Source organism: Eleutherodactylus coqui, chromosome 1 (genome assembly GCF_035609145.1).
Source record: "Eleutherodactylus coqui strain aEleCoq1 chromosome 1, aEleCoq1.hap1, whole genome shotgun sequence".
Lineage (NCBI taxonomy): Eukaryota > Metazoa > Chordata > Amphibia > Anura > Eleutherodactylidae > Eleutherodactylus > Eleutherodactylus coqui.
The window spans coordinates 448,857,816-448,923,106 of NC_089837.1; the positions used below are offsets into that span (position 1 = coordinate 448,857,816).

Below are 65,291 nucleotides of genomic sequence, written 5' to 3' on the forward strand. Positions count from 1 at the left end.
TTTTCCTCTTTATGACATAATCAATGCTCGTGCCAAATTTCACGTTTCTATGACACCGGAAAGTGAGAAAAATACATTCCGTAATAAAATTTGGATGCTAATTCTTTTGCGCAAAGAATGGAATAATCTAGTTGGGACCCATTAGCTTTTCCTATTTATGACATAATCAATGCTCGTGCCAAATTTCACGTTTCTATGACACCGGAAAGTGAGAAAATTACATTCTGCACGTAAAATTTGGACGCTAATTCTTTTGCACATAGAATTCAATAATGGAGTTGGGACCCATTAGCTCTTCCCATTTATGACATAATCAATGCTCGTGCCAAATTTCCTGTTTCTATGACACCGGAAAGTGAAGAAATTATATTCCGCACGTAAAATTTGGACGCTAATTCTTTTGTGCATAGAATTGAATAATCGAGTTCGGACCCATTAGCTTTTCCTATTTATGACATAATCAATGCTCCTGCCAAATTTCATGTTTCTATGCCACCGGAAAGTGAGAAAATTACATTCCGCACGTAAAATTTGGATGCTAATTCTCTTGCGCATAGAATTGAATAATGGAGTTGGAACCCATTAGCTTTTCCTATTTATGACATAATCAATGCTCGTGCCAAATTTCCCATTTCTATGACACCGGAAAGTGAGAAACTTACATTCCGCACGTAAAATTTGGACGCTAATTCTTTTGCGCATAGAATTGAATAATCGAGTTGGGACCCATTAACTTTTCCTATTTATGACATAATCAATGCTCGTGCCAAATATCACGTTTCTATGACACCGGAAAGTGAGAAAAATACATTCCGTACGTAAAATTTGGACGCTAATTCTTTTGCGCATAGAATTGAATAATCAAGTTGGGACCCATTAACTTTTCCTATATATGACATATTCAATGCGCGTGCCAAATTTTAAGTTTCTATGACATTGGGAAGTGAGAGATTTAGATTATGTATGTTAAATTTGGACGCCAATTCTTTTGCGCTAGATTTGAATAATCGAGTTTGGACCCAATTACTTTTCCTATTTTGGAGATAATCTATGCTTGCGCCAAAATTCATGTTTCCACGACATCGTGAAGTTGGAGAACTTTTGGCGAGTCAGTGAGGGCTTTCGTCTTTATATATATAGATGGTAGCCAGGGTGATAGATAGCAAAACTGCAATTCAATTAAATGAAACTCATATTTTCTGCTTGAAAAATCACTACAAGCATTGGCCACTAGGGGTCTCTTACTACTAACTTTCAGCTACAGGAAGAGGGGGGCAGGCTTAGTTAGCATAAAGGAGCACAGTGTAATACATACAGCTCAGTCAGCTGCTACACTTTATGGTTCAAATAGATTTTATTAATAATATTATTATAATTTTACATACAGATTCAAAAACAAATGTGAAAAAAAGAAAGAAAAAAGGAAGTTGGATGCAAACACCACTAGAATAAAGTAAGACTTCATTGACTATACGTATGAGTAGCCTTGCATGAGGCATTAAGCATTGTCTACTGACAAGTCAGAAAACAGATTATATGACTGGTGAAGACATTTACAATGTATTTGCTTGATTCAGCTGATGCACTTAGCCTTGCTCAGATGATGTGAGGGAGGGGCCTGTCACCCCCGTAAACCGTGGGGCCCTCTTTTCTTTAATCCTTCTGCGAAGGCCATTAACTTTATATTGAGTCTCCGCTTTCAACTGGACTTTAAAATGCAAGTTCCCGAGGGGGGTGTGGCTAGCCAGCGGCGGGAGCGGGCGCCATTTCCAGAGCTCCAGGCTGGGAGTTACTTCCGGCGGCTCTTGCACCTTACCGGTGGCACTCTCGGGGAAGAATCCTGCATCACTGACACCACCGGACCCAGAGATCCAATTAGAGACCCCCGGCGAGTCCCTAGTCGATTCCGCGGTATCAGGGCCTACTCGGCCGGCGCATCCCCGGACTAAAGTTGAGAACGCAGCCGACCGGAAGTGAGGCCTGGCCGCGAACAACAGCAGCGGACACCTCCAAAGAGACGGCGGAAGAGGGGGCACAGCAGCCGGTGGGATAGGCCCACCGGATGGGCTCCAGAAGCCAGAAGGTGAGGGGGACAGCAAGCCCTAAAGTGGGGGACACCCGGAGCAAGACCCTCAGGCACCTGCACTGAATAGCTGAGGTGGTGTGCAGGTGAGCAGCAGTCCCTGACACCTAACAGGCCCAGGGAGACCCCCAATAACGGTCACCAGAGACCCCCCTCACCCCTTCCCTGAGAAGTGGCGCTGCCTGATGGCAACTGCGATCACCGTAATATTAGTCACACTCCAAGCAAGCCCCCAGCGGATCCCCTGAACATTGCCCAGACACGGAGTGAAACCCTGTTAAACACCCATCAAGAACCCGCATCCTATTTACATACCACCTTAAAGCAAAGCTCGCAATTTGCGGGAGACACAGTTTTAATACGCAAGATAGCCACCTCTACAAACTTTCCGTAGTCCCAGAAGTGCGCGGTGGATTCACCACACCATCTGAATCCCTTATCTATTGCTATTAACCCCATAAAAGCCAAAGATAACAAGGGCTAGTTAAAGACACCTACCGAATAATACACTCTAAACGCTATTGATACGCCTTTGTTCATAAAATATATAAAAAAATACCAACACACTGCTCGGGGGCATCCGAATACCTGACAATCAGCAAAGACTTTCTATATACCACCATCCGCAAAGACAACCTAAATTCGGTCCTATACTTAAAGGGGTTGTCTCGCGAAATCAAGTGGGGTTATACACTTCTGTATGGCCATATTAATGCACTTTGTAATATACATCGTGCATTAAATATGAGCCATACAGAAGTTATTCACTTACCTGCTCCGTTGCTAGCGTCCTCGTCGCCATGGTTCCGTCTAATTTCGGGGTCTTCTTGCTTTTTTAGACGTGCTTGCGCTGTGCGGTCTTCTTCCTTCGGCTCTGCTCGGCAGCATCGGTGTTTTGGCTCCGCCCCATTGTACGCATCATAGCGTAGCTCCGCCCCGTCACGTGCCGATTCCAGCCAATCAGGAGGCTGGAACCGGCACACGTCATGGGGCGGAGCTACGGGATGACGCGTACAAGGGGGCGGAGCCAAAACGCCGATGCTGCCGAGCAGAGCCGAAGGGAGAAAACCCATCTGCGCAAGCGCGTCTAAAAAAGCAAGAAGACCCCGAAATTAAACGGAACCATGGCGACGAGGACGCTAGCAACGGAGCAGGTAAGTGAATAACTTCTGTATGGCTCATATTTAATGCACGATGTATATTACAAAGTGCATTAATATGGCCATACAGAAGTGTATAACCCCACTTGATTTCGCAAGACAACCCCTTTAAGCTTGCACCTAAGAATATAAGCAGTGCCACGTCAAGATACCTACTACTGGTCGCCCCCCCTCGCATAGGATAAGGCTCATACGCAGTTAGTGGAATGACTACGGTCTACCCATGAGCTGCGCTCTGACCTCGTCCCAATCACCAGAACAGAAACATCGCTTAGCACCAAACTAGATGACTGTGTGTTATTGAATATCTAATATGTCCTGGAGGATCAGCAGACAGAACAAGGGACAAGAAGCGGCATCCCAGTGTACACTACCAGAACTGTTCTCAAGCAACCAATTTTCCCCACTAGCCCAAATGGAACAGCCACCCCACAACTCTGACACTGGGGACAACCCCAGTACTAGCCAAAACACCGACTCTTCCGCTGCGCCTCAAATCTCTGACCTCTCTACATCAGACTCTACGCTTTTCACTCACATCAAGAAATTGTTCCGAGAAGAACTCCAGGCTGCAGTACACGACATCTCCAAGCAGATCAACGATTTAGGTCAACGTACTAATGATCTTGAACACAAGACTGACGACATTATTGACGCGCTAGACCATGAGAGAGCAAGATGGGATGACTACGCCGAAAGAGTAGAAGCACTTGAATTAAAATGCAAAGATCTAGAAAACCGGAGCAGGAGAGCAAATATACGCATTCGCGGTCTCCCTAAGTCTATCACCAACCTAAAGGAGGCTACCACGAATCTGTTCTCCGCTCTCCTTCCACAAGTGGCACATGAATCTTTCCGCATGAACAGAATACACCGTGCCCTCTCAAGACTGACTAACACCGATCTCCCAAGAGATACAGTCTTAAAGCTACATTACTCCGAGATGCGAGACCAACTTTTAATGGCGGCCCGTAACCTGGGCTCGCGCCCAGGGTGTGAGGGATTATAAGAACCAAAGTACCTCCATCTTGTCTTTTCATATACACAGTTAATGCCAATACTAACATGATTTTAACTAACACTTACATGATGATTCAGCATAAAAGCTAAAAATATTAATTCTGTGATTATGAGCAATGTACATCTGGTATCTTGTGCTGGACACTGGTTTCTGTAAAACTAAAGTCCAGACAGTTTCACTTCAGTTATTGTAAAATCTAAAAATATATGGGAAATATATGGGAAATTCAAGATGGTCAAGAACGCACGTACACTGTTTTGCATAAAACGCCTTCATTTCTTTGAAATGGTATATAAGACTGAAGGTTCTGCAATAAATCAGAAATTTCTAGCATACAGCCTGTTGCTGTGTCGCATTGATTTTTCTCCAAGCCGGCTTGATACTCTAATTTGGCAATCGGTAACATATTGGAAGAAAACCCTTAGCTTTTCGCCGACACAGGGGTTCCCCCCTCTGTCCAAATATTTGCCGATATAGCTCCATCCACCCTGGCTAAGCGGCGAACTCTGAGACCAATTACTTTGGCCCTGCAACAAGCGAACATCAGATATCGTTGGGATTTCCCATTTGCCCTGCTGGTTCGCATCAACCAAAGATCGTTCTCTATCAGAACTCTGGAGGAAGGAAAAAGAATGTTAGAAGAGGAATGCATCCCCTTCGTGAATGAATCAAACAGATCCCCCAGGCCCTCATGACCGACGCATTCCTGGACAACAGTGGGGAACTCTTGTCGTGGAGCGAACGCAGATGAAAACCGAGCCCCGATTGCATGAGACAGATATGTATCACTTAAGTTACATTATTTAACAGTTATGTTAGGCCCAGGGTCTCCCAGGCCTCCCCTTAGGGGGCCGGGGACAGTTCATGGCCTTCTCGCCTATTCTTCGTGTATTACTGGACATTGACTACTGTATGACGAACTTTCCTGAGACCTATTTGGACAGCCTTTCGCTGAATTGCTTAATATTACTATACGAAGACAATATATCTGTAGCGAAATGTTGCGTGAGGACTCACGCTCACAGATGTGTTGCCCGCGTGGGGCCCTGCGGCACATAGTTCATACAATGTTGATCTCCACCGTGACGGATGGGGACACATAGATATAATACCATCACAAGTGCTGCGTGGGTTCCACGCGGAGGAATACTGACTTAATTAGACAGAAATCCATCCGGAACTTTAGAGTTTATACAATCTAGTTAAATATAATGACACGTTCAACTGTTTCTGTTACTAATTCGCAAGATTCCTGCATTGGGACGAGGCGGAGAAACTTGACGTTCACTCCTCACCAGACTTCGAGTGTCCCCTTACTACAAGCCCAGGGGGACACTCAGTTTGGGATATCTTGGGTTTCAGAACCCAATACTGTTTGATATTTGCTCCAATTTTTTGGTTTTTCTCTACAATGTTACATTATATATTGGAACCTAGTTCCACACATTGCCTGCCTAATGCTCAGTACCACGTTACTCTACAAATGCTTCAACTAAACTCTAGAATTGCTCAGCCTGCTCTCTCCTCTCCACTATGGCCACCATAATTTCACATAATGTCAAAGGATTCAACTCCCCACTTAAAAGAAAGCGTTTACACAATACCTTAAAATTAAGCCAGACATATGTCTCCAAGAAACCCACTTTTCTTCCTCCTCTGCCCCTAGATATTTGCACCCTCAATACACTCGGGCATACTCATCGGTTGCAGACAAAAAACATCAAGGTGTCACGATTCTCATACACAATTCTCTCCCCCTTGTGATAGACAAAGTTGAAACAGATCCTTCGGGTAAATTCATCATCCTACAAGGCTCGCTACGAGAACATAAAATAGTCCTAGTAAATTATTATGCCCCAGTTAACAACCCTTGCAAGCTATTCACCCAAATTTCCAGAAAGCTAAAAGAGTTACCAAAAGCTTCCATCTACTGGATGGGGGACTTCAACATGGTTCTCTCTCCGGCCATGAACCGCTCCTCGCAAAGACCAGACAAGATTAGCCCATCCCAAAGGACCTCGGTATCCTCAACACTGAAGGACTTAGCTCTAGCAGATAGTTGGAGGGAGGTCCATGGTTCAAGTAGGTGCTATACTTTTTTTCTCAGCTTCGCATAAATCTTATTCACGTATTGACTGGGATCTGGTCTCAACCCATCTACTCCCCACACTCGCTCAGGCAAGACACATACCATGTGCATGGTCAGATCATGATATTGTCTTCACCCAGTTTACAAGCTCTTTCTCGCAACCTTTGTCTGGGAGATGGAGACTAAACAAATCCATACTGAAGGACCCCATAACTTTTGCACAAATATCAGAAAAACTGGCTGAATATATGGCAACAAACGATACTGATTCCACACAGCCGGTATGGATCTGGCTAGCACATAAAGCCTTTATGAGAGGCCAAATTTCTAGAATTGCTTCCATCAAAAAGAGGGAAAAAACACAAGCTCTAGAAAGGCGCCTTGCCTTGCTGTAATTAGCTAATCAGCAACGCCCCAGTATAGCCCTGACTAAAAATATAAGGGATATCGAAAAGGCCTTCGATAGCCTATCATGGGACTACCTATTCGCAGTCCTAAGGAAAGCAGGCTTTCAAGGGAACTTCATTACCGCGCTACATGCCCTCTACTCAACTCCCTCAGCAGAATTAAAACTTCCCACTTCCATAGTAAACAAAATATCGGTGCAGAGAGGGACAAGACAGGGTTGCCCCTTATCGTCAGCCCTCTTTGCTCTAGCGATGGAGCCCCTCACCCAGAAAATCAGAAGGAACCCAAACATAGCAGGCGTGATGGCAGGGCACAAAGAGTATAAAGTAAGCCTTTTCGTGGACGACATCCTGCTCACTCTATCTAAACCCCTCACGTCTTTACCAAATTTAATAAAAATCTTAGATTCCTTTGCAGAAGTCTCAGGACTGATAGTCAATATGGATAAAACGGAGGCTATATTCCATAACATCCCCCCACACACCCAGAAACAAATAGAACTAAACTTCGGATTTAAAGCATGTCCACATTACATCACCTACTTAGGGGTTAAACTCACTCCCAATTTAGACACCTTATACAAGTGGAACTACCGCCCTTTAGATGCCCCCCTATAGGGGTCCCCCCTAAAGAACTACAAGAAATGCAGAAAGCCATATTTCAATTCATTTGGGGAAATAAAGCTAGAATCAAGCAAAAAATGATGCACTACCACAAAAGAGTAGGAGGCCTGTCAGTGCCTAATCTGAAAAAATACTACTCAGCTGCCCAACTATCACAAATCCCCCCCATGTTCGCAGGCACAAAGAGCCCCCTATGGGTGGATATAGAGGCCTGCCTCCTGGCCCCGCTAGACCTGTGTACTGTTTTTTGGGACAGAGACTGGAAGCCTACAAATATACACTACATAGCCCCGCTAACTCATCACCAGTTTATGATATGGAGAAGGAATAGATTCAAATATGACATGATGTCACTTATCTCACTGCTACTCCCGGTTATCCCCAACCAAGCCTTACCTCTCAGTTTACAAGAGCAAATCTACCAATGGTGGCGAACCAAACGCATCACGCTCATTCATCACTTTATACGGTAAACTTCCATCCATGCAAACAACTGATCATCAAATATTCAATCCCAGAAAACCTATGGTTTGAATTGAGACAAATATATAGCTTCCTCCGCTCCCTGTTGGGCACCACTGGCCTCTCCGCTACCCATACGCCCTTCGAGAGAACCTGCATGTGGTCTCCACTCCAACCAGGAATAATATCCACACTCTATGCTACCATGAATAAACCCCCCAATGAAATCAAACTTCCCTTCATGCAACGTTGGGAATCAGACCTCGGTATCTCCCTTTCCTTACCACGATGGCAACACTGCTGCACCTTCATTGCAAAGGGCAGCCATCAAATAACCGTTGCAGAATCTGCTGTGAAAATCCTCCACAGAACATACTTAGTGCCCGCAACAATCCACAAATACTCCCCCTCCACCTCCCCGAATTGTTTCAGGGGTTGTGACAATCCGGGCTCAATAACCCACACATGGTGGACATGCCCCAAAGTAATCGCACTCTGGAAAAGAGTAACCAGCCTTATATCTAGAGTTCTGGGAAGGACGTTCCCCCTAACCCCATCTGTGTGCCTCCTGGCCGACAAACCTTTGGGTTTTAACAACCAACAACATAAGTTGTCGCAACAGATCTGTATGGCGACCAAAATCTACATTGCCTCTCAATGGCTGAAACCTACACTTTCCTTAGAACCAATTATCACTAGAATATCAAGAATGATGCTTTACGAAAAATTGTCGGCCATGAGGGAGGACAGTATGGACCTATTTCTCAAGACCTGGAGGCCCTGGGCTGAATTTCTAGACATACCAGGCTTGGCCAGGCCCCTCAGTGCGTAGGAGATTGAGATATCATGAGAACTGGTGGGCACTAATAAGTAAAGGAGAGTAGAAATCCAAAAGTTTGGCTTCCACGCTGATACATAGGATAAAAGAGGATAGAGAAGGGGAGAGGATAGAAGGCGCAGGTTCATATAAACAAAAAACATTAAAGAAGTTGCACATCACATGCTGATGGAGTTGGAGGAGGAGAAAAGAATTATAAGCATATAGGCTGGCTTGTTAATATTTTATAAAGTAGTGTGGAACCTCACTTATCCAACTATATTTTCTTTTTGTTAATTGTTTAGTAACCATTAGACACCCCCTGCACGAAGACTCATTAAAGCTTGATGTTATAATATTCAAAATTTCAATAAAATACTTTTGGAACTAAAATGCAAGTTCCCCGACTAACAGGGGAAAATAGACATGGTTTTAAGACAATGAGAGGGGGGAGGAGCAAGTAGTGGTGGGTAAAGGAGGAGGGAGGGGGTGCGAGGTGGACGAGGGGGGGGGGGGGGGAAGCAGCCCGAGCGTCTTATCCTTCATCACATTTACCGGATTATCTCCCAAACTGGTCTCGTTCCGGCCTGCTAGAGAATCCAAGTCGCTGAGCCTTAGTGGTCCTAAAAGCTACCCAAACCTGCCAAGTCCTGGATGTCGCCTCTCAGGCTTCAGGATCATCAGCCCCTAACTCGTGATAGCGCATGAGGGTATGGAGTTCCTCCACCCACATTCCCCTAGTTGGAGCAGTCATGGAGCGCCACAGCCTTGGAATTATTCAATTGCAATTATAAAGAGTTTTAGGAGACCGGACCTGGCGTCTCTCATGGATCCCAGGAACAGGGAAAGCAGGGCCAGTTGCGGGGTAATCTTTACCCCTGTATGATAGATATGGTTATAAAGCATTGTCACCTCCTTCCATAGGATCGCCACCAGTGGGCATTCCCACCATATGTGAGTCATTGTGCCTCTATTATTATTACATCTCCAGCAGCTAGAGGAGACCTGGGGAAACATCCTTTGGAGCTGATCTGGGGTCCTATACCACCTTGATATTATTTTTAAGTTAAGGTCTTGAATTTTACATGCAGAAGAAAGCTTATGTGTTAGGGTCCACACCTTAGACCAGCTCTCCTCTGAAAGGTCACCCCCCCCAGCTCTTCTTTCCTGGCCCCCACATATCTTGGGGTCTCCCCCCCGCCCGCTTTAAGATCATGTGCCTCGGAAAAGAAGGGGAGGTGCACAACTGTTCAAAGGCTGTAAGGGGCGCAGTTAGATTCTCCCTGGGTGTCAGCGTGCTCACAAATCCTCTCAGCTATAAGTATTGAAGCCAAGCCCCCGACCGTGTTGAATTCTCTCCCAGAATGTTAGACATTGGTTTTAAGCTGGACTGCGTCAGGACGTCTCTCAGTCTGGGGATTGGGTTGACCGGGAGAACCAGAAGAGTGGAGTATCTAAGCATAGCTTCAAACTGCAGATTCGCGATTAGTGGCAAAAGCAGACCCAATACCGTGTCAAGTCCACCTGTGGCCACGAAGCCCGACCACTTCTCAATGAGTTGAAGACAGGTGGGGAAATGTGCAGAAATCTGATCCATTTCGGGGGAATCCAGAAGGCCCCATATAGGCTGTCCGGATCTCCTGCATGCTCCACCTCCACCCAGAGCTTTGAGGCCCTATTTTTTATAATGTCCAGTACACAGTTGGAGATATTGGCTCTGTAATAAAGGGAGAAGTCCGGGAGACCCAAGCCACCTCTTGCTCTTTCCCTTGGCAGGAGTGAAAAGCGCATGCGTGGCTTACGTCCCCCCCCCCTATAAAACCCGTAATTAAGGACCTCAATTTTTTTTAGATACAACCTGGGTAACTCAATCGGAATTGTTTGACACAGATATAAGAATTTGGGCAAATGCGTCCATTTGTATTACATTGACCCTGCCACTCCAAGAGAGAAACAGGGGTCCCCATCTACCTAGATCTCTCTCAAGATTTGTGACAAAGGAGACAACATTAAGTTTGAAGGCCTGGGAGATGTCAGTTGGTAGTTGGATACCTAAGTATTTGATATGTGACCCACTCTAATGGAAGGGGAATGTGGCCTCTAGGTGTGAGGCTTCAGCCTGTGTGAGTGGAACATTCAACACCTCTGACTTTTGTGCGTTGATTTTATAGTTATTAACGCTACCAAATTTTTCAAACTCTTTGAGCAGGACCGGCATGTCGACCTGGGGATTGGATAGGTAGGAGCAGGTCGTCCGCAAAGAGTGCCATTTTATGCTCCATGGGGCCTACTTTGAACCCCTTGATCGACTCATTGTTACGGATGGCGTTGGCAAAGCCTCCATGGTCAGGACATACAAGAAGGCGGACAGTGGGCACCCCTGCCTGGTACCATTCCCCACCCGGACAGCCTCCGACAGCACCCCATTCATTCCTATCCTGGCCGAGGGATCCTGGTATAGTGCCATAATCCACTGCTTCATCCTCGGCCCCATACCAATTCTATCCAGGGTGGCAGAGAGGAAGGGCCAACCCACTCTATCAAATGCCTTTTCGGCATTAATGGCTAGGAGGCATAAGAGGGAACCTTAGAGCCCTCGCCCTGGCTATTAATTATACTGTCTTGATGGTGTTGTCCCTTGCCTCTCTATCTGGAACAAAACCCACTTGCTCCCGGTGTATCAAGCGCAGTATCACACTTTGGAGTCTGTTGGCAATACGTTTGCGAACATCTTGATGTCTACATTGATCAGAGAATTCGGCCTGTAGCTCCCACAGGCCAAGGGGTCTTTGCCTGCTTTGGGTATGACCGTAATATGAACCTGAAGAGCTTGTGGCAGAATTGAACGTCTCCAATGCAATTGGGGAAAGCTCCTTTTTGAATAATTTATAAAATCTAGCAGAGAAACAGTGCGGCCCGGGATTCTTACCCACCTTCAGATTTTTTACAATTTCAGCCGGCAGCTGAGGAGCAAAATCCAGCTCCAGGTCACCCGCCTCAGTGGGTATTAGTTTCCTGCGGGCATGTTCAACCAAGTAAGAGTCTATTTCGCTTGTGAGTCGTGCCTCAGCTATTTGGAAGTCTGCTTCGATATTCGATATATAACTTGCTATAATAGCCTATAAACTTTTCTAGCATATCCGTGGTGGTGTGCACCAAGTCTCCCCGGCTTGACTGGATCTTAGGGACAAATGTGAACAGTGCCCAAGGGTGTAGTGTTCTTGCCAATCAACTGCCACACTTGTCCCCATATTCAAAGGACCCTCTCTTTAGCTTGTCCCTAAGGGCCAACGAGCGCTGGTCGAATATCCCTAAGATTTGCTGTCTGATAGATAAAATGTCAGCCCGGAGAGCGTCATTTTGTTAGTGTTTATTGGCCGTCTCTTTAGTCCTCAGAGCAGCTAAAAGGCGAAGAAGGGCAGACTACCTTTCTTTTTTAAGTCTAGCCCCCTGCAAGATCAACACCCTCTCAAACACGCATTTCAGGGACTCCAATTGCGCCGGAGTTGGGTCAGTCCGATGAATCACTACAAACTCCTCAATTACTTTCCTGACCTCCAAGACACAGATAGGGTCTCTGAGGAGGTTGTCGTTGGGCTGGGGAGAGATACATAGGTGTCACTCCTGGAGGCTCGAGAGACTTCCAAACACAGGAGAGTGATCAGACCACAGAAGGTCCCCATGTGAACAAGTTGGGGCACAGTGCAGCAGGCTATGGGAAGCTGCTACATTTTATGCCTGGTGCACCACCCCTCCTCCCTCTTGTTTCAGCCCTGTCCTTCTACAAGCGTGCTATGCTGCACCTGCCAAACAGCTGTGTTACAGATCAGGGCAGCGCTCCCATTGGTCGGATGCAACTAAAGGAAAGGCAGTGGCAGTATGTATAGTAGTGGCAGGTCTCACTACTAGGGAAGGGAGGGAAGGGAAGGGGGCACAGCCCCCCCCCCCCCCCTTCAAAATCTATAAAGCCTGGACAGATCAGCTGCAAAAGAAGACCTGGCCACCAAAGAACACAATAGCTGATACTGTCAGAGCTGATACTGGCATGGATATCACACAACTGAAAGAAGCAGTACAAAACGAAAAAAAGAGAGGGAGCTCACCTTTAGGGTCGCTGAGGGTCCTGAATGAATAAATGGCCAACAACAACAAAATGCTCCAAATCTCATTACTACACAAAAGTTTGTGCATAAGAGCTACTAGCCCATGTTGATACACTTTAATTCCTTTTAATAAATTGACAGGTGGAATTTGGGCTACATCCATTACTTAAAATATACGTTACTGGCCAAATAGCATAAGGCCGCCTGCACACGGGCGGAAATCCCGCCGCGGGATTTCCTGCGGAATTTCCGCCACTGAAAGTTTGCATAGGAGTGCATTACAATACGCACTCCTATGCAGACGGCCGCGGTTTGGCCGCGCGAAATGTCGCGCGGCAAACAAACCGCGACATGTCCTATTTTTGTGCGGGGCACGCACTCACCCGGCCGCCGGCTCCGGTCTGCGCATGCGCCGGCTGCGCCGCAGCCGGCACATGAAAGAGCTGGGGCCGCCAGGCGCGGGAGAGTACGCGCTCGTCTCTGCAGGCTCTCGAGTCGGGTCCCGCGGCGAGAATTCTCGCTGCCGTATCCGACCCGCTCGTGTGCAGGCGGCCTAAGAGGGCATGTCTACAATAATTTTCTTAAGATTTACTCACAGGTGAAGTGAAGGAAAAAAACAAAACAAACACTTTAGCAAAATTCTGTTTATAAGCAACAAACTTCGTATCTTAATGCATCAGGGGATAGATGAAAGTGAAACTAGTATCTTTCAGCATGAAGCTGGTGGATGATCACTGCAGGGAAGTGGCTGGAAACCTCCACGGTGTGACAGGCACTCAGGTGAGGAGGAGAGCAGAGATGGAAGAATTAAAGGGCCACTCCAGTGAAAATTCATAGAGTGCCTGTGCATCAGTAAATACACAAAGCAGTAATGTACTACAGAGAGGATACTCACTGTGTAGATTTCTAGCACTTTAAAGATACATGTGGTATTCACATTCCAACTTTTAAAATAAAGTTACTTTAAGTATTGGACATAGCCCATATAGGCCCTTTTTGCTACCCACAAACTTACTAAAAATACTCCATGGCATATGGAGATTTGATGCAGCTGCGGCAGCCAGTGGCCTCATGACCTTGCTGGCATTAAATCTGCAAGATTGTGTGGCTATTGGCTGCAGCAGGGGTGCAGGGTGGCAGCCATAATGAGGTTACCAGAATATGTGGCTGCACATTGGACTCGAGGCTAAATTGACACCACAATTGGGAGATTTGTCCTTCAATTTTGTTTTAGATCAAAAAAACAAACAAAAAAAACCCAAACACACACACACAATTGGATGGAAACACGGGAGAAGGAAACCTATTTGGAAATGATTCTTCTCTCCCTCTATCCATTCACTGATCCTCCTTTTGATCTAAAAGACATACAAAAAAAGGGATTGCCCAACCATGATATAAACCTAACCATGCCAGGCCAAAGATTAAGTTTCACCAAAGTTATCAGGCTGGGTTCCCACGGGGCAGAAATCTTGCGGAATGTCTGCGGCGGGACCGCATGGAAATTCCGTGACATTTCCGCAGCTGAATTCCCGAGACATTTGATGCGGGTTTTGAAAGCGGCTTATTCCGCTGTGCCCATCTCTCCCCATAGAAAGGATAGAACCTACAGCAGAAACTGCTATACAATTTACATGCCACAGCTTTAAATTTAGCGTGGCAGGACTGTCTGCAGCATGTGGACGAGATTTTTGCAAAATCTCGTCCACTTTGCTGCTTAGTCTTAAGGTTGTAGGCGGAATTTCCGCCCCATGTGAACCCAGCCTTAAGGTTGCTCCTTGTGATCGGCCCCAATAGTTACATCCAGCTATGGATAACATCTGTATGATGTTTCCTTCCCCTCCCCTGGAGAAGAAAGTAGTGAGATGGCTCAGCTGTTAGCACGGGAGACCTAGGTTCAAATCTGACCAAGATCAACATCTTTATGAAGCTTTTCAAAGTCCACTCAGATTTTGTCCTTCGGATTTGAACCTAGGAATCCGGCACTGCACGGCAACAGTGCTAACTACTGAGCCATAGTTATTGAGCAAGCAGGCAGCATTCCCACCATTCCCTCTTCTAGCTGTATTCCCAGGCCATTTGGCATCTGGCTGCATTAGGGACCTTCTGGAGACCAAAATTAGTGAATCTGGTTTTTATTCCTATTGACTTTAATGGCAATTCGGACATCACAATTTCCGATTATTTATGAATAGTCAGACCAATGACTCCCAATCCGATTATTAGAATTGCTCCTTACTAATAGGTGGTATCAATGCTGCATAAAAGTTAAGAGGACAACTTAGGCCCAGGTTCACACCACTTTTCATGGAAGTGTTAGATACATTGACAGTCTGAACAGATGTCTGACATATGCCAGCAGAATTATCCAACGTAGATAATCTGAAATCACGGCTTCTTCCTCTGAGGGTGGATCAGGCCCCTTGGGATTTATAAGCATATTGTCTGCAAAGATCCTGTGCCGCATGATAGAAGCCCACATTATTAACCACCAAATGCCATAAACCATGCCCCCCCCCCCCCCCCCCATTTTAAGAGTGTGATACATGGGTGGTCTGAGGTTGACATCCTGATGTCTATCTAGGCCATGCCTGAGCGGACCGTTGCACTCTCTGAAAACAGCATATCTTATGTTATACACAGGGCACGAACACGAATATGACCAGAACCAATAGAAAGAACTCTCGGGACTCTCATACTGCAATACAAGGTACACTCCTAGAAATGTTTGCAACGCAGTCTCTGGCCAAATCCCATACAACATCTGGACCAGCGAGTCCAGCCACGTCGCAATGCTTATCTGATGTGCCTCCCTTGCAACAAATTCCACATCCAACATCCGCTGCTCTGACAGGGCCCCATGATACCTTGCTAATCCATATGAAGTCTATATTCAAGGAGGAATTAGCTACGGCAGTTAAAGAATTCACGGATCTAATAAAAGATCTGGGCCAAAGAACAGACGAACTGGAGCGCAAAACAGATGACAGGAGCGGTGGAAGAAGATAAACAACGTATTGATGACTTAAGAGTCCAAAATAGAGGCCAAATATGAAGATCTTGAAAATAGATCTCGGCGAACCAACATTCGCATCTGAGGACTTCCCAAGACAGTGACGACCCTAAAGGAGACAAGGGTCAATCTGTACACAGCATTACTGCCAACGGTCGACCAGAATTTACTGAGGATTGACAGGATCCATCAGACCCTTGCCCAACCACCTAACCCAGATTTACGCAGAGATGTCATCTTGAAGCTACACTACAGTGAACTTCGGGATCAGCTTTTGTCAGCAGCCAGACAACTGGGGCTCACCTTCCAGGGCTCCCAACATCAGTCCAACTATATGCGGACACTGCTCCTACCACATTGGCGAAACGCAGAATGTTGCGACCAATCACCCAAGCTCTCCAAATCTGCCAAAATAAAATACAGATGGGGCTTCCCCTTTGCTCTCATCTTCTACCAGCAGGGCAGATCTTATTCGGTGAAAACATTGGAAGAGGCATACCAAGCTGTGGAGACTGCGCAAATCCCAATACCGGCAACTTCCACCCCGAGAGCTCTACCTCCACATCCAAGACGAACCTGGTCTGTGACCAGCTCAACTAGAAGAAGAAATTGAACGACGCCAGCTCATGCTCGGGCCCAAGCAGATACGGGCACCTGATCTGAGTAGAGATGGGAGAAGTCCCACACAGGTCACGTTACTCGGTAACTCTGAATCTGAATACATTTTTAGACTTTAATGTTATAAGAACCAAGTTTATGTTAAGTATTATCTAGCTGACCTGTTTTCTGTGGACACTGCTCCTGGGGTCACCCCCACACATATACAGCTCAAGACCGATGTAAGGCTCTGCATCTTTGAACAAAATAGATTATTGGGCGCTGGTGTGGGGGAAACCTAGGACCAGTAAACTCTATTACTATGCTAGAAATGATTTGTAAGGATAGTGCTGAAATAAGGTCATAACTTATTTGGGAGGGATTCTTAATCCCTTTCCTGGATTTATGTAACAAAGCCTCAAAGTTGACATGTGCAAGAGGCCAGTGTGCGTCCGGCCTGGCTGTACAGGTTGTTACACTTAATATGACTGCTGAACACCCTTCACTGGAGAATGTCTTCAGTCACCATCAGTGGGTTTTTAGAACCCACATTACTGTTCTAGGTTATCCGTTTATAATGTACCTGAAACTCAGGTTTTTGTTTGATTTTCCCTTAGTTAGGTCGTCAACAGAGTTTACTTTATTATATAGCCCCATTGACAGGCTATTGTACCATGGTTCACTAGAAGTTCAACTGCATCCCTTACCCCTTACTCATGGTCCACATTATCTCACATAATTCAATTCTCAAAAAAAAAAACAGGCCTTTTTATCCTATATGACACACCGCCCAGATGTTATTTACATCCAGGAAACCCATTTCTCTTAATCCTCCTCACTTAAATACTTACATCCTCAATACACAAGATTTTATTCCGCCCCTACAAAACATAGAGGGGTACTGACGGTTTCATAACTCTCTTCCTTTCCATATAAATCAAGCAGACATAGATAAGGAGGGTCGTTTCTGTCTGATTTCGGGAACATTGTATGACCAACAAGTAATCTTTATTAATGTCTACGCCCCACCCGAGAACCCATTGCCAACGCTGCTCCTCCTGAGCCAAAAACTAGCAAAGATCACATCAGCAAAATTAGTTTGGGCAGGGGACTTTAACCCCCCATTCTCCCAGAAATTGGACAGAACGGCTCTTAGACCTGACAAGTTTACCAAAGGACAGAGACAAAGATGGTCAGAAGCCCTGGCATCTCTCTCACTGGCAGACTGTTGGGAGAGAACTCCACGACAAATGAGGGTACACATATTATTCCCCAACAGCCTGTCTATATTCTAGACTAGACTACATACTAATTTCAACCTCCCTTTTACCAAGGTTAGCTCAAATCAGACACATACCCTCTGCATGGTCTGATCAAGACATGGTGGCATCTTCTATTCTATGGTCCTCAGCATCACTCCTAAAATCCCGATGGCGTCTATATGAATCACTGTTGCGAGACCCAAGACTGCTGGCTCAAACCACACAACATCTCAGAGTATTTTGAGATCAATACCAACCCAGAGTCCTGCCCGATGTGGACATGGCTGGCCCACAAAGTATTTTTTTAGGGAACACCTGATCAAAATAGCATCCAAAAGAAAACGGGAAAAGGGCCAGGCAATGTTAGCGCTGGAGAGGAAGCTTTTCCTATTAGAGACCTTAAACCAGCACAACCCAACGATAGCTATGACCAAAGATACCAAACTGCAAATTAATGCCCTGCTATCACAACAGGTAGAAAGAGCCCTCTAATGGACAGGAGCAACGTACTACAAATACGCAAACAAGCCGGACCGCCTGCTGGCAGCTAATTTGCGGAACAAGGCAAAAATCAACAGGTCTTTAAGATCAACACCCCTCAAGGAAACACTACATCCAATCCTGACCGGATCCATAATATTTTTCACAATTATTATACCACTTTATATAAAGCCCAGGATACCCTGTTTCCCTGAAAATAAGACATAGCATGATTTTCCAGAATTTTTGAGGATGCAAAATGATTTTTCAGGCTTTTTGAGGATGCTTGAAATATAAGCCCTACTCCAAAATTAAGCCCTGCTAACAGTTAATTAAAAAAGTCAATTTAAAATAGTGTCCAGGCAGCTATACATGTAAAAAAGTTAAACCTTTTTGAACAAAAATTAATATAAGACACTGTCTTATTTTCAGGGAAACACGGTAGTAATGCAACGCCCCCGAGAGCTGCTTTTTTTAGACGCAATAAAGCTCTCCTCCCTCTGACCCCCAAAGAGAAGCTCTGAATGCTGATATTTCAGAAGAAGAAATTTTAAAATACCATCAAAAATCTTAAAATGGGAAAGGCCCCGGCCCCAATAGATTCACTGCGTTGTATTACAAAAAATTCAAGAACCTACTAGTCCAGCCTTTGAAGAAACTGTTCCAGAGACTCTTGAATGGGGAGACACCTCTGCATTAATTTTTGGACTCCCAACTCAGTGATCTCTAAAGAAGGCAAAGATAGCCTGGTCCCAAAAAACTATAAACCTATCTCACTACTTACCAAGACTATAAGATTTTCACCTCCATTTTAGCAACCCTATTGAACAACCTACTCCCATCTCTGATCCACAGAGATAAAGTCGGATTTATACCAGCAAGACAAGCTCCAGACAATATAAGGAAGGTCTTAAATATTATAGATTCTGTCACTACAACAAAATCCCAAATTAATCTCCTAGCACTAGATTTAGAAAAGGCATTTGATGCATTGTCTTGGAGCTACTTATTCTCGGTTTTACGGCTCATTGGAATTCAGGGGACCTTTTCTTTCGGCCCTCTACTCAACAACCTCCGCATTTCTGAAACTTACGTCCACTAGGGCAGCCCCCATACAAATTAGTAAGGGAACCAGACAGGGATGCCCTCTCTCCCCAGCCCTATTTGCTTTGGCGCTTGAACCACTGGCAGAGGCAATCCGTTCTAATCCCAACATAAAAGGAATTTGGATGAAGAATAATGAACATAAAATAAGCCTATTTGCTGCTGATCTATTGCGGACCCTTTCCCAGCCCTTAACATCACTGCTGAACCTAATGTCCACACCAGACACGTGGTCCAAGCTCTCGGGCCTTCGAGTGAACGTCGATAAATCCAAAATATCCTTTATCAACACCCCCGGAATTCTTAATAAAATTGATAAACATTAATTCAGTTTCAGCATAAAATACACTCTCTCTCTCATATTTAGGCGTTAAGCTAACTACTTCAATACAGTCCTTCTATAAGTGGAACTACCCAGATCTAATTAACAGGTTGTCGTCTGAGCTGCTTAAATAGATTAAACCCCAACTTTTCTAGAGAGATAGAAATAATTGCAATAAAAATTACCACTTTGCCACGTATATTGTACCTCTTTAGAGGTCTGCCAATAGTTAGTTATTTCGCTTGTACGACGAGGGTCCGTATAGCCGATCTAGAATGACCACGAGCGAGAGCACTGTTCCATTCAGTGTTGATGTCGGAGGAGGTAACGTTGCCCATCTGTTGCACCCACGAGCGCTGTGGACAACCAGGAGGCCTCCGCCATTCGGCATGGGGGTGGGAGGGGAGTCTCTCAATTTTCCTAGTAATTGCTGCAGTTAGTGACCCTATTACATTGGACAATACTCTGAAGAATCCAGTCCATGGCCCTGCAGAAATGTGCGGGAGCCAAGACGCAACCTTGCCGAACACCAGACGAGGTCTCAAAACTAGCAGAGGTTGAAATGTTGATACGGATTTTGGCGAATGTACCCTGATGCTTTTAGTAGTTTTAGAAGGGATGTGGGGACACCAATGCCACGCAAGGCCTTCCAGAGGGTACCTCTGTCGACTGAGTGGAATGCTGCCTTGAGGTCGACATACGCGACGAGGAGCGGTTGGTTAAATTCTCTATGCATCTCCGAGAGGAGCCTAAGAGCGAGTATGGCATCCATGGTGGAGCAGCCTGCCATGGGGTCTCTGCTTGGAGGTCAGGAGTGGTTGTATCCCTGAGAGTAGAACAAGCGAAGATCTTGGTGGGAACCTAAAAGGAGTTGTTGGCCTGTAGCTAGTGCATGCCGTTTTTGGGCACTTACCCATGTACAGGGAGAGGACGATGCCCTCCTTCCATTCAACAGGGACTTTCCCACAAGACCAGATGCGCAGAAATAGCTGATGTAAAGCAGTCTTATCGGCTCAATTGCACATTTCAATGCCATCTGTGCCAGCGGCACGTCTGTATCCAATTTTCTGAATGGCAGAGTGGACCTCTTCCCGTGACGGAGCATCCGTAGGCACAGAAAGGTCATCCATATCAATGGATGCGAGGTCATGGCACGGATTAGCCAGTGAATGGTTTAGGGCGGATGAGAAATGTTCACGCCAGAGTTGAAGAGTCCCGTCATGGTTGGTACAAGGGCTGCCATCAGATTTGTGGATTGACGTATAGTCCCTGAGGACCCTCTGATTTTTGGTGACTGCTTTGTATGCTACTCTTAGATTGTTTGACTGCAGACCCTCACCCAGAGCATTATCGTACAGCTCCCTGTCTTTCTTGGCCTTTGCCAGGAACACGCATTTCAGTCACTTACATTCTGCTTGATCTTTAAGGCGGGCTTTCGCCTTCGCTTCAAGGACCTGCATAGTGTTGTCTGTTAGCCAGGGCTGCTGGTATCAGAGAACGGTCTTTGCAGTTTCCCGGATAGTGTCTCTTGTGACATTTCAAGCTGCCTCTGGTTCATCTGGGAGATTTCCCAGAGCATAGGACTGGTTTTCGATTGCGATATTATACCGACATTCGAGTGCTGGATTTTCCCTCAGGGCGTCAACGTTTAATGAAGGTTGTGATCTAGTCTTACGGGGCAGACGGAGTAGAACTGCTATTTTGGCAACAAGCAAATAGTGGTCTGTTTGTTGGAGCTTCTGCCCCACGGTATATTCGACGCGATTTGACAGAATTGTGATGAGGAATGAGTATATGGTCCTGTTCCTTTTTTGTACGTCCATCATTGGATATCCAGGTAAACCAATACCCATTCCCTTATCTACTTTACGCAACTTCCAACGCAACATTAGATTTATATGGGCCAACAAAAGAGTGAGGATTAAAACACACAGTAATGCACTCAATCGACTGGGAGGTCTGTCAGTGCCCAATATAGTCAAATATAAGGCGCCCCAAATAGCCCAATGGGTAGTGGGGTCTGAGGACCTAAAAAGGCAGTCTATGGCTGGGTATAGAGAAAAATTGCATTCATCCACACAACATAGTATAGCTAACTTGGTCTGCGGGGCCACTCACCCTGGGGCTACAACAAATGAGCCTACTATCATATCACTCCCTCTTGCTATGGAGAAGCGCCAGGTTTAAGTTTAATCTGTCCTCCAGGATCTCTTCCATGCTACCAATACTCCACAACCTGCAATTTCCACCAAGCCAACACCTAGCTCATTTTAAATGTTGGACATGTAACCAGATAACCACCCTACGACATTTTTATAAAACAATCAAAACTTTACACTATACAGCAGTTTATAACCACATTTAAGCTGCCCCTTTGGCATGGAGGTGGGAGCTATAGAATAGATAGTGGAATCTTTGATTAATATGCCTCTTTTACCCACACCATTTGAAGCCACTTGTGCCAGAAACCCTTCTCAGAGAGGAATGCTTTTGTGTGTGTGTATATACTTATATAATAAATATAAAAGCTAAACCAACCTCTGCCAGGGGAGAAACTTTTGTTTATGAGGAGATGGGAAGCGGGCCTACAGCTTGAGATGACCTCTGACAGATGACAGCATTGTTGTTCCACGATCTCCAAAGGCAGCCAAAGTCTCCCTTAAGAAAACCTCAATTAAAATTTTACATAGGACATATCTATTTCCACAGAGACTGCACCATCTCTACCCAACCTCTTCCGCGCTATGCTTTCGGAGTGGGGGTATATGCGCCATACATGGTGGACATGCCTGGAGGTCGAAAGGCTGTGGTCACAGGTCCACAATCTTCTCAAATATCCTACAGTGTTTCTGCTGGGGGACCATCCTGTGTGATTTAGTTATCAAGCTCATAACACTGATTCAAAATGTATGTATGGCTACAAGAATCCACATCGCTTTTAAATGGAAATCACCTACTCTCTCCTTCCCAGAGGTGCTTAATAGAATATCCTCAATTATGCCATATGAAAGGATTCATGCGATTAGAGCAGACACTGACAAATTTCCAGAAAACCTGGCAACCTTGGATGGAATGTCCAGGACTGCGCCATAATATATTATCTACTTTACTATTCTAGTGACCAAATACACACGTTATATAGATATTTCTGAACGATGAGGACTCTTGATGACCTATTGATTTAAACCTCCATGTTGACCCCTTTTGTTTTATCCCTATATTCTTGTGATCCATTTGCCACTGTAGGCATATATTATTTTTGATGCCAATATTTGGCCCCCTGCGAAGGGACTTAAGAATGTTATAAGCCTATTATGTGTGTGATTATAAAACACAATAAAATTCTTAGAATCCAACATAGCAACCAGAAGCAATGCTATGGCCATCTTTATCTTACTTTTTGTCTAAGAATCTGTTTTTAGCATGCCATAAGCTTTACACAGCTTTGGTCATGTTGCTTCCAGAGAGGGATAGCCCCCTTGACATATTTAGACGAGGGCTGACTGAAAAATAAATGACTGCACTTGTCAGACCTACCCCCTGGGAAAAAAAAATACATACAACACTGTACAGGTGTTTGAGTGCCACGCATCAATGTGCCCGAGCCTGTATTCGGACAGCAGCATTTCATACATGCCATCACAGCGGATAAAGTAGACATTTCTCCAAAATTATAGTGTACGATTGAATTGTGTCAAGTTTAAAATTTAAAGAGTTTCATTACAGTTCTTCCCAATTTTAAGAAAATTCAATTGCACACTGTCACTCTTTTAGAGGAAGGTCTACTTTATCTGCCATGATGGCACATGATGTGCTTTCACTGACAGAATAGCTGTCCAACTACAAGTTCAGATACAATGATGCATGACGTTCACAATTACCTGTACGATGTTGCCATATCTACTACCATTACTTTTCAATAAGACTTCATAAGTGTTCAACACACTATATAGCTTCTATTTCAGAATACTGGAATAGTTGAATTGGAGATGCACTTGTTAAATATCCATATGTACTCCTACTGTGGTTGAGGGGGAGAAACATACAAATTACCTCAGGAGACAAAGACCTTTCTTTATTGTATCCTTTATTAAAAAATACTGCTGTACATGTGAAAACAAAAAGAAAATAAACAAAAAAACAACACAAGGACAAAATAAAGGATGTGAAGCATTTGAGAATCATGACACTGGAACAAAAAAAAAAAAAAAAACAAAAAAAAAAAAAAAGGGGGGGGGGGGGGTTGACAATACAGGATTCACGCCTGGGCAAATAAAAATTATGTACCATTAAGTCATATTTACACGTCAGAACAAAAATGTTATACAGGTGTACAAAAACTGTAGAAGAAAAGGAAAAAAAAAATTACATGATTTTTTTTCTGTGCTTTTATTTCTGCAGAAAGAGAATGATGACCTGGTTTCCAATTATAAAGAGTGCGTTGGGGATGCATGCTGGGACTGGTTTGTAATATTTTTTTTTTTTATTTAGTTTTAACTTTTAATTATGAAAAAAAAACAAAAAAAACTTAAGTCCATACAATACCTGTACAAGACAGACTAGCGCTTGAAAACATCTTTGCAACTTAAAAACAAATGCATGCATTTCTGGATTACACCTTTTTTTTGTAGTTTAAAGTACTTTTTTTAAGCAAATCCTGAGATAGAATGGCCCATTTGTAAGGAGAGGGGGAAAAAAAAGAAGACATAGGACCCAAACTGTGTCCTCCCACAATATTACAAGTGGTTTGCTGGTCTATTAAAAAGTTGAAAGTCCTGATCTCTCTCATTAAACACCCCACAAATTGGTCCCCAAGAAGAGAATTAAGCTACATAAAACATGATCCCCCTCATCCTATGCAGTGGCGGACGTACATATGATTTGCACACCTTCCAGTATTGATAGGAAAAAAAAAAAAATACTTTGGGTAAGAAGGAGTAGGAACCCTGTATGGTTGCACATGCATGGCCAGAAAGAAGAAAAAAAAAAAAAAAAAAAAAGGAAAAAGAAAAAGAAAAAAGTAGATCCGCTTATAAATTAAGCATCTTTTCTAGATTACAAAGTCATTTTGTACAAAACAAAAAAAATTGCAATATGATTTGTCAAAAAACAAAACGAGACAGCTGCTTCTTTTCTTATATACATGAGCTAATGAGAAGTCAGTCCTTGCTGAAATTCCCCTTAACATTGGCAGCAGGTTCATGATCCTTACAAAAGTTATAGAACTGTGGCGAGTTGTAACAACTTTCTCATGGTGGTAATCTAGTTTGCCAAAGGGAAACCTCTTTTCTGTCTGTGTGGAAGTGTTGGTGTATTAAAGTGTGTACTGTAGTTGTCTGCTTGTATGAAAGTATTGTATGTATTATTTCAAGTGTGCGATGTTTTTTAGATGGTGTACACATACATTAAATGCACCTTAAATTTACTGAAACAAAAAAAACAAAAAACAAAACACACACCTTTCTCCAAATGAAAGATCCTGTAAGGGTTTTTTTTAAAGCTTAAAAAAATGGACGACAGCCGAGAAGCAGTAAAGACTTCTCTAAATAATACACATGATGAGAATCATTAAAAACTGAAGTTAACATGTAGACCGAAGCTTCACAAAAAGTCTTTCAGATTGTTTTGGAACTTCTCGTACTCCATTTTTCATGGCATAGCTTAATTGGGTCCTTAAAATATATCCATATTAAGTGCCAAAAGATGGTGCAGTCTGTTATCCTATATATTTGGCAGTCTTTAATTTTCTTTTTTTTTTTTCATTTTTGTTTTTTTTTGTTTTTTTACACTAGTTAAGTCACTGAATAATTGGTGCCACAACTTTGAGGCTAGAAAACTAGGAAAAGAGGGGGAGGGATGGAGTCATTTAAAACAATACTTTCAACCAATGTTTCTCAAAGCGCCAAAAGATCCTGGCCCCAGTTACTGATTCAGTTAACTTTAACAGTGTCTCCATATCCAGTGTAACATACCCAAGTGAAGATGTGGTTTTTCAACAGGATGATGAATAAAAGGTTTGGTAGGTATTCCTGAAAACGGTGGCCATTACAGAGAAAAAAAAATATATAGGAAACATTTTGCATAAGCAGAAAATTGTCTATATAACAGGCGGCGGCTGGTTGTGTTTTTTTTTTTTGTTTTGTTTTTTATCCCCCCCTCTTTTCTTTTTACAGGTTACAAAAATAAACTGGAGCGCCTTAAAGTGTTGCAATCGTGCACAGTGACCGAGACAAACACCTCTTGATTGGTATGTGGATGGGATGCTTCTTTGAAATGTTCCTATCAACCTTCACAGACCGGTATGACAAAAAGCTTGCATACTGCACAAACCTATGAAGGGTTAAAACTGGAGGAAAATGCAGCTTCTAGGGAAATTAATCCACTACCAGGACACGAGCTAGTCACAATTTTCGGTATCGGTGCAGACAACACTGTGGCCCTAAAAGAAGTTGTTCTTGAAAAACAAAAAAAATTCCCTTAAAAACTTTGAAAAGTCTTCAAAATTAAAAAGTAGTGCATACAAGTGGAGGAAAAGAAATAAAGGAGGATCATCATGTGCTCCATGGTGCTCCGGGATTTAGAATGACAATTCTTCACAGATAAAGCCTCCAAGCTCACGGGTAACTGAAACGACACATTTTGTTTTCCCTTCAAGTAACAGTGTACCTGACTGAAGTGCAAGCAGCTTTGCTCATCTCCCGTTTTGATTCCCAATAGTGAAATGAGATGACAGCAACAACTCAGCTGTAGTGCAATTTGCTCTCCGTTTTAGTTCCTCAGCAATGTCCTGCATGCTTTCAGCAAATACTACAACTGACCGTTCGCTGCCGCTACCAGTTCTTGAAACGTGTTTTCGAAGCAGCGTTTTAAATCACTGTAAGTTACCACAAGTACGCTCTTCTCATCCCTGGATATGAGACTGATCTTCTCAGGCACGCCAGCATCTAACTGCATAAAATAAAGGGGGAAAAGTATCATAAGAGGATTACAACAGATGTAGCGGATAGGTAAGGTCGCCCCTCAGCAGTGATTGATAGGCTGCCGTGTATCACAAAATATTCACAATAATTTAACATACAAGAAAAAAAAACAAAACACGCACACGCGCCATTTAGGTCGGCTGACCGTAGGCGGTGCGATATGCCGCCGTGGGAGTCGCCACAGGGGATTATCTCACCGTGATTTTCAACGATGAACCCATCATTAGGATTTATCCTACGGAAAGTGTTCATTGCATTAGCCGCGTGTGGATATTGTACAGAAGATCAAGGTCTGTGGCCCTCATTCTATTGCTCAAGGGTGCAGGAAGGACAGCATGACAGCAGATCTACTTTAAGATGCAAACATAACAATATGCCAGACTGCGGCGCTACAGAGGACTGCCCATACACTACCTTGTTAAGACAAGATACAATATGACTGAGGTCAATCCAGGGAGTACCAGCTTCTGTCACTTGATGAAAAAGATGATCCCGAAAGAGTTTCAGTAAATACCTGTCCCCTGTTTCCGACCAGGCTGGGTCTTTCTGAAATCTGAGTGGGTGAAAATTGTATGTGTATTATGCAGCCATCATACCAATTGTTTCCATATATAAAAAAATATATATATATATTATATTTAAAAAAATTTCATTACCTATGTGTGCCAATACTTTTTACCTTCCAGATTTACCCATTTTACAGTCAGCAGTATACACTCGGTGGACAAAAGTGAATATAGGCAATTTCTTAAAAAAGGTCTAATAACTACTCCCGTCACACAACTTACTCTGGTCTCTCGTTTATTGTTCCCAATTTGGCCAAGAGTCTGAACAATCGTCCATTCTGTACCTCCTGCAGAAAAGGGTCAAATGACAAAAAAATAAAATAAAAGACAAAGCAGACATTCTGATTTAAATCTCTATCCAAATCATCAGATTACTACTGCAGAAGATTCCAAGCCATTTACCTTTAAACATATAATGTATCACAAGAGCCGAATGTGATCCGAAAAACAGGCACCGGAAATAAAACTTGGAGAGCAAAGTAAATTGAACATGACTAAAGTGAAGTTTTAATGTAGTTTACTATTGCAGCTGTGTCACCAAGCTAACAGTAATTTATTATGCCCACATCTATACATATGTAATACAGATGTGTCCCGCCTTGATCACGGGTATCCTCACCCGAACATCACAGATTCTCAGAGTTCGAGTCAAGATACCCAGAGTCAGTCAGACTAGGACACCTAGCCATAAGCAGCTTGTGTGTCACCAGACGTAGTAAATTTGGCTTACCTTTGCAAGGTCCTCCTCGATGACGTCGTTCCGCATCTGTGCGGCATCCAATTGAGTATAAAATCTAGCACCAATCATTGGCATGATGTCATTTACACTCCGCAACCGGTTTTGGTCTGTCAGCAAATATCTGTAGGCATACACAGACAACAGAATAAGTTTTCTCTTGTAAACCACTGCTGTATACAAGTTATGAGAGCTTTATGTCTGCTGTGAGAAATCCGCAACATGTATAATACAAAACTATGTGGATGAGATGAAACAAATCTCATCCAGACAGTGCCGAAAAATTCTGCAAGGAATTGACAGGCTGTGGATTTTAAATACACAGCCCATCAATCTTTTAATGCAGATTTGAACATTACAGATTGTTGTGGATTTTCCATGTTTTTCACACCTAGATTTTACCCTGTACGGCCGTTCCCTTAAGAGCTCTGTAACGTTCCTATCACAATACATGGCAATGTGGCCATTTTAAAGGAAAAGTTAAACAGCACTTGCACAATATTTTCCACTTTTAAAAGCATGCAACAAAAGGACGGGTTTCAGTGCAAAAGTAAATACAATTTCGGTGTTAGGGATGCAAAATAAACAAATAAAAAATGTTTTAAAAAAAAAAAGGGGGGGGGGGGTGCAGACAGCCGTAACACGAATATTTGAGTATACAATCCAACAGTGTGAATGGATTTATAACTCTTTTTTAATCTTTTACTGTTTAATTTTTTTAAACCATAAAACTAGCATTATTTTTTACTTTTTTAAAAATTGCCAAGAAGCATGCACGTCTTCTAGCCTCGGGAAGACCTCCTTACCAGTCAGGCAGAACGCTCATAAATCACTCTACCTGATCAAAGAGAACTTTAGGTAGGCCATCAAAACACTGCCTCTGTGTTCTGTTGATAGGTGTGGGTGTAACCCCTGCAATCATACATTGGAGGGGCTTGTCTTATGGATAGGCCATAACGGACAATCCTTAAAAACCCTTTTAATAATCAGTCATTCTTCTCAGATGCAGCTCTCTAGCACTGCAACCCATGATCTGCCCAGCTGTGGGAGGGCAAGGATGAGCAGAGCTGTCAGCAGTGCTGAGGGATGCAACAGAGATCATATACTAATATTACCTCCTTTACCCTAAACTTTGTCATAGTACAGTCTGTATACAGCTGTGCGTTATCAATATCGCAGTGGGGGCATAGTGTAGCTCAGTATGCAGACTAGATCTATCATTGTACCACATAGCTACCACTAATAACAAAATTCACAAAAAAAAAAAAAAAAAAAACCTACTTTGGTTACAAGTTTTTACAAAAAATTTTTTTTAAACCAAGTAGAGAAAGAGGTAAGACAACCGACGACTTCTATTGGTAAAGCACTGATCCAAATAATGTAGCACATCGCAGTATTCCAATCATGCAATAGAGTTGCCATCACATTTTTGGTCAATGAGCAGTTCTGGTTTCTTACATTAACCATACTGAGTCCATAACTTCAATAAAACTACTGAAAGGAGAAGAAACACATTTCTTATCTAATACATTATGTTGCTTTGCCTCCTACTCATTTGGAGGACGTCTATGCAATTTGAAATGGGGAACTTACATGAAACGTTCTACTTCCCCTCTGAAGTTTCCATGCAAAAGGCAACATTTACATTTATGAAATATTTCATGGTGGTACAGATTAGATCTAATCTCCTCTGTAGTGCATCATAAAATATCCAGATGGTGTTTCTATACAGTTCTATGAATACACTAAATACAGAAAGGGAAAAAAACAAAACAAAAAAGCACAGTAGTAAGACATTTGGCCATGCTGAAAACTGCTATCTATCTTCCACTACCAAGAAGCACACTGTATAGAAAAGCTACAGATGAAATGCAGCAAGTCTAATTCCCTTCAAGGCCGCGGAGCTCAACGCACTTCTAACCATACACACTGATCATAACACATGTGATAAGAGGTCAGCCTTACAAGATTAGATTTTTCAGGTCGGAGGAGTAGTTGATGTTCACAAGTTCCATTGCTTTTTGCAGATTTTCCCGCTGGATTCCAGCCAAGGAATTGCAAGACAATGCCAACACAACCTTTCCTAATGAGATCAGGTCTGCTTGCTGAAAGCAAGGGAAATAAGAGCGGATTTAGTTCAGGTAAACTTTAAAACCCATTTTTAGCAAATATGCAATCATAATCTTGCTCTAAGTTTGTTGTATTACATTGGGGCACATTCATATGAAAGGCAGTAATCCACCAGTGCAGGAGATCCTCTTCAGTGGTTGCAGTTAATACAGAATGATTTTTTCCACTTAGCATGGATAGCATAGCATGCCACATACATCTGTTTCCATATAACCTGTATGGTTGAACAGAGAATGGCTGAACATGAGCCTCCGAGTCAGGAAAGGGTTACAGAGGTTTAGGTAGGGTTGCGTGCTCCCAGCTTTCTATTTACTTTTAAATATATAAGGTTCCACATAGCAGAACCCCTTTGAGAGGTTCCTTTCAAAACATGGATTTACTATGGGGTGTCCCATTTGCTTGGTGTCCAGAAAGAAGGGAAAAAAAAGCAAGCTATAGCTTAAAAGGCCAAGAAATGCCTTTTAAATACATACCGTACTGAATAAAATCACACACACACACACACGACAGGTTTCCTTTAACCCAACCTGCCACCATCCACATGCAAGCAGTCACAAGGAAGGGAAACACAATGACTAGCCTGGCTGTCTCACATGACCTGAAGGTTGGAAGTTCAATCCCCGTTTGATTCAGGTAGCTGGCTAAAGGCTGACTCAGCCTTCCATGGGTCAACAAAAAGGAGAACACACACACACACACACACACACCAGTCTGCCTAGAAAATGTCAATATGTGACATTACCCAACGAGTCAGTCATGACTCAGTGCTTGCACCAGGGGATTTTACCAATACTCATTCAGTAAGATATGTTTTGACCGGGATGTCAAAATATTTTTATTAGTTTTGAAGTTAGATAATTCTCCCAAGTCTCCAGCAAATGGGACATACTATATATAACAACTGAAGGTATACCCTCTCATGGAACCAATGAGAATATAAGGAACAGCCTCACTGTGGGTCATTGGAGGGAAAAAAAAAAAACAAAAACTCTGATTTAAGTCAGATTAAAACAAGTCACAGGCAATGCTGTCTGCAAGTTTTGCATCAGGATGAAGTTTTAAATTTTGCCTCAAGGGGGTTGTCATTAGAGGGAAACATAAAAACTTACAGGGAAGTGACCCGGAGGACTGGAGGAGCCTGGAGAAGATGATGGGTGAGGTGAAGATGCGGTAAAAAGACTGATGGGGGCGGAATAGGCAAGTACTTATTTATTGACAGAACCCCTTTAACAACCAACTTGTCAAAAAAGTTGACCAGAGAAAGAATAATTTAAATGAAGCGGTCTACATTTCAACAGTGGGGCACAACCTCTCTCCAGTGATATTATGTGCAATCCCAGCCATTCAGGCACAGAAATAACTTGTCTGCATGTGGCTGACTATATAGGTAATGCTGGATTTAATGTCAGAATTCTCCATTAGGCCATATGCCAATATATTATATCTAGACGACCAATGTGTACCCAATGAAAGAGACCGGACTTACTTGGTATTGCGGCATTACGGCTACAGGATTACTCTGACTGCCATCGTAGGTTAAAACATCAAAAATGCCAACACAGTTAACATGGAGCCTTTTAAAGGAGAGAGAAACAAAAAATGTTACAAATGAACACTACTTCAGACCCACAAGCCTATTGTTTACATCAAATAGCAGCAAGCAGCTAATGTGATGATTATAGACCTCGTTTTCCCTGTGATGAGAATCTTTGTTGGATCCATGACACGACACGCTAGTCCTGCTGTGTGGATGGTTCTCAGTGCTGAGCTCAGTTGGACAATGTAAGCCCAAATGAGGGACTCGGGGAGCAATCCTGCATGTTGACGCGGCAAAGGACCATCATGCTGACCTACAAGAATAGAAGCTTTAAGTAAAACACACAATATCATATTACACATACTGTATCTACCAGTCTGGACACCTTTTCAGTTTTTTACATTGTAGATCCATATTGAAGATATGAGAGGACAGACAGGGAATTAAAGTAGTATACTAAAAATTAAACCTCTATAGGTTTTGGCTTTTAGAATCCGTGAATTAGAATCCGTGAATTAGTCCTTTTGCTTTGACGGCAGCTTTGCACATTCTGGGCATTTTCTAAATCAGCTTCATGGGGTAGTCACCTAGAATGGTTTTTGGTTAACAGGTATGCCTTGTCAAGAGTTAAATTGTGGAATTTCATTGCCTTCTTCATGTGTTTGAGACCATCACGCCTGTTGTGCAGAGGTAGGGTTGGTACATAGTAGCCAAATAGGACTCAACACTGTATGGGACTGTTCTAATCCACAGGGTCAAGAACCACTCGACTAAGTGGCAGTCCTTTCCTTTAAGACAAGATGTCAATCAGTCAACCATGAAACCATCAAAAGTTATAGAAACTTTCCACAGGATCCCTCTGATACACTAAGCTGAAACTGGTTTTCATGGGGACTGCCCCTGGAAAGGAAGACCAATAATACTTGCAGAAGTTCATTAGAGTTACCAGCCTCAGAAACCATAAGTTTATAGCACCTCAGATTAGAAACCATATCAATGCTCAGAGATCAAGTATAAGACATATCTCAACATCAGAGGAGACCAATAAATCAGGCCCTTATGGTCCAATTGCTCAGATGGTTTATGGAATGAGTTGAGCTGCAGAGTGAAGGAAAGAGCAGCCAACAAATGCTCAGCACCTCCAGGAACTCCTTCAAGGATGTTGCAAAACCATTCCAGGTGACGACCTCATGATGCTGACTGTGAAAATGCCAAGAGTGTGCAGAGCTGTCAAAAGAAAATGGGCCACTTGAAGAAACTAAAGTAGTATAAAAGCGTACTTTGGTTTAACACTATGCGCTACTACATTCCATGTATACATTTTCAGGTCTTCCAAAACAAATCTACAATGTAGAAGAAAAACAAAAACGAAACACCATGAAATGAGAAGGTGTCGAGTATCTATGCACACTCAGTTCCTGCTCCTGGCTCTTCCATCCTCTCCCCCCCCCCTCCTGCACACGAGGACGGCGTGAAAACAGAGCCGATATACGTTGGTGGGAATGCAGCCTCAGGTATACAGTCCCCCACCACCTCTTCTGCCCTCCAAAATCCCCCCACCCAGAAAAAGATTGGTAAACTGAACCAAAGGCCAAATTCACACATGAAATTTTTACACTTACAATATGGAGAAAATAGAACCCACTGACTTCAATGGGTTCATTGTGGGGGGCGGGGGCGCAAAAAAAAAAAAAAAAAAAAAAAAAAAACCCCAAAAAAAAACTTGGACTCTGTAAAAACGCTTATGGTTGTGTGAATCTGACCTAAGGCTGGCTTTACATGGGACGATAAGATAAATGGTTGTTTCAGCAATATTAATTTACTTTAAGTGATAGTTGTCCCCTGTAAATACGGAACCCGACAAGGTACTGAGCAATAAGTCACTTAGTAGTTAGACGCATTGCTTCTACTCACTGAAGTGACCAGTAAGCAAGTTCTTGCTCAGTGTAAGCAGGTAGCCCGTGGATGATTGTTGGTCATAGTGAATGGAGGCGGGCTGCTGCAAGAGATCTGACACGCTCTGCCTCCATTCACTGCCTCCTGTATGAAAGCACAGGAGGGACAAGTCTTCAGTTAACTGTCGGGCACTTATGCCCTCAGTCGTACCATGTAAAGCCACCCTAATGTGCATTTCATAAGGTGGATAAGATTGTGAAGCCAATGAGGACAAAAAGGGACTGATGCAAGTTAAACAGTTCAGTTGAATGCTGTGGAATATATTGGTACAACAGAAATAATCAGTTGTAAACCAGTCTTACCCCATTTTCTTTTAGTAAAGTAAGCGTCTGCACTGGGATCATTAAAATGCCTACTCATCATGGTCTCTGCCCCAGCGTGGAAGTCATAGGCAAAAACCAAGGCTTAAAGGAAAAATAAATAAAGATAAACAGGTCATGCCTCATGCTGCTGAAGAGTCAAGGTCTTTCACATTAAAATGCAATTTTGCAGTTTCTTAGGATAGTGGCAAACACACCCATGAAAACGTTCGCACAAATTGACTTTCTATACGTATGCAATCCGGGGTGTCCATTTTTAAAACTTCAGTATGTCATTTGTAACCTGAAAACAGCCCCAATTCCCCCCCCCACCCCCCCCCCCCCCCCACCACCACCACCACCTTTCTTATGATACACACAGCACAGAGTGCTGCCTTTGTTTGTATAGTGCATTCCGTGGGTTTCTCACAATCCGTGCCAAGCAAAATAATAATTAAAAAAAAAAAAAAAGAAAAAAAAAATAGTCTTGGGTCTTGCCACACTGACTAATATGGGGCAGAGTGCTGTCCAAGTCTATCCCTTAGAATGGTAGGCTTGGAAGGGACCTCCAGGGTCATCTGATCAGACCCCCTGCTCAGTGCAGGATTCACCAAGTCATCCCAATAGAATGCCGCTGTTTACTCTGGCAGCACTTGGACTTAATACCTGCTCGTGTGCCAGTAGTCTGACACAGGCCACTTTCACAGGGCAGTATTTTGCATTACCAAGTCAAAACGAGGAGTGGGTAATGCTGCCCTGTGAATATGGTCCAAAGCAAGAAATTTAAGAACTTGCTTGATAAGGGGCTTACCCATTGGGAAGGGAGGGGGGGGGGGGGGGGGGGGGGAAGAGTTACAAAACTGCTCAATGTGGAGGGGAATAAAAGCTGTCATTCTCCCATCACCGTGCCCTGCTGCAGTAGGGACAACATGCTGACACATTGACATGTCAATTACAGCAGTTAATCACTAGGCAAAAATTAGAGGATTGGCTGTGGTAGTCACATGGTGTGACATAACGGCTGGCTGACTGCAGCATGGGATACTGTCAGAGGAGAAGGTGAGAGAAGTATGGCTTTTATATTCCAACATTTAGCAGCTTTTCTTCCCTGGATAACCCCTTTAGTTTTTATTTTATTTCTTTCATTTTCTTCATCTCTACCTTTCACAAAAAAAAAAAAAAAAAATCTCCTCACCCCCCCATCAACATAGCTGTATGTAACATACATCGAACATAGTATGCAAGGCTGAAAAGAAAAAAAAAAAAAAGCCATCCAGTTCAGCCATTTCCACCATGCTGATCCAGAGGAAGGCAAAAAAAGGAAAAGGGGGGGAAAAAAAAATTAAAAAAAAAAAAAAGGAAAATAAAAAAATAGTGATGAGGCAGGGGGAAGGAAACAAAAACACCCCACACAACACTCCTTCCAAACTCTACAATGGCGGTCAGAATAATCCCTGGATAAAACTATTTGTAGGATGAGTGGTCTTTTGTGGCACCATTTAATATACCATATAAGAAGTACTGAAAAAAAATGTAAAAAAGGAAAAATTAAAAAAGATAAAAAGGAGCATAAAAAACCCAGACAAACGAAACTTGGAGACTGTGATAAGCCTTCTGTAAAATGATGACTGCTCAAATGTCACTTAGAAGTTCAGTATATATTAGGAGAACCCCACAGAATCACCACAACAGTAAGGCTGGGTTCACACAGGGCGGATTTGCTGTGAAAATTCCGTCCGGAATTTCACCGCGGCATGTCCTCCTGCGGCCGCTAATCCCAGGATTAGCTAGCTATGTGGACGAGATTCCTCAGAAATCTTGTCCACACGGGATGGTGAATCCGACGCTGCAGCGGGGATTCCCGGGCTGCAGCAGTTTTTTTTTGTTTTTGTTTTTTTAATTCTGCTGCGGCGGTGCTCTCCCCTACGGAAACGCCGGCTGCAGCAGAAGAGCGAGCGGCCAGGCTGCTTCAAAACCTGCGGCCAAGTGTTTTTTGCTGTGGCCAAAACCGCAAGATTTATGCCGGGAATCCGGAGTGTGGGAACACAGCCTAAAGATTTTACCTAGAACGTCTAGTATTTCTTATAAAAACAGACATCATGATGGATAATGCTCTGTAAGCTGCCCCTCCCCCCATTACTTACAATGCTCTCCGAACACTTTGGTTGTAAACATTTCTCGTAAGGTAACAATATTTGAGTGCTGGATTTTTTTCCATGTGTCAACCAAAGACATACATTTTGTGTTCACCAGACGAAAGCCTGTAATAAAGGAACAACCGCCAATCAGAGGAGAATTTAACCATTTCACAGGTAAAACACTTACTGGCCTGAAAATTCTATCATAGTGAAAGCCGAGATTTATTAATGGTTTGCTTCGAAATCGAAGATGCTCCCTCTGACCCTCCCCTGTATTAAAAGAAAACATGGTTTATGTTGTGCAAGTAGAAATAGGGCTCATTCACAGGTCCCAGCTAGGAATCCAGCGGAGGAAATGTACCACAATACCCCTTTCACAGGTTAATTCCCAGACAGACATTATGCTGCCATCATCCAAATCGGCTCACCATGAACTCTTCTCAGACAGTAGGTCAGATCATCCTTGCCATTTACAGCTTTATAGCATGACGTAATATATCCAAAGTTACTGGACTTGTGTATTCGGTTGGGAGGAGGAAGCGGTTCCAGAGGGAAGAGGCTGTGATAGCTGTCAACTTCTGCAGGTACAGCTATAAAAGGGAGAAAATATTTAAAAAAAATTTAATATATAAATTATCTGAGGATTTCACAAGTTTTTTTTTGCATAATGAAAGTTTATGGGGTTCATAGAACATAAGGTTATGGGCTCATAGGAAAGGGACTGCCAAGTCCAGGTTGTGACCTTTAAGGCTCTTTTACACGCAACAATTGCTCAAAATTCACTCAAAGCTATCTTTTGAGCAGTAATCGTGTGTAAATTAGTGCCCATTGTGCACCTTTCGTCCATCGCCGACTTCAGGTCAGCATGAAATCCGTCATCCCTGATAAGACAGACCGCACACCGAGTTCTCCACTGGGCAGGGCTGATAACATTCTTTAACAGCTGCTGTCCTGCTGGAGAATGGTGATGTATTTAGAGAACAGACCACCCTCTAAATATAGACTAATAAAGCTAGTTAGCTACTAAAGGGCTGATTAACCCTTTAGTACCTAATCCAAAATGATCACTCAAAACTCACTTTGACGAATTTTGAGTGATCTGTGTGTGCAAATGCACCTTTATATTCACCTGCCCCTCTGCTCCCTTGTTGTCTTGCCTGCAAAGCCAGAGCTGGGTCTATTGAGAGCACTTCTCTTATGCATGATTCTCATTCCATTGAGCGGACTCCTTCTCTTGTATGTAAAGAGCACAGCAACGCAGGTGATCATAAAAGACACATTCCTGGACTCAGCAGTCCCTCTCCTATGGGCTCAAACTTAATTTAGAGTTCTCATAGAACAGCTTCTAGTTATAACAGTCTCATAGCACCTTTTTTCTGTATACATTACAGAATTACTTTTTGAGCAATTTTCCTATTGGACTTATAGGACACAAGTACCAGCTGCAATGCTGACATGATTTTTTTTACAATTAGACAGCAGTATTAAAGCCCCACCCACATCAAAAATAAATAAAAGTTACATGTCCATTCACTATTCGTCTGCATCCCCTCCCTGCTGTTGTCACTCTGCGCCGGTAACCTATCGCTATTGCTCGAATCAGTCACCATAGAAGCAGGAGTAATTAGGCCAACATAGCAGAGAAGCGGCACTAGGAGTGGAGTGCTTGGGCCAGACAGAGCTGCTGTCTCCCATTACCTGCATTACTCCCACAAGTGATAAAGGGCACTAGCTTAACTTTATCTCAAGCTATGAAATGGCTTTACTTACAAGGTATATCTGCTTGGTCAATTTGCGCCATCGTTATTAAATGTCGGTTGATCAGTTCCTACAAAAGTTAACAAAAACACACAGGAAAGTGCTGTAAACACATCGGAAAAATAAGTAACAAAAACCAGCAGTGAATCTGGTATGGCAGAAGGCTGCAGGTATAAAATTGCAACATTGCCCCATTATACATGCAGGCCACATCTCAACCATGCATGGTAAAGTGATAAATCTGCAACAAGTCCCACAACATCATTGCTGTTCTGTAGATCTAACACACACAAAGTTTGATTTTTCTTCACTTCATTTTGAAAACCTCATTCCCACATATCATGCTTTGCTGGAAATTCTGACATATTTGAAAGTGTTAATGATCAGTTCTCAAGCAGATCACAAGAAATACTAAAAAAGATTCCATAGACTTCTACTATAGAGGTGACGAGGTGGAAGAAGAAACATCAGGGTCTCAGATGTTTAACAGCAAGAATCCTACTGCAGACTATTAATGCCACAAAAAACTGCAGCACACAAAAATAGTGTCAATAGAGCCAAAGGCCTTCTAACAGTCGATGAAGGGCAACACAAACAAAAGAGCATTTTTCCATCCTTGCCTCCTCACCTGATTGTCTTTCACACTCTGGAGGTCTCCTCTGACTATTGCAGTCACTTCCATGCAGTGCAGCCCCCAGTCTGATACTTACCACCAAGATGGTGCCGAGATTTTTCCCTTTCTTTTGCTTTTCTATGCTATTAATCCCATGATGCATTAGCACAGCACATGAACAGCTAGAAACTGTACCATCTCTGCCTACAGAGATGATACTGTGATTATCACTACTATGTATATTCAACTAAATAAGCTAGAAAGACATAGTAGTTCAGCCTCCTGACTGTAGAATCACCTCCTTTGTTATAACAGGAGTCAATAATCAGTAACTGATCAGAGTTTCTGTGGCCCCCTCTAAAGAGCTTATGTGGTAGGGTCCATCACACAGAAATTATACTGTCTGACACTGACCAATTTGTGAATACGTAAACCCAAGTAAATCTGAGCTGGTCAGAACAAGATCATCTGATCCAATTGAGGAGAAGGACTCCATGAGTTTCAGATAGAAAGGAACTAAATAAGGTCATACTAGCTGCCATATACTGGGGGGGGGGGGGGGGCGCGAGTCACATAAAAGCAGAGAATATCCCGAATTACTGTTTAAAGGGTGCAACAGTTGCGGCATTCACCCTCTGAAGAGATATCAGTACCTGTCTGAGTTCATCTGCCATGAAGAAGGACGGTGCATTTGCTTTTGGCTGCATGTAAGCAACATGAGGAGCAGTTGGTGGGTAGATGTGATAATTTGGAAAAACCTTTCAGGAAAACACAAAAAGACAAAAACAAAGAACACAACGTTAGTACGTGTGGATTCATTCCCTCTCCCTGCTAACATTAATCTCAATAACTTTTCTACATTCCTAGAAGTCATTTACCATTCCAGTGAGTGGCGCAGGAGTGGTATCTGTATAGAAGTAGGTTGTTCCGCCTACAGTTTCTTTCTGGATAACCTGTCCTGCAGATGGGGGCTGGGAAGCAGAGTTTGTCACTGGTGTTGAGGCACTAGAGGGCACCATGTAAGTGGCTGGGTTGGGCGTGTGGCTTCGCCGTCTTGGAGCCGGTGATGTGTGGGGTGTAATTTTAGGAGAATGAAGTGGGGAAGACCCAGCTGACAGCGACATGCCTGGAGAACGAGAGAAAACAAACAATGACTAATCAGTTGGCTGCAAAGATGGTCTATTGTTAAGCTGCTCCCGAGGAGCAATTGTCAATTTCCATCAACTTTGATTAAAGGCCCCCTACATGTTGGTCTTCTCAAATTCCAGATTAACTCTAATCTAAGTACCTAAGTACAAAATGCTCAAGTGTGAAGTCAGTGCAGCTAGTTATGTAAAGGAGGCAACGTGTTAGAATCTTGTCATTTTATATAATACATAGTCACCAATTTTTGTGTCATCTTTTATCCAATAGCCATAAAGAACTCAGAGGGAGGGAGAGAAACACCACACAGGAGCATGCAAAAACTCTATACAGTGTGCACTCAATGGAGAAGCAACCTGTGTTCCTCGATACTAAAAGGCTGCAGTGCCAAGATAAAGCGAGCCAAGTCATAAACAGCTCGTCTCATCTACTAGAGTGGAAACTTTCTATGAAATGTTTACCACTGCCAATCATTAAAGACAGAACAGAAAGTACAGTTTTAGGGCATACAGAAACTACGTCAAGTACACACCAGATGGCACAGTGACAATAACCCCAGGGGATTCCAGCACAGATGTAGCAGCGCTGCCAATATTGCCAACCAATAGACTAGAAGATTTGCCTTTTTTTTTCCAGCAGGTTATTATATTGCTATTTAGAAGGATATTTTTAAAGTGCCCAGACAATCTGTATTCAAATATAGGAATTACCTTTTATTAGAAAGCCAAGAGAATTGACAGTTTAATGGGTGCAACAGAATTCTGCTGATCTCTACAGGCCACAAACTGGTACTGCACTTTAAAAGGGAACCAGACACCTTGGAACAGCATTAGAAGTGAAGATATGGTGCCATTCCGGGAGGCGACTGGGAACAGGCGTCCGTGTGCTGTCCAATGGGAGTTGTAGTCGATCCTCTTGGGCACAACTTGTATACAGGGAAAGTTTACACACGGCCTAAAAGGAGTCTTTCATTAAAGACATTTATTCTATTCCCACAGAATAAGGGCATAAATTCACGTCCATTGGTAGGAGGGAGATCGGCAAGCGCATTGAGCTCTTGTCCCATAGAAGCGATTGGAACAGCGGGCAACCATGTGCACAGTTTCAACATTATGATCCCCATCTCTATTTTTCAATGAAAAGTTTGTTTTTGTTTTTATTTGTTGGTCCCCAAGAGGGAAAAAAAAAAAAAAAAAAAAAGGTATTCCAAAGTGGTACCAATGGAAACTACAGTAGGTCCCGCAAAAAAGCGAGCCATTGCACAACTATATTGACGGAAAAAGAAAGTATATTTTAGGAAAATAGTAAAGAAGAAAAAAAAACAAAAAAAAAAAAAAAAAAACAAAAAAAAACAAAAAAAAACACACAGCTTGGTCACTAAGGGGTTGAATCAACATGACCTGAAGCCCTTGGCATAAATCAGCAGTGAATGACACCAAGTAAACTTACATAACACAAAGGTTACTACTACTTCCGGGGGAATACAAGACAGCTGCTTCTACATAAGATTTACTTTAGAAAACTCCCCCAAGAGTTTACCAAACCCCTCAGACATCAGCCCAAGACTGAAGAAGTCCAACTTTCACTTCATATTCCTACTATCATGATGAGGCCTGAAAAAGGAGAAGTGAGGAGATAAAACCCTACCAAAAACACAAGATGTTCTGAAGCACAGGAGGTTATTTTGAGATAAGATGCAACTAGAAGATGGGATGGAATTTTCCAAGGCAACAACATATTTACAAGCCAGCGGCTCAGAACTAAAGACCCTACACCCACCCTGTGATCAATGGAGCGAGACTATAGAGGTGACAAGGTGGAAGAAGAAACGTGCCTCATATCTCAAGCGGTTGTGTGAAGTAAGAACGGTGCTGTACAGAGCCATAGAAAAAGGACAACTACCCAAAACATGAAGAGCTCTCAATTTCATCACATAGAAGTAGTGACTGAAGCTTCATTACAACAGTCTTCACAAATATATGCTGGAAATACGCAGCACGTCATTTGAACAAAAGGCCTTGAACTAGAAGAAAAAATAAGTAAAATCTAGAGAATCTTCAAGATTTCCTTTTTATCCATGCCTGAAAGCGCTGCGGAATAAGTTGGCACTATACAAAGGTTATTTGCTCAGTATGGCACAGGGGGATCTAATTCTTGTCAGTGCCTCCGATATTGCCCAATGTTCATTCAATAGGATTTGATTACACCTTTACCTGTTATGGGTGTGAAGTTAAGAAACACTGAGTTAAAGTAGCAATTCCCATCCCAAAGTGATGGCATATTACTAGGCTTTGCAGTCACTATGATACGTGGGAGTCCAGCCTCTTGCCCCACTACCCCAAGAATGAAAGGGACACAGCTCTAGTGCAGCACTGCAGCCCCTGCACAGCAGCACTACTGGCTAGGACCTGCAGCCAAGACACTGCTGTACGGGGAAAACCAGTGAAGAATCAGGATCAGAAGGGTTTCCTGGAGGTGTCAGATCTCCACTGACCATAACATGGTGACCGTCTAGCAATAGGCTATTGCTTTACGAGATGGGATAAGAGTATTACTGCTGGATCAGACTACCAAGTTTATCTATTGCAGTGTGCAGTTATGGAGACATAGGTCTGCATAAGTGCTGCAGACAGAGGGAAATTCTTAATCATTTGCCTTAACCCCAGAAGAAAGGAAACTATAGGGGACAGCTCTGTGTACTCAAAATCCAGAACCGGATTGCCTGTCTGAATAGCCTCTGTGCCCATAAGCACACAGGCTATTTGACCATGGGCCATAGCTGAACAGGCTCTTGGCCGGTTAAATTTGCATATGGCCAATAGGTGTCTAAGGGCTTCCACGCACTTACGTTTTTAACGCGATTGTCAGTGGGGCTTTCTAAATGTTTGCGCTTTATGTGTAATGCGTTTTTACCATTAGAAAGTCCCATTGACGAAGGCGTTAAAAAAAAAAACAAAACAAAAAAAAAAACAAACGATATTGCAGCATTACAAGTTCGCAAGTGGGAAAGAGCCCTGAGGCTTCTGGCCTGGCTAGTATAGCCCTGCAGGCTTTTTACTTAGTGGCCTATGGACTGTGGTCTTCATCAGAAGGGTCAGTGTATGAAGGCCCTTTCCTTACCCTACACTTCTCAGTAAGGTCTTGGTTAAAGGAGATCTTTGAAAGGCTGCAGTAAGGCAGTTCTGATTCTTGCACAATCTGCAGTTTTACAACCAGGGAGGTTACACCAGGTGAAGGGTTACCTTCTATTGAATTTAGTTGTGAGCTCTTGCGCAACAGGCTACCTTAACGAATCCCTCAATTAGTCCTGCTCAAGCTTAAGTCTTTGTTTGGACTGGCTATAAGGATGCATTATCCCACACACAATGTCGTCATATTAGGCTTCCTTCTTGTAATCATCCTACCCCCTTATCAAGATCCCAAGAATGATGAAGGAGCGAGTTCCATAGTCTGGATTGCTGTAGTAAAAAAAACCATTACAGCAATGACCAGTTGGATCATGGGGACTAGCAGGCCAACATATATTTCTGAAGGGCTGCAGCACGATTTCAGCATTATTGTTCATGCACACGGAAACACGCTGCATGTTCAGCACACAGACCGGGATATCAGAGTGGTGCCCGATGGGAGTTGTGCCTGAGACACTCAGGCGCAATGTTTAGGTTGCCCATATGCATGTACCCTTGGGGTGCCTTCACACTTGCGATCATGATGTCGCCGCATTTTTTTTTTTAATGCAAATGCTATTAGGGCTTTCTAATGTTAAAAACCCAACCCAGAAAAATCTCCAGGCACAAACCTGCGATTTTGTGTGATGCGTTTTTAACATTAGAAAGTCCTATTGACATTTGTGTTTAACAAAAAAAAAAAAGCAACAATATAGTGATCACCAGTGTGCAGGAGCCCTCAGGAATAGAGAATATCACTATTTTAATCAAATCTATAAGACAGCTTCTTGCAGTTTCACTAGTACTTAGTGGATTCTTCAATCCAATGAGCCATTAGTGGATAATTACTCCAGGCAAACACAACACACCCCCCCCCCCCTTATGGGCGCAATTACTTACCAGTAATCAGTTCTCCATGAGCCCATGACAGCACCACTAATGCCCACCCGCTGCGGTGTTTGTTAATGCCTAACGTTCAGTTTATTTTTCACTCAAACTAGATAAAAAGGCCTCAAATAGCCCGCGGACCTTACTACAGAACTGAGGTGAAGGATGTTCCCACCTGCCAAGAGATCTGGAAGGTTCCAGTTTTTTTGTCTGGATGGGAGGCCAGCTTTCATTGGCTCATGGAAAAACTTATTACTAGTAAGTAATTTTGTTTTTATGTGGAGACTTGCACTTTTAGTACTTCTAGCACTGGCTATCATACAAGTGCAAATTCGTTCAAAGTGCAATGACCAAGTAAGTCATTCTAGAAATTACTCCCTTCGCTATAGAAGTGGCTTCATCACCCCAGAGATTATGCCTGAGGTCAGGAGACGAGGGAGTCTGTAGGTAAACCTGTCGAGTAAAGGTTTAGACCTCATGTCCACAGGCATAATTGGATTGCGGATCACCTGTGCGGATGTGCCGCAGTTCAAGCCACCTCTAGGAATCATTGGGCATCCACACTTAATTAAATAGCTGCAGATCGCACGCATGGGTATTAAAAAAAATAAAACATGTTGGCCAGTGATTCACAGTCAGGTATCGCGCTCTCCTATGTGAAGTTAGCCTTCGATGCAGCTATAGTCTGTGACTGCAGCTTAAGTTTGCTTGTTGGTAGCTAGTGGAGCTGGATATCAGACAACCTCAGGAGGTTACTGTGCTGCAGCTCTACCCCTACGACAGGCTTTACACTGTTGCACCACTTACGGCCCTTTTACACAACGGCGTGAACAATGACGTCACCACTAAGGTAGCGCTCATGCAAAGCGTTTGCCACTGGATCACAGGCTTCTCACTCAGCATTTACATGGAGAGAGAAGCCAGTGATCTTTATTGCTGACTTTCAGGCACAAAAAAAAAAAAAAAAAAGCCAACGAATAGAGAACAATTTTTTATATTTACACTACACGATTATTTTTTGCACCATAACTGCTGCATCTAAATAGGCCATCACCCAGATCATTTCAGAGCCAACATAACAAAACCAGACTGAGCAGCTAATCCACCATTGAGAGATTGGGCTACTGCCATATTAACAATGTCCTTGGCGATGGTTCTCATATCATCATTACAGTGTTATTTACACTTAAGCGTCATCAATCCCTTTTTGGGACTGATTGTCAGCCAAATACAGTATAATGTTACTTTATCAACTTTAAAGCAGATATTCTTCTGCTGAAGAATGATTCCTTTATACGAGTATCAATTCATGACGGCATCTGCAGAAGTCACACGTCTATACTGGCAGGCTGAACGCTGGACAGGCCAAGACTCCGTGAAAAAGCAGTTACTGAGAATAAGGTCAACACAGGGAAATCAAACGGGAGGATTCTGGATACTAAGTTTTTTTTTTTTTTTAAGTTTTCACCCAGCAACTTGGGTCAGTTGGGGGTACAACCACTGGGACTCCCACCAGTCCCAAAAGCTTGGGGACGTGTAGTCTCCCTCATTTCTCAGTACAGGGTTGCCTCTACTCATCCCAGAGGTCAGATCACCTGCCAGCAGATGGATGACGATTCTTTACATAATACAAAGGATTTGAATCCTTGCGTCTTCAGTAGGATTCTCTATGAAGTTTAACGGTATGCATCTTAGTAATGGCGCATGCCATTAATAAGGAGGGTTATTTCCATCTTGGCTAATCATGTACCAGACAGGAATACTAAAAACACCCATTCCTATACAAATGAAGAAAGGTAAGGAAATAGCATAGACCAGCATGCTCGGCTGTTTCTGTACGCCTGGCCACAGCCAATTGATGCAGACAACCAGACTAGGTGGCCACATTCTTGAGATAGATGTGGGTTGCTAACAGACTTCTATGGCATGTCCTGTACATATGCCAGAACAGTCCAAGATGGGAAAACTTCAATAAATTTGGTCCTTTTGATGGCACTTTTCAACACTGTCTAGATTGGCACTGGGCATGTACGTCAGTTTTCTTGTTGACTTGTGGACTTGTGTTCAATAAATCTCACCTGGGGCGCATACTATAACATCACATAATGGAAATTGTTACCTGGAGCTAGACCAGCTGCAGCAGGACCTGCCATTGACGGGTGGGAGAATAATGCTTGGGAGAAGGCAGATATGTTGGACTGGGACATATTACTCAACCGGGACGTGGATCCTCCTTTTGGGATGAACTCGCTGGCAGTAGGGTTGGGTGTCTAAGAACAGAAGATTTTTATTAGAAATTCTGACCTTGCACAATAAAACACTTTGAAACCCCACAATATTTAGGTGGTTTACCATAAAAGTGCTGCACTAGTCGATGCCCAATGGACTGATGCCATTAATGCTTGTGTAATAGTGCTAATTATTGGGAAAAGGCATATACTAGCAGTTCATACATACTGCCATGCAGTGATGTCTGGACGAGAGAGGAAAGCAGCTACAAACAATATCTCAGAATAAAAGGAGCATCTTGAAAAACCTGTTAGCTTGGTTGTCAATGCGTAGATCGCCCATTTCCATATCTGTTGGATCTTCTTAGTGGTGAAATAGCACACAAATCTACCAACTCACTTTTCTATAACACTTACCTTTCGTCTTTGAGAAATGCTGAGACCGCCAAAGTCATTAAACAGAGTGGAAGCTGGAGAGCCTAAAGGATCTAAAAGAAAAACAAAATTGAATGGTCCTGTAATCTTGCACTACAAGAATTTATGAAGACCGGCATTTCAAATGTCAACTATCCCATAAAAAGAATTTTTTTTTTTTCCCCCTTTTCAATAATATATATTTCACACACACACACACACACACACACACACACAACAGCTAGTTTTGTCTGTATACTACTGTTATTCTTCATCTAAGGCCTGATCAGTACAAAAAGAGTGGTCACCAACTAGTTTACCTTCTAATGATAATGAGATGACTCTGCTAATACTCTCCCAGTCTCTACAGCAAAGCAGACAACTGAGCTACGGAACACAGCAAATCTCAGCTTACTAGAACAGCTCTAGTCCCCAGTGTGAAAGCTGGAAACTTCCATGTTTTTCTGCAGGCATTGTTGGAAATCACCAACAAGTCATAATTTAGAAAAATGGTTGTTCAGATGGGACAAATATAAGATTTCCAAAAACTGTATTATTGGAATGATTATTATATAGAGTGTATTGTGAAAGACTTACACCCTGCAAAGTAATTCTCCACTAAATTTTGTTACATCATAATTCTCACTATATAGTGAGTATTCCTCTTACCATGGCCTGTATATGGCTTGGCACTGTCATTCAGAAGGCTTGGTGAACTGCTGCTGTTCGTCATTCGCTACGAGAAAATAAAAAGTTATCAATTTTGACTTAATAGAGCATATAAGATGTGCACAGGTAATATAATATATAAGGCATATCTTATTTACCAGCACATGACAATACACTGCACAAAAGACTTATTATGCAGTTTGAATATGGCCTTTGAAGGTCTATTCACACAGCACGAATGTCGGGCAAACGATGACTAACACTTGTCCCGGGGTGTGCTCGCTCCCATGCTGCTGCACAGGAGAGAGTACTGAATAACAGCTGTGTTAAGTGAATGGAGAGGGGCGAGTGAAATCTCCTCCAGCCACCCAGGCCCCTGCTGAGTGAGCCAGCGATACTCGTTCCTGTGCAGCAGCCTGGGAGAGAGTATGTGCGCGGGAAGAGCGTCGTGCATAGTTTGCCCAACATTCATCCCGTGTAAATGGGCCTTAAGGCTGTGCTTCCATTTACCTCAAGAAGCCATAAGGCCGGTTTCATACACTATGTACTAGTTGTGGGATCCACAGCAAAATTCCACAACTTTGTTAAAATCCCATTCACTGGCATTGTACTGAACAAACCCCATTCACTAACAGCAGAAAAAGATTTTACTGCTAATTCAGACCAGGTTGTGGATTTTTAAATCCCCCGCATGCTTTGTGTTGCAGAAACTGCACCGTGGATTTCATTCATTTGGATGTAACAAGTTCACAGGTGGATTTTAGAGCAGAAATTTACTGCGGAATCACAGCAGATATTTTATGTTGTATGAGGAACTAACCTAAGAACCATGAGGCCTCTCACACAGAGGACAGCGATATCGCAGCTCTGTACACACGATTTTGTTGCGTCAGTGATGCTTTTTTTCTTGTGAAAAATGTAGCATCGCGGTCGATTTTATAGCAAGTTATAGCACTTTCTAATTTTAAAAATCGCATTGCATGAAAAACACAAGATCGGGCTATGAAATAAACTAAGAGGCTCCTCAGAGAAACATGGGCTACAAAACATAAAAAGCGATTTTATAGTCTCGCAATGTCGCAGGCTACAAAGCATCGCTCATGTGAAAGAACCCATTGGAAACCATGGGCTTTACATACATGCATTTTGTAGCGACGCTGCAGCGCTACAAAATCGGTCAATTTTGTAGCCCGTGTGAAACCAGCCTAAAATAAAAAAAATAAATAAACCCCACACACACCCCTGGCAGGTGACAGCGCCAATGGTTAGAGGTATTCCCACCCCTCATATGACATTCACTTAAAGTAGTCTAGAAGCAAACAATACCCAGACAGGGCAGCAAAGCCAGATCTCAGAACAAGCACTACAAAACAAACAATGTTCTTCCCTTTTTAGAGCGATAGTAACCAATTTCTGCTGTAGCCAAGTCCATTTTAGCAGCGCTTCACTGCAAATAGGTAGACAATTACGCTCCTGACATTGCAGAACCCCCTTGCACCAGCCACAGCTTTTGCCCCAGTCTCCTTAACTCTTTACAGGGCTCCAGCTAGCAGCCAAAAAATAAAATTAAAAAATTGCACCAATGAGTCTAGTATTTTGGAAGTGGTGACAATAGTTTATCGCCATTTGCAACTAGCCACACTGCTGTCTAGCTGTAGATAAGGAAGACTTCTAGAAAATCTGCCTTCCTGATAACACATGCCCTCATGCAGCAAGAAGTAGCTGCATACACGCTGCCTGTTCTGCTCCCCACTGCCATGCAAGTTCCTTGAGCCTCGCTGCCAGCAGCTGCTGCTATTGTATGGAAGATGGTGGTGGTAGTGCTGGAGGGTACCCGAGTGCTGCCACTACTGGGACCACAGTGCAAGTTGCTATGACTGCAAGTCGCAGAAAAGCGTTATATTTTTTGCAATCTGTGGTCATGTCAACCTGAGACCTCACCAAATTCAATTACAGGGCAAAGTTACACAGCAATTTTTGATTGTGCAACGTTTTTGCAGCCAAAAGCCACCGTGTGTGTACATTATACTGGGGCTTCTGCATGTGTAGGGGATTACTGGGAGGATAGCAGTGCTGTGGATGACCTGTGTAAGTAATACTCTGGATGTGTGCAGTTAAAGGGGTTGTCCCGCGGCAGCAAGTGGGTCTATACACTTCTGTATGGCCATATTAATGCACTTTGTAATGTACATTGTGCATTAATTATGAGCCATACAGAAGTTATAAAAAGTTTTTCACTTACCTGCTCCGCTGCTGGCGTCCTCGTCTCCATGGAGCCCGCCTAATTTTCGCCGTCTAAAATGGTCTAATGGCCAAATTAGACGCGCTTGCGCAGTCCGGGTCTTCTGCTTTCTTCAATGGGGCTCCGTGTAGCTCCGCCCCGTCACGTGCCGATTCCAGCCAATCAGGAGGCTGGAATCGGCAATGGACCGCACAGAAGAGCTGCGGTCCACGGAGGAAGAGGATCCCGGCGGCCATCTTCACCGGTAAGTATAGAAGTCACCGGAGCGCGGGGATTAAGGTAAGCGCTGAGCGTTTTTTTTTTTTCTACATCCCTGCATCAGGGTTGTCTCGCGCCAGGGGAGGGGGGGGGGGGGGGGGGGGGTTGAAAAAAAAAAAAAAAAAACAGTTTCGGCGCGGGACAACCCCTTTAAATTATAGTATTTTTTATTATAAAATTATGAATGCCAAGACATGTTTAATCTGAAGGGGTTAAAGTTGCTGGTGTCTGGTTTTACAGCTCAGCTCTACTGACATGAATAAGACCAAACTGCACCAGCACCTCCAACTTGTGGACATGTGTTGTGTGGTCGACTTTGAGATGCAGGGCACCCAGCCGTGCGGACTCATATGTGGCGTCATTAACCACTTAAGTTACGCTTTTTTTTTTTTTTTTAGTTATTTACGGGTTAAAAAAAAAGTTTTGTTTTTTTTAAGCAATTTAAATTCTGATTCTTTTTGAACTTGGGGAGTGTAATGTTTTTAAAAAATTTTAGTGTAGTTTAGGAGATATGATGCAATGGGCTGCAGGCAGGTGTATATATTACACATACACACTTCTACATCGCTGTCAGGGTCCAGCGGGTCCTGCTGCGTGGGATCCCAGCACTATACTGGAGATCTTTCAGCTGTTGGGGGAATTAAAAATTCAATGAGTGCCTGAGCGCTGCCTATGATTGGCTGAGCGCTGTGACCAATCAGACAGTGCTTTTAGCCAGCGGGGATTTTTAATCCCCACCTGCTGAAAGATCTTCAGTACAGAGCTGGGGTGCCACGCAGCAAGCCCCGCCAGACCCCCAACAGCAGCAGAGGTGAGTATTTTTTTTTTTTTTTTTAAACACATGTTTGGGATGATTTTCGGGGAAGGGCTTAAATATCCCCCCCACTGAAAATCATCACCATGGGGAGTCCCCTCATCACTGACAGTGGATAACGATCATCTCGCCCATTGATTTCAATGGGGCCCGAGCTGCTCTCACGTGTTGCATGGCATGCGTCGGAGACAAATTTTAATCTTTTTCTCCCGAATGCATGCCTGATGCCAGAGTCAGGCAAGTGGTTAATAAGTTGCAAGCCTGCATGGTGCACAACATGCATCAAGTAGCTCTTGCCTTATCTATGTGCAACTATAATACTAAGCAGACACTTTCCCAATATATGTTAGGTGTGCGAGTGGTTGTTCATTAGTATCTTGCAATGCTCCTCGATATAGCAATTTGCTGGGAAGTGACATTTGTACACCTTCATATGAGCCCAGTTACACAGGACTAACTGTCGAGCAAATGATATCTGACAGCATGTCCCAATGAAGCTCTCTTTTGCCATTACACAGAATGGTGTATCGCTGGATTGCTCACAGTACGGTCAGCATGGAGGTGGGGCGGTCAGGGAGCGCTTTCTCCCCCCGCCCGCCTCCATTCACGATGAGCAGCAGTCATTCAGGTTTCTGTATGCATATACACGGGATGACCATCGTTCAAACTCCAGTGGTAGCAGGGGTTTGAACAACTAATGATAATCGTCCCGTGTAAAAGGGCCTTATTAGTATATAGGTAAATATGGCAGAGATATTTGATTGCCCCCACCCCCATGTGCAGTGATAGGTGTATTACCTGCATCCGAGGGTAGTTTGCCTCTGCAGGGCTTCCAAAGCCATTCATTCCAATAAAGCTGGTACTGAAGTAAGAATCTGTAAGACTGGCGTCTTGTAAAGCACCTCCATCTATTCCAGGAACTGGAGGGGGGGGGAAACAAAAACAAAATATATTCAGTGGAAGCTACAGAGGAGAAACAAAATATAAAACAGACCGTTTTACATGAACATTCAGAAAAACGTTACACTGAATAATGTAACACATACTTGAGGGCCTCTAGAAGCAAGTGTCACATCTTACAAGAAAACATTTGCTTTCTGTTAGTACGATTTATTTTTTGCGTGTCAAGTGATTTGGGGGGGGGGGGGTCCAACATTAAGGATATGGATGCAGAGCAGTATTGAGCAAAGAAAGACAGTTGAACCTCTGTTTTAGGCTAAACTGAACCTCAGGTGGTTCATCTTGGCCAAACCCACTAAAAGGTCTTCTTCATAATAGACAGCCAGGGGTTAGTACTGTTAGCTTACAGCCCTGAGGCTCTGTTCAGTTCTGGCCAAGGACAATACAAGCACGGAAGCCCACACAAACTCCATGCAGATGTTGTCCTTGGTCAGATCTGTGGAGGATAACTTATGGCTCTTAGGCCACCTGCAGACGGGTGGAAATTCCGCGGCAGGATTTCCCGCAGAATTTCCGACCGTGGCAGCTGCCATAGGATTGCGTTAGAAAAGGTAATCCTCTGCAGACTGCCGCGATTTGTCCGCGTGGAAGACAAAATCGCGGCATGCTCTATTTCTGTGTAGGGCTCGCAGAGACCCGGACAGAAATGTCACTCCTCGGCCGCTGGCTCCGCTCATGCGCCGGCTGGGCGGCAGCCAGCACATCAGAACTGGAGCAGGCGAGTGCCGCGCTGGTCTCTGCAGGAGCTCGGGTCGGGTCCCGCTGCGAGAATTCTCGCAGCAGGATCTGACCCGGCCGTCTGCAGGTGGCCTTAGACTGTCCTAAACACCAGTTTTAGGGGTATTGGTGAAGTTCCAGTTCCATTTCAACCAAGTGGAACCCAACAAAACTTTCTGCTGCTGAAATTTCAACAACCAGCAGAACCCAACTTTTCAAAAGTTCGCTCAACACTAAGGGCTTACTCGTATGGGTGTATGTGGCCAACACCGTACACAGCAAATACACACCAACGTGCGCATGTTAAGTCCCCTTAACCTATATTGGAACGTAATACACACAAAAATAGGATATGCTGCAGGGCCCCCCCCCCCCCCCCATGTAAAAAACAAACACCTCAAGTGTGAGTGGCCTAATAGAAATCAATGTTCTTTTAGCACATACACCCATGTGAGTGGACACTAACACATAGAATAAAGGAGCTCCTGTTTTCAGCTGGACATCTGGCCATACTTGTGCAGCCAACCTGAATAAAGATGAATGACAACGGAGGAAAACGTGATTTTTTCTTCAAGACTTAGGTGCATTTTAAAAGGTTCTAAATGAGCACCAATCATCATGAGGCAAGTTCCTCCCGTAAAGGGAACCGGTCACCAGGTACGAGCTCTGGATCGGGTAAGCACAAGGAGTACCTCTCCAGACGTAGTTTATGATGCTCATATACCGGGTGACAAGTTTCCACTTAAAGGGGTTGTCTCGCGAAAGCAAGTGGGGTTCAGCACTTCTGTATGGCCATATTAATGCACTTTGTAATGTACATCGTGCATTAATTATGAGCCATACAGAAGTTATTCACTTACCTGCTCCGTTGCTAGCGTCCCCGTCTCCGTCTAATTTCGGTGTCTTCTTGCTTTTTTAGACGCGCTTGCGCAGATGGGTCTTCTCCCTTCGGCTCCGCAGCAGCGGCGTTTTGGCTCCGCCCCCTTGTACGCGTCATCGCATAGCTCCGCCCCGTCACATGTGCCGGTTCCAGCCTCCTGATTGGCTGGAATCGGCACATGTGATGGGGCGGAGCTACGCGACGGCGCATACACGGGGCGGAGCCAGAACGCCACTGCTGCACCGAGCCGAGGGGAGAAGACCCATCTGCGCAAGCGCGTCTAAAAAAGCAAGAAGACACCGAAATTAGACGGAGCCGGGGACGCTAGCAACGGAGCAGGTAAGTGAATAACTTCTGTATGGCTCATATTTAATGCACGATGTATATTACAAAGTGCATTAATATGGCCATACAGAGGTGCTGAACCCCACTTGCTTTCGCGAGACAACCCCTTTAAGACTGCCTTTTCATAGCTAGAATTAATAGCCGCTGCAAATAGTAGCTGACCATTACAGACCTGCGGTGAGGAGCTTATGCCAGGCCACTTTTAAAGGAAATATATGTTTATTTTTAGCAATTTAAACCAAGTAGTAAAATTGCTATTCTATTTTTTTTTTTACTTTCTGATTATAAAAGTTTACATTTGATTGTTTATACACAACTATGGAAATTTCTCTTTTATCTTAGCCATACAAAAAAACAAACAAACAAATTAAAAATCCACAAGAAACAGCCTATTTAAAATTTGCTGGCATGTTCCAGTCTATTAAAGGCATGTCCCCACCCACCCCTGTGGTCAGAGCTCACCTGGCACAAATGTCATTATGCCAGGATGGGAGGTATAACACCATGCTAGAACTATTTTGTTGTAAAACAGAGTGATGAAGTAATGTTTTTGCTGAACCCGTTGTCAGCAGATCTGACCTTCAGCGGAAGGTTAGGAAAAAAAAAAAAAGGCAAGACAAGCCATATAAGGCCAGATTCACAAATAGCATCCCCCCCCCCCCCCCCCCAAAAAAAAATACTACTTTTGTGGTGTTTTGTTCTAGTAAAAACTGCTGAGCCCAGATGTTTGCAGCAGGTCTATACACCATTTTTTGCACTAGTATTTTCTCACGGTTGCAGGTTTTTTTTATTCCATGGCATTTTTTTCCCCCCCCACGAATCACAGCATGCTCTGGATACGGCATGGTTTTTCTACAAGTGTCTGTGGAGGATAAAAAAAAAAAAAAAAAAGGAAAAACAATGCGATCATTCAAAATCTGCTTGTGGAGAGAGGGAAGCCACGAGCCTGTGGTCAGTAGCCATTTAGTATCTGCACCCACACCATTCATCCATATAACGGGGAAAGCCCTGACTGAAGAGACACTAATTCTCTAACCTCCCGATGTCGTATAAAACATGAAGTTTGGCACAAGCATTCTTTAGGTCCTAAATAGGAAAAGTAAAGGGGTCACAACACGATTGTAAAAGTATTGGCACCTCCTGGTAATGCAAATTCCCGGTGTTGTACAAGTGCTCACATGACCGGAAGCGTACAACGCTGTTATATTTCCTGGTTTGTCTGAGGCGTTGCGCATTTAACGCCACTTTTTTTAAAATCACATGCATCAATCACTTTCAGTTTGAACAAGGTCCATGGGCGGGTTGGGCTCGCTGTACTGCACAAGGGCCTCACGGCTCAGCGTCGAACACACACAGTACCCTTTTGTTTTTTTTAGGCCTCCTGCTTTTCTGTGGGATCCGTACAAAAAAGGAGCATGCTGCAATATGTTTTACGGACCAAAAGGACCGCAAAACAAATCCACATGCTTTAATCCATTTGTGGACACCCGTGCTTCTATATGGACGGCTTGATTTGTGGATCTCCCGCACAGATTCCACAAATCAAATTTACCCGTGGACATTTGGCCTAAGGCCACTCTCACAAGAGTTTGTAAAAAACACTGTTTAATGCAGAGCTTTCCTGTTTTTGTGCAGTAGCAACATAGGCAAAGTAAGATGAAGTTTCCACTTCTTTGCCCTCCTGGTGGCATAGTAAGCGGCGTTAAACTGCGTCTTCAAATGCACTCCATTCATGTCAATGGGCCATGTAGGGTGTCAAAAACGCCCTGCAACGCTGTAAGATTATACAGCGCTAGATTTGCCATTCACTAAAAACACTGCGCTAAAACACTCGTCTGAGAGGCCCCATTGAGATGAATGGAGGCTCAGTGCAGTGTTTTTGTTTGGCATTTATAAAAAAAATTAAAAAAAAAAAAAAAAAAACACACACACACACGTTGGAATTGCATAGTCTGCTTGTGGAAAATATAACACAGCACGTTCTATTTTACCACAGATATCCGCGACACAGAGCCCACTGTGTTCTATGGTCGTGGATATACCCGCAGCCCATACGCAACTACATGGTGTACGGGCTGCAGGTACCCACAGCATCGCTAAGTGACAGAGCAGAGAATATAATAAGCTGGTGTACTGTGCGTGATCTCCTGCGTACACAGTTATTTGCGAGTACGTTATGCGGCTGTCCTGCGGTGCAGATTTTAAACTCAGAATATGTCATTTTAGACTGCGGATTTCACCAGTTTACAAAGGGCCGCTCCCCAACATTGGTGCAGTTAAGTGTAGCTTGGAACAGCGGCATTTCACCAAGATTTCAAGGAGCGTTTTTGAACGCATGTCATAGCGTTTAACGCACCCCATCATTGGGTGATGGGGGTGCAATAGAACGCGAAAACACTGAAATATAAAAGAAAAATAGACAGCACAAAAAAGAAAACACAACAACACATATTATAGTCAATGGGGCCCATTTGTTTCTGGAAACTACAACCCCAAGGGCTCCTTCGCACTGGCATTTGCAATTTTGCCACTAGGAAAAAAAAACAAAAAAAAACAAAAAAAAAAACAGGAAAACAAAAGAAGAATAAATCGCATCTCTGTTCCTGTGATTTTTGAGCAAGCGCAATGCTTTTTCCCTGAGAATAATCTCCCATCACTGCCGCCCATGATTTTATCGCACAAAAGTCCATAGGAGTATCTAATATTAAAAATGCATTGCACGAAAATTGCAAATTCGTGCGCTGCCATAAAGAGGAGGCTCCATGGAAGGAGACTTAACAAAAAAATTAAACACATCCCAAATGGGAATGAAACCATTGGTTTCATAATTCTGTGTTTTCACTCTCTCGCACTGCAAAAGCACCCAAAAGCTAACGGGGTGAAGCCTGAACACACTGAACAAGATTTGACGTTCTATGAAGACCGCGGCCTGAGAAGCGCCAGCGTTGGGCAGGTTGCCTCCCACATTACCAGCTGAAGGGGTCATCACCGGATGGAAGAACAGTGTCTGACTGTTGGGGAGGGGGGCTAGTCATAAGAACAAGGATCCAGGGTGCCCTCATAAGAATGGCGTACCGCTGAACGTACATGCTGCCGCTCCAGTCGCCCCTACAGGACCGCCACAGACCACCCAAGTACAGCACACAATCTCCAGCGGTCCCACAGGGATTAAAGATGGCCCATGCTTGACTGACGCCCCATTCATACAAGTATACATGGGACTCGTGATCTGTGGGGGTCCCAGCAGTGAGATTTTCCACTGCTCAGACACTAATGCCCCGTCACATGGGTAGGGGACAAGTTCATATCTTAAAATGAACTTTTTAAAGTCAGAGCCAAAAGGGTTAAAACAATAGTACTTATCTGTTCTCCAGCCTGGCGATCCAGCACTGCAATTCCTCTAGTCTGTTGACAGCGGAGGTCAGGTGACCACTGCCTGCCAATCAGAGGTGCAGAGTCACTGTTCCAAACTGTTGGCATCATGGCAGCCAGTATGTGGGCTCTGAAACCAAGAGAACGGACAGTGACACTGTAGCCTCTGATTGGCAGGCAGCGATCACCTGACTTCCACTGTCAGAGACTGCGGGAATTATGGTGTTGCAGCCCTAATGACTGGGGCTGAGGATGTGCAAGTACCTATGTGTTATTGCAAACCCTTTTTGCTCAGATTAGAAAAAAAAATAATTTAAAAAAAAAGGAAAAAAAAAAAAAAAAATGTTAATTCTAACTGGATAACCCTTTAAGTCATAAGGCCGTGTTCACAAAGTAGACTTTTGCCAGAAGTCTGAAGTCTTCCACTGACTGTAGGGGCCTCACACAAACTTTTGGCAGCATTTACAGTCAATGTGAAGGTAGTGGATGGAAATCCACATCCTGGGCTACAGATTTCTTCTGCACAAGGATCTGAAATCTGAGTGTAGAAGGAAAATAGTGACAAGTTGATGCAAATTTGGTGTGGAATCTGCATGCTGATTTGTCCCATTGGAAAGTGCTAAATCCACAGTAACCTCACGTTTACCTCCGTGGTCGAGGTCCATGCTAGAAAATCCAATGCAGATTGCACCATATGAAAAAGCAGAGATTTGAGACTTTGCAGCAAATCTGTCCAGTTTTCAGGTCTCTGGACAGGGGGAACTGGTCCAACAGGTTTGGTCACAATCAGACCAACCACAAGTGTCAGTCTGCTGCTGATTGTTCACCCTCGGTGGTGAGGAGCTGTCAAACTGTCAGCAACACGACTGTTCAGCCGACAGCTACATGTGGCCTATCAGAGACAAACCCTGGCCATAGAGTAGGGCACAGACATCAGAGGGGCAACGCCACTTAAAGAGCTAGTCCCTAACTAGATATTTATGGCATATCCATATAGAGATGGGTCCAACTACTGGGGCACACACTGGTTTCATACGAGTCAGCGAGTTACTGAAGCTGGAAGGTGAAGTCACACGATCGGATTTGGCATGGCAGATCTGAACCATGTTCTGCAGATGCTATACTTACCCAATTCCCCGGGTCACTACTGTACTGTTCCCCTAGCACCAGCAAGGACGTGGCAACAAGTAACCTATCACCACATCCTTTCTGGAGGCCAATACACAGAAGCGCCAGGGCAGTGGTGAGTAGACTGACTATTAACAGTCAGTGCCGCTCCGTTCATTTTCAACAGGACTGCCGGAGAGGAATAACCGTGCTTGGCCTATTCCAGCAGCCCCATCGAAATGAAGGGAGTGGAGCCATTCAATGTAACGTCACCACGGGTTGGAGAAGCCACACAGAAGGGAGGACACAAGAGGAAGCGAGATCCCACATTCTTCGGATCGGTGGAGGACCCAGCGGTCGGTCCCCCACCAATCTAGCAGTTTTTACTCATCCAGCCAATGGGTAAAAACTTGGAAAAAAAAAAGAAACCCGCTTCTGCTCTGTTGGCGCCTCCTTCCGGCAGCTAAAGCCAGTCTAATATAGCGTAATACAGGCCTGCCTTGAGTTGCTGGAAGGAACTGAAAACGGCCGAAGCGGTCTGAAGGTACAAGTACTCCTTAAAGGTGATGAAAGAGTTATAGCTGATTGGTAAGAGCCCTTCCCCACATAATAACATACTCTCCTTGCTCCTCTGCGCCAGTGTTTGCTTACTGGCTCTTAATCCCGCCCAGTTTACGGGACGTCCCGGGGGCTATAGCCAACAACAGGGCGATCGATCAGTGAGCTCTGTTATCGGCTGCAGTGTCCTGTAAACGTGACATCAGAGGGGAGACCCGCAGCGGCGGTGAGCGACTACATGTCTATTGGTTCCATTACTGGCTTTTACCAATAAGCTATAACTACGACAACTCCTTTATGCCTCATGTCCACGGTACAATTAACATTTTAAATCTGCAGCGTTTTTCCTGCACGCGGATCCGCGCCCCATAGGGATGCATTAGACACCTGCAGGTAGTTAAATACCTGCGGATGTCATTTTTCCCTGCGGGCGCAGGCCCCGCGTGCAGCAAAAAATCCGGACATGCTCCATTTAGGTGCGGGTCTCCCACGGGGACGGCTCCTGCGGGCTTCTATTGAAGCCTATGGAAGCCGTCTGGATCCGCAGGAGACCCGCACCTGAATTAAACTCACCTGCTGCGGGCCGTGCGTGTCTTCCTTCCTTCGTGGCCGGAAACTTCTTTCTTCGGCCCGGCAGATGTGCCCGGCGCATGCACGCAGCCGGCATGCCAAGCACATCTGCTGGGCTGAAGAAAGAAGATCCGGCAGCGAAGAAGGGAAGACACTCACGGCCCGCAGCAGGCGAGTTTATTCTTATTTTCAGCCCTCATGTCCGCGGGGCAGGAGGGGCCCGCTGCGGATTCTTCATGGAGAATCCATAGCAGGCCTGATTTTCCCCGTGGACATGAGGCCTTAAAGTGTGAACTTACTCATCAGCCCGTGGGCGTACGTATAGGTGGTGCAGTCGCATCTGGGCCCAGGGATCCCATAAAGTCTCTCTTCCCCATATTGCAAGCCAATACCATCAATGGAGCTTTATAGTTAGGGGCCCAGCAACTTCAAGGTACGCCTCTGCATAAGCCGCTCTCACATAGGGAACCCCAGTGCTGTGAGTTTGGGTCAGCAGAGCCGCAGCCGGGCTGCGATGCTCCTCCGTAACACGATCTCCACTTGCAGATTTTGCGCCACATCCGGTTCGGCATTTCGTCCCCCCAAGACACACTGGCATGCGGCAGAGATGAAGACCCTCCTGACTGCTCCGTCCCCTCGGACGACATTTATTAACCGTCTCAGTTACTCACTTTGTTCCATTTTACCACTCAGATTTTTCCGGTGCAAAACCCCGAATTTGAGTTTCCTCCAGCTTGTTTCTACTACAACCGGACGGGGAGAGCCGGAGCACCCAGCTCTCCCATGCCCCTGAATGGTAAGTGCCCATATGGTGCAGAGCTAGGTCACAGGTGCCACTCTGCTTCCCCACACCCCTGAGTGCCACCTGCTGGGACACCACAGCTTTCTAGGGCCACCAGGAACTACAAGTTCCAGCATGCCTCCTGCACGACGTCACAGCGTTACGTAACGTCCCCCTTCCCCCCGGGCAGCACTAGGCCGCACACTCACTGCTGATCCGCGGGCCGTCAAGTCCTCCCAGCTCCACCTTCTTGCCCGTCGGGGTGACAGGATACCCCGCCAGGCTGTTGCCATGGATACCCAGCGGCTCCTCGTGCAGGAACTGGCACTCGTCCCCGTAGAAGCAGGTCTTGTCCTTCGCGTAGTAGCGGCAGAACTTCAGCTTCACCCCGGGCCCCCCCATGGGAGGCAGCTGAGGGGCCCCGGGAGCCGCCGCTGCCACCACCGCGGGGGTCGGAGGCAGTCCGCTGTTCATGGCCGCGGTACAGCTGTCTCGGCGGTGGCCGCCACCATGGAGGGAAACAACCGAGGAGGTTCCCGCAGCGCAGAAACAGGCGGGGGTCCTCGGGCCGGCGGTTACCGGGATACGCGGCGGCGTCTGTGGGGATCCCGCGGCCTCCGCCTCCTCCTCCTTGTTTTTCTCTCCGCTGTTTTCCTATTTTCCTCTTCCTGAGCTGGGAGCTTTGTACGCCTGCGCGGCGCGGGGCATGCTGGGAGCGGCGGCCTCCTGGTCCTAAAGCCGCTGGCTGTTAGCGGAGACGGGGCAGCCGCTGTTGTCTGCTGGGATAGTTGTGTGCGGCACCCGTACATGCTTCATAATAACCGGCTGACAACGACGGCCACACAGTTTTTTTGACGCGGTTATCTAAGGCAGAGGTGGCTGTATCGGGAAGAAGGAGTACGGGGTGGCTACGGAAGAGTCGCTGGCCTCACACTCTTATGAAAGCTGCCTAGAAGAAAATGTGTCTTTGTTGCTCGTAGCAACCAATCACAGTGCAGCTTTCGTTTCTTGTATGGTGAGGTAAAATGAAAACTGCACTGTGATTGGTTGTTGGACAAGAGGCAGATGTTATTTTAGACAGCTTTTATAACACTGGTGCCCACAGCAACCAATCACAGCGCAGCTTTCATTTTACCTCAGCGGTATAAAAAATAGCAACCAATCACAGCGCAGCTTTCATTTTACCTCAGCAGGATAAGAAATAACAACCAATCACAGCACAGCTTTCATTTTACCTCAGCAGCATAAGAAATAGCAACCAATCACAGTGCAGCTTTCATTTTACCTCAGCAGCATAAGAAATAGCAACCAATCACAGCACAGCTTTCATTTTACCTCACAGGTATAAGAAATAACAACCAATCACAGCGCAGCTTTCATTTTACCTCAGCAGGATAAGAAATAGTAACCAATCACAGCACAGCTTTCATTTTACCTCAGCAGCATAAGAAATAGCAACCAATCACAGCGCAGCTTTCATTTTACCTCAGCAGCATAAGAAATAGCAACTAATCACAGCGCAGCTTTCATTTTACCTCAGCAGCATAAGAAATAGCAACCAATCACAGTGCAGCTTTCATTTTACCTCAGCAGCATAAGAAATAGCAACCAATCACAGTGCAGCTTTCATTTTACCTCAGCACCATAAGAAATAGCAACCAATCACAGCGCAGCTTTCATTTTACCTCACAGGTATAAATAATAGCAACCAATCACAGTGCAGCTTTCATTTTACCTCAGCAGCATAAGAAATAGCAACCAATCACAGCACAGCTTTCATTTTACCTCAGCAGCATAAGAAATAGCAACCAATCACAGCGCAGCTTTCATTTTACCTCACAGGTATAAATAATAGCAACCAATCACAGTGCAGCTTTCATTTTACCTCAGCAGCATAAGAAATAGCAACCAATCACAGCACAGCTTTCATTTTACCTCAGCAGCATAAGAAATAGCAACCAATCACAGCGCAGCTTTCATTTTACCTCAGCAGCATAAGAAATAGCAACTAATCACAGCGCAGCTTTCATTTTACCTCAGCAGCATAAGAAATAGCAACCAATCACAGTGCAGCTTTCATTTTACCTCAGCAGCATAAGAAATAGCAACCAATCACAGTGCAGCTTTCATTTTACCTCAGCACCATAAGAAATAGCAACCAATCACAGCGCAGCTTTCATTTTACCTCACAGGTATAAATAATAGCAACCAATCACAGTGCAGCTTTCATTTTACCTCAGCAGCATAAGAAATAGCAACCAATCACAGCACAGCTTTCATTTTACCTCAGCAGCATAAGAAATAGCAACCAATCACAGCGCAGCTTTCATTTTACCTCACAGGTATAAATAATAGCAACCAATCACAGTGCAGCTTTCATTTTACCTCAGCAGCATAAGAAATAGCAACCAATCACAGCACAGCTTTCATTTTACCTCAGCAGCATAAGAAATAGCAACCAATCACAGCGCAGCTTTCATTTTACCTCAGCAGCATAAGAAATAGCAACCAATCACAGTGCAGCTTTCATTTTACCTCAGCAGTATGAGAAATAAAAAGCCGCGCTGTGATTGGTTGCTATATATTATACTGCTGAGGTAAAATGAAAGCTGCGCTGTGATTGGTTGCTATGGACAACAGACATTGCCAGGATAATTTTCTGCGGCCCCTACACAAGGACTTCCTTTCTCTTTCCCATTCCTCAATCAGCACAGACGCCGAAACTGGTTTCTCATTCAGCAGTTTTTTATTCCCAATATTTTTTAGCTTTCTCTCCTTGTGATTTAGTGAGGACAAAAATAGTTGGAAAAATAAAACTGGTTAAAAATGGACATTAAAGTGGGGTGTGATTTAAAGGGTTAAATGAGTTTGGGCCACTGATGTCACGAACCCGCCTTCAGCATCCTACTACTGGCTTTTGCGCAAACGCTGCCATAAAACAAAGATGGCCGCACGGCTTCTTGGTCTAGCTGAAGCACACTGTGGATTAGTCCGGGCTCACACGAGCGGATGATTACTGCGTATTCTATTTACGCTGTACCCTGTGTGATACGCGGAATTCAGTAATACGCGAGCGCAAAATAGAACACACTTTTTATTTCATTTTGCCGCATAAATACACAAGAGCTTATTGTTCTCCCTGTGTGTATATGTGCGCGCCCATACGCAATGACGCTGCGTAAAGTCAACAGCGGCGTGGGAAATATAAACAAAAAAAAAAACAGGTGGACTGCGCATGGCCGTGCGTGAGGTACGCTGTTATGCGCAGTACAATTTCGCTGCCATATGCAGTGGTAGGCTGGATCACCGGCGCTCCACAGCGGTAAAATGCTGCGTGACCGGCGCACGTATTGCGCTTACAGCTGTGTGAGCCTGGCCTTAGTAAGTATCGGTAGTCTTAGGCTAGTTACACACGGGCGAGCGCAATATCAAGCGGTGAAACTCAGCCCGATATCGCGTTTGGGAACGTGATATTGCGTTAGTGTCAAAAACGCCTCCTATCACTTCAGTATGGTTGCGATCCCTTTGCGCGGCTTTTAGTGACGTGTAATTGGTTCATCCAGCGCAGCATTAATTGGCCAAGCAGCAGCCAAAGAACCAATCACAGCCATTGCATTGTTGAGGTGGGATTTATGAATTGACCAATCAATGTCGCGGCTCAGCCAATTCATAAATTCCGCCTCCACAATGCACTGGCTGTTGATTACAACGCGGTGCATTGATTGGCCGCTGCTCAGCCAATCAATGCACCACTATTGAAGTAGGAAGTCATCTGTCGAGTAACAGCCGTCTCCTGCTGCTGGCTAAGCTTCTGAGCCCACACCATCCATAGGAGGTATATGTACACCTATTTGCAAGAACCCTCAAAGGGTTAAAGAACAGGTATCTGTCTAAGGGCTCTTTCACACGAGTGTATAAACGGCGATGGCGTTTTTACGGCCTCTCCGTATAAGTGCCTGAATGGGCATTTTTCCGTGATCACGGCCAGGGTTTTCTCGTCCATTCACACGACCGCGGGCGTAGTTTTTAACGAAATCGCTCTGCCAAAATCCTCTCGATGGCTTCCAATGCCTATATAGAGGCACCTGTAAGCTCTTCGCAGCGTTGGACGCAGCATAAATCCCTCCCCCTCTATTCTCTTTTGCTGTTCCCATAGGAGTCTATGGGAGCCACCGGCGTATATTGGCCAGAAGATAGTTCCAGAACTATCTTTTAGCTGAGCGTATATGCGCCGGACGCGTATATGTTCTAATTTTCATTCTGCCGACGTATTTACGCGCCATATATTTGCCTGTGTGAACGGATGCATTGAAAATAAATGTCTCTCATGGTCGCGTATGTATGCCCGGGTGTCAAAATGCGCAGTATATGCGCTCGTGTGAAAGAGCCCTAAAGCCGAGCTTTACAACACGTTTGTAGAAGTGTATCATGTCATGAACAGAGGAGATTTCTGAGGACCTCAGAGGAAGAGTTGTTGGAGCTCATCAGGCTGGAAAAGTTTACAAAACCATCTCTAAAGAGCTTGGACTCCACCAATCCACAGTCAGACAGATTGTATACAGAGGAAATTCTAGACTGTTAGTACCCTCCCCAGGAGTGATTGACCAACAGAGATCAAGGGCAAGGCATATAATAGTCCGCAAGGTCACAAAGGAACCCAAGATATCTTCTAAGCATGTATAAAGGCCCATTTAGACACGATTATCGCTCACAATTCGCTCAAAAGCCGTCTTTTGAGCGATAATCATTGTGTGTAACTGACATCGTGCAATTTTCGTTAACGAGTCGCTGATTGTTATCTTTCAGCATGCTAAAAGAGAACGGTGAGCCTTATCAAGAGTTTACAGCGGGATACAACTGATACTATTGTTTCAGCTGTATCCCACTCCCTGAACACAAGCGGGGTATGAAGAACAGAGCAGTCCAGATGTGTTCTTCATACTCCACACGGAGCGCACGGCTGTATATCATATATATGTATACCACATATATGTATACAAAATATACCACAGCATATTGCGGTGCCGTTTTACTGCCCATGGCAGTCCCGGTAAGTTGCAGGAGTATCTCTTTGTCAAAGGAGAAATAGTTGTGTGCGAGGATGAATTTTGTGAGTTGTAACACAGACTCAGAGTTAACCCCAACATGGTGCACCTGGCAGGCGGTCTGTCCATCTTCGTGTGGGATGTTGGAGTATAAGGACTCCACATCCATTGTGGCCAGGATTGCGCCATCTGGGAGGCGACCTATGGTTGACAGTTTGTTCAGTAGGTCTGTGGTGTCCTGCAAGTAGCTGGTTGTATTCCTCACCAGTGGTTTGAGGACACCTACCCATCCTGAGAGTTTTTTATTGAGGGTTCCCACACCGGAGATAATTGGCCTCCCTGGGTTGGCAGCTTTGTGTAGTTTGGGAAGCATATAGAATGCTATGCAATATGCTAACCTTTTCATGGCAAAACTGGAGAGTGATTTTCTGGCTTCCTGCCCCAACAAACCATTGGCCTACTTCCACTACATTGATGACATCATAATCATCTGGACCAACACCAAACAAGAACTAATAAAATTCCATGAGAGATTCAATGCATTTCATCCCACCATAAACAACTCAATGCAGACATCCCTACCCCTGAAACCGATTGATCGTTCGACATACCTTAGATAGGACAGTTCCCATCCTAAACACATCAAAAAGTCCATCGTCTACAGCCAGGCATCAAATACAATCAGATCTGCTCCAACCCAACAGACAGAGAGGAACATTTACACAATCTCAAAAAGACATTTTTAAATCAGGGCTACCATCCATTCTCAATTAATGACCAAATACCCAGAGCCACCAGGATACCCAGAAATCAACTACTCCAATAAATGAAAAAGAAACAGACATGTACCTCTAGTAGTGACCTACAATTCACAGC

At 44.1% G+C, this 65,291-nt stretch overlaps 1 protein-coding gene across 1 annotated transcript; it reads right to left on the minus strand.

Annotated features, from left to right (window-relative positions):
* Window positions 1-25,282: 25,282 nt before the first annotated feature.
* PAN3 (poly(A) specific ribonuclease subunit PAN3) lies at window positions 25,283-60,062 on the minus strand. Its single transcript, XM_066583286.1, has 18 exons — window positions 59,580-60,062; window positions 50,879-51,000; window positions 46,767-46,833; window positions 46,101-46,171; window positions 45,575-45,725; window positions 39,136-39,383; window positions 38,911-39,015; window positions 37,657-37,714; window positions 36,315-36,476; window positions 35,893-36,009; window positions 33,752-33,853; window positions 31,641-31,806; window positions 31,443-31,530; window positions 29,792-29,931; window positions 27,821-27,950; window positions 27,313-27,377; window positions 26,939-27,077; window positions 25,283-26,492 (listed from the first exon to the last, which is right to left on the minus strand). Exons 1-18 carry the CDS (start codon window positions 59,842-59,844, stop codon window positions 26,352-26,354), a joined length of 2,337 nt encoding a protein of 778 aa, XP_066439383.1. The 5' UTR covers window positions 59,845-60,062; the 3' UTR covers window positions 25,283-26,351.
* Window positions 60,063-65,291: the final 5,229 nt, after the last annotated feature.

Excerpts from the sequence above, each read along its gene's own strand:
- PAN3 (XM_066583286.1), bottom strand. The coding sequence starts at position 59,844 with ATGAACAGCGGACTGCCTCCGACCCCCGCGGTGGTGGCAGCGGCGGCT. Across the intron at positions 36,477-37,656 it reads TGACCAAGCAGATATACCTT|CTGTACCTGCAGAAGTTGAC; the intron begins GTAAGTAAAGCC and ends TCCCTTTTATAG. Across the intron at positions 33,854-35,892 it reads CAAAGTGTTCGGAGAGCATT|CCTTGGTTTTTGCCTATGAC; the intron begins GTAAGTAATGGG and ends TTTTCCTTTAAG.